This window comes from Camelus bactrianus, chromosome 10 (assembly GCF_048773025.1).
Source record: "Camelus bactrianus isolate YW-2024 breed Bactrian camel chromosome 10, ASM4877302v1, whole genome shotgun sequence".
NCBI classification, from domain to species: Eukaryota; Metazoa; Chordata; class Mammalia; order Artiodactyla; family Camelidae; genus Camelus; species Camelus bactrianus.
Window position 1 is genome coordinate 48,882,349 of NC_133548.1, and position 60,948 is coordinate 48,943,296.

The window sequence follows — 60,948 nt, forward strand, 5'->3', positions numbered from 1 at the left end:
TCACTCCCAGATAAATCAGAATCAACCATGGAACTTTCTACATGACAAACATATGGACGTCGTCCCAAGCTTACTAATCACCCCTTCATTCCCCAAATATTTATTGAGCACAGTCCACGTCCTGGACAAGTTCTAGGCAGTAGAGACATGGCAATGGGCAAAGACCCAGCCCTCATGGAGCTTAGACTCTCTGGGGAGGGGACTGGACATCTATATTTAGAAAAGCTCCAATGGTGATCAGAAAAGATTGGAAAAGCCAGGTGTTATGGGCTAAAACGTGTCCCCCTCAAATTCATATGTTGAAGTCCTAACCCCCAGCACCTCAGAATGTGACTGCATTGGAGACAGGGCTGTTAAAGAAATAATTAAGATAAATGAGATAATTGGGGGGGGGGGTCTCATCTAGTATGACTGGTGTCCTTATAAGAGGAGGAGATTAGGACACAGACAGACAGAGGAGAGACCATGTCTAGACACAGGGAGAAGACGGCCATCTAAAAGCCAAGGAGAGATGCCTCAGAAGAAACCAGCCCTGCTGACACCTTGGCCTTGGACTGCTAGCCTCCAGAATTGTGAGAAAATTGATGTCTGTAGTTTAAGCCACCCAGTCTGTGGTACTTAGTAAAGGCAGCCCTAGCACATTAATACCCCTAGCCTGACCCAGGAACTTAAAGGAACTGGCCAAGGACGCAGGATGCAGATGGGAAGGACATCTGAGCAGTGTGAGCTGGGTAACCCAAATCTTAGTGATATCTCCAGAGATCTGGCCCTGATAGAAGACAGTTAACTTCACATAGGTTCACAGAGGCATGATTCTCTGTTCGCTCAGAACAGCCTAGTGTTGCAGCCCTGCCCTACACCCTGGCAGGCCTGGCTTGGGCTCCTGCTCACCCGCAAAGAGCCACAACTACAGGAATGACCCTAAGAGTCCAAGGTTCTTGCCCTCTGCAAGGAGGCTTCAGTGGGAATGGGCCTCGGGAACATCACCAGGGACCCATGCTGCCCAGAGAGACCCAGAATGGGCAAGGACCTGGCCTGAAGTCACACAGCATGACAGATGACAGCCAACCAGTCTCACCCCCTGCTGGTCCCAGCTGCTTCACTCCTCCAGCCCCGGCACCTTGCCCAAACCTGCTGCCACCCACTCTGCTTTCCCACCCTCTCTTCCCCACCTCTCTGGCTCTGGCTAAGGCCAGGAGCATGATTTCAGAATGATGAAACCCAGCTCCTAAGGTCACGCCGGCCTCTCTGCAGTGGCTGTAATTTTGCACTGCCCCATTCCCCCCCTCCCCCTGCCCCAGCAAGCTGGGGAAGCTTCCAGGCCTTTGGCACATGTCTGGGGGAAATGTGAGGATGAGACGATCAGAAGGGATCACTTCAAACCAGGTCAAGAGGAACTGTACATTACAGACCATCTCCTGACCCAGCGCTGGTCTGGGGGACACACAGACCCACAATGCAACCTTCTGCTCACGTCATGCCTTCACCCGTCATCCCACTTAATCCTCGTGGCATCCCGTTTACACTGAGGCTTTCCAAGTCAACACCACCAGCTGCTGGTACCTCTGTCCCCCATGCTAGGCTGATTCATGTCTCTGGGGTCTTGCTGCTGCCGTTCTCCCTGTCTGGATTGTTCTTTTTTCCTTCTTCCCAATCCTACTTATCTCCTTTTCTTGGCTAACTCCTACTCATTCTTTAAGGCCTAGCTCTGGTGTCATCTTTTCCAGGAAGCCTTCCCTGACCATCCTCTCAGCAGGTGGGTCTATATGTGTCCCCTCTGCACACTCATAACAATCTATCTTTGTGTTCTTCACATTGTATTTTAATTACTTGCTTATGTGTCTGTCTGTTCCCTCATCCAGAATGGAAGCTTCCCAAGAGCAGGGATGGGGTTGGAACTAGGTCTGATCCATCCTGATGCCCCAGCCCCCAGCACAGAGCGGAGCATAGCATGAGTCACTGAATGTTTGACAACCTGCTTCCCCACCCTAACAAAGAGAGATGAGACAGGAGTGTTACCCTCCCCTGCCATTTTACAGAAAACTGAGGCCCAAGAGAAATTACCTGAGCTGTTCAAGGTCCCAGGGTGAGATAGTATCAGAGCAGGGACTAGAATCCAGCCCTCCTGGAGCTTAGACTAGTTCTCTTACACTGCAAGGACAACATTATTGGAGCAGCCAGCCAAAAGGGCCCACTGAGCCATCCTCGGTGTATTAGTTTCCCATTGCTGCTATAATGAATTGCCACAAACTTAGTGGCTTAAAACAACATAACTTTTTTCTCTTATAGTCCTGGAGTTCAGAAGTTCAAAATGGGTCTCACTGGGCTAAAATCAAGACATTGGTAGCTCTGTATTCGTTTCTGAACACTCTAGGGGAGAATCCATTTTCTTAATTCTCCCAGCTTCTCGAGGCTGCTCCTATTCCTTGGCTCATGGCCATCTTCTTGCTTCAAAGCCAACAATGGCTGGTCAAGTCTTTCTTACACTGCAGCACTCTGACACTCCCCCTTGTGCTTCCCTCTTCAATGTATTAGGATCTCACGATCGCACTGAGCTCGCCCAGATAAATGAGGTTAATCGCCCATCTCAAGCAGCTGATCTGCAATCTTAATTCTCTTTGCCCTGTGATCTAACATATCCTCAGGTTCCAGGAAATAGGAAGTGGCTATCTTTCAGAGGTGAGGGGTTGTTATTCTGCCTACCACACTGGTGGGCAAGAAAGTAACGGATCTGTCAAGGGTGGAGTGACACCCTCAGCAGTGTGCCCAGAAATGTCCTGGCTTAAACCTGTCATCCTGAGGTAATTACTGATAGCACCCCCTTCCACTCTCAGAATTATTTGAAGGATAAATCGTATGGTTACCCTAGTCACAGACTATCAGAGCAGGTGGTCCAAGCCTACCACTTTGTAGATAAAGAAATTAAGGAAGGGAAGAAACTTGCCCTCCTGGTCACACAGTGACAGAGATGAGAATAAAATTCAGATCTTCTGTCAGGAGGAGAAAGCCAGGGTGGTGCCCAGTTCAGACTGAAATTTTTCTTTCATCAAGTCAAGAAAGCTTCCTATGGGGTAGGGTATAGCTCAAGTGGTAAAGCACATGCTTAGCACGCACAAGGTTCTGGGTTCAATTCCCAGTACCTCCGTTTAAAAAAACTAATTAAATAAGTAAACTTAATTACCCCCTCAAAAATAAATAAAAGCAAGAAGGCTTCCTAGAGGAAGTGGTAGGCAGTCATCAGTGATGATGGTAATGAAGATGATGATGACAACTTATTAAATACTTCCCATATTCCAGGCAGTGCTAAGTAATGCTGAATATTTTATATGTATCATCTCCTTTGGTCCTCATGAAAATCCTGGATCATTTTACAAATAGGGAACTAAGATTTAGAGTAGTCAAGTGACCAACCAGTAGGTACTGAAGCTCAGTTTCAAACCCCTATCCTTCTTATTATAAACCTAATGTCTTTCCTCTCTACTTAGAGGGTTACTGACCTTGGGGAACTAAAAGGACTAGAAGCTTTACTCTGGAGAAGAATCAGCTTTGGGGTAGAGGTGGAGGGTGAAGGAGGGGCTGGTGATTTATCAAGCCTGGGAATCTATGCGGGAAAGAACACGAAGCTGAGGTGGCTCTATCAGTTGTGTTTAATTTCCACTGAGGAGTAAATTATGGTCACAGCAGGAGGAGTTTATCTATCTGTTTTAAAAGGTTTATTTTTTCCATATCTGCTCAAAGTAGCACATTTGGAAAATGCCAAAAGCAAAAAGAAGATAATAACTATCATGATAATTCCATACTCCCAACAAACCACTGTTAAGATTTTGACACATTTCCTTACAGGGATTTTTTTTAATGAAATATTTTAACATATGAAAAAGTATAAGAACAATGTTATCGACACCCATGTACCCACCGTTCAGCTTGAGAAATAAGCTGTTACATTCATGAACTCTGGTGCACCTGTTTCCCATTGAATTCCCTGCTTCCCTGACAAGAGATCCTTCCAGACTATTCTCTATGCATATAACTTTTACTTAGTTGATATCACTGTGATTTTACAATTTTACCAGAAGAGTTCAGGAGAAACATCAGAGGATCTCAACCTCCCTCAGTCAGCAGTTCCAATTTTTTTTTTTCTTACGGAAAAGAGAAAGAAGCTTTGGAATGGCTCCACATTCACCCATGTGGTTCTTGGTGGCCTAGCGATGTCACAGCACCCTTGGTGTTTCCTACCCCAGGTGTGTGGGTGTGAATCTGGTTCAGCACAGTCCCTCCTCCTGCCCTCTCCCCACCTGTCTGACCCATGTGCTCTCCATCCTCCCTCTTGGTCTCCACCTTTCCCTTTTCTCCCCTCTCAGCCTCACTGCCTTCTCCTGTCAGTCCCTTCCCTTGTCGTCCCATCTCCTGTCTCAGGCCCCTCTCCTCATCTAAGCTGCTGCCCCTCCTCTACTGTGATGCTCAGCCAGGTGGACAGAGCAGCTCTGCTTCCTGCCAAAGGTCTTGCTGCCCAAGGGTTATAAAGTCCCCCACATCTTCCCCGCCGACACCTGGAATTCCTCCATTTCAGCTAAGTCCTTGATTATCAGGACTGGAAGCGCACTTAGAAACTATCTAGCACCCCCTCTTCCTGGCCCCATTTTATAGCTGAAGAAATAGGCTGAGGGGAGAATTGATCTGCCCGGCATCACCCGGCAGGGTGGACGACAGAGCAGAACCAGAACCGGGGGCTCCTGCCTCTTGTTCCAGTACTCTTGAGACCCCTCCCACTGGGTCGTACCCACAAGCCTGCTTCCAGAGAAACGGTGTGTTGTGTGCCTGGGTGTGGGGTGCTGGCCCCTGCCACTGTCATCTCTGGAGCAAGGAAGTACCTGCAGCGGGGCAGGAGTAGGGTGGGCCACGACCTGGCATCTGAGACATCCATTCGAGGGAAGAGGGTCAGAGCTGGCGAGGTCTCCGATCATCCAGAGCCCACTCCTTCCAGGCGGAAGGAAGCTGGAGCTCAGAGGGACTGTGCTTTGCCCAGGGGAAATGCACAGTCTGTGGTGTTGCCACCTGATTCATGCTGACTGGCTGCCCAAACTGGCTTGTGGTCTGGGAGAAAGAAACCCATGGGCCCTGAGGAGACACAGCCTCTCTTCCCGTGTTCACGTGTCCCCTCTTTCTCATTTTCTGAGACACACATGTGTGTTAGTGAGAAAAAGCAGGACTGCTTGGGAGCAGTGAGGAGCTAGTGGTTGGTTGTGAGATCATTCTGCAAAAAGTCTTAAGTGCCAGATGAATTTGATCTTGATCCTGTGGGACGTAAGGAGTTAGGACATAGGATGGAGGCCTGCTCTATCATTTAGTAGTTGTGTGACCTTGGGCAAGTAACTAAATAAACTCCGAGCCTCCAGATCCTCATCTGTAAGACTGCATAACGGTAACATTTAATGTGCAGATTAAATAAGATGGTGCAGGGGGAGCACACAGTGCAGAGCCTGGCACACACATTTACCCACGGTGAGTGGCACCTGTGTCACTCCTGCAGATATCCTGGGCTTGCACTGGGTGCTGCTGCCAAGAACCTTAGACCTACACCTAGTTTAGCTGCACCCAATTTCTTAGACCTTGCTTAGTACCTCACTATCAAAGGCCTGACCCCAAAGAGGGTCAAAGGTGAGAGAGATGTGTTCTCTCTAACCTGTCAAACACAGAGCTCATGGTCTTTCTGAACAGCTAGCTGCGTGCACGCACAGGAGCTGTGATTCTTACTGGTGAGGGGACAGGTGTGACATGATGGAGGCAGGTGTCCTGGGAGGGAGGACCTGGAGGTGCAGGGCTGTGAGGCAGCTCTGGCCAAACCACATGTTCCTTGGGGATAAAGGGCCAAGATTCTGCTCTGAATGCCAGTGCCCAGCACAGGGCAGACATCAGGGAGTGACAGTGGGCTGCCTGTCCCGCTGCATCCAGACCCCTCTCAACAACATCCACAGGCCACCAGGGATGCTGCAAAGACCACAGACTCAGGGGCAGCCCCTCCTGAGCTCACCCCAGCTTCACCACCACTAACTGGAAATGGAACAAGCCTCCCCTGCAGCCTCTCCGAATCTCAGTTTCTCATCTGTCAACAGGATACTACTACTCACCTGATGGAGTTGACCTATTCCATGAAACATCACACACAGTGCACACTGCACATGGCTGGCATGGAGTAAATGCTCCAAAAACAGTTGTGGCTATGTTTTGTGTAAATCCCCTCTTCCCAGACAGACTGTGAGCCCTTGGAGGGCTGTGCTGGGGTCTTTTTTCTTGTGCCCCCTCAGACCCAAATGGTGCCAGGCACCCAAGGGTTTTGTTTTTTTTTTTTAACCCTGTACCCATTGACCAAATGACGGAAGAATCTGCTAACCTGAGGGAGGGAAGAAGGCGAGGATTTGCCATTTGGTGTTTTCACGCGGGTGAGATCATAAATGATGAATCACGTGTAATTGGATGCTGAGTCTCTGCGTGGTTTCCAATTTGTGATCTCATTTTATTCGCACAACCCCTGCCCCCTGCCAACATCATGTTTTGTGGGAAGATATGGAGACACAGGGATGGGTCGCCCCAATTTCCAGATGAGAAAACTGAGCTTAGGAGAGGCTGAGCGACTTATCTGGGCCACCTGGCAGTTACTGCCATGGCTGGGGCTTCTTCCTTCCAGCCCGAGGGTTTCTGCAGGAGTCCAGAGGTAAGTCTTGGTTGCTCAGGTTGTATGGGGCCGAGACCCACTGATCATTGTGGGTACATGCAGGCGTGGTGAGGGAGCACAGGACTTCTCAGGTGGAATGGCCTTTTTGAAATCAGTGTCTAAATGGTGCCTCTACTGGCCCAGCAGCTCCTCCAGTGCCCTCCAGAGGTGCAGCCTCAGCTCCCCCTTAGCCTCTTCTAGTCCTGTGACTCAGCCTCCCGTGCTCTCTGCTGCCTACTCTTTCCTGCCTGCTTTCTGGGCCTCCTATTTAAACCCCCTAAAAGGCAGAATCTGTTACCGAGGCAAGCATTTAGTTTGCAAGGAGCACAGGCTCTCTCAGGCCATCTTAGGAAGATTTTCTTAGGTCAGGGGATGCATGGTCTGGATCTGGGAAAAGCTCGGACACTAAGGCAGTCTTCTACAAGCTCCATCCTCCTCCACTCTCACTTGCCCAGTGCTCTGACCAGCCCTATCCAGAATCCTGGAGGGAACATGCAGACAGCCCGAGTTATTCACTGTTGGTGAGCTAAGCACCTCACCAGCTGACCCTTCTCAGAGGCCACCTTGGGGCCCAGGGAACCTATGAGCTCGTACTCTTCCTGCCTCTGCTTGGATCAGCGGTCTTCCCTGGGCAAACACCTGCCCAGCAATGCTTCCTCAAAAGGTCACAGGGTAGCTGTGTCACCAGAAGAAAATGCTGGGCAGGCATGGCAGGACTGCAAACATCCTTACTATCCTCAGACTGGCTTTCCTCGTCTTACCCTGGGGTGCCACTAGGGGGCAGGATTCCCAGGCCGGGGCACCTCATAGAGAACTAATCTCTCTGAGGTCCAGCCTAGAGATGGCTGTTTTCCCCTGAGATGTGGCTAGGGTAGAAGGGGCATATAAGTCAAACCTGGCAATGTACATGTCCAGAGTAGCCATTTTCCTCAGAAGGGGCTATGCACGTAGCACGCTCTCTGAGGCAGGCAATGACCCTCTCTTGCAGAGGGACCTCTGAGTGGGAGCCAAGTGAAACAGCCAGTGACTCCCTGGGTCCACAGTCAGAGCCCTGTCAGCCCACAAGGTGTGTGACAGATTGGGACTCAGGGCAAGTGTTGCCTCATGCTGTTCTGGAAAATTCTACGCAGCAAGTGGGGAGGTGCAGATGGGGTGAAGTGCCCTGTGGGTGTGGAGGGATGGCTGGAGTGAATGTGCAGGCCTCCTATAGGCCTACCTGGAATGAGCCTGTTGCAGTGTAGAATTCACGGTGATGTCAAAAGAGGAAGAAATGGTACACAGGTCCCCATACTGGGTGGGCCTGGGGAGCTAGAGACCACAGGAGGGCCATACCCAGGGGCTGTTGTGAGGGACCCAGCACAGTCAGGCCCCCCGAAGGGAGGTCTCGAGTCTTCGCACTGCTGACCACCACTAGCCCTTCCTGCTATAGCCCCGAATGGGGCGTGTGTGAGGACCAGGAAGAAGATTTTAGCTCTGGCTTTACTTTCCCCTTCTAGGAAAGGGCATTTAAGTCTGGTTCAGTCGATTCATGGGAGGATTAGGGAGAGACGAGAGAAGCTACCTAGTAGGCTGCGTCCAGGCTTTGCTATGACGCTAAGAGGACTGGGATCCACCTGCTGAACATCTCCAGGGGATGCCCCTAAACCCAACTGAAAGCGAGGCACTGCAGGGCAATGTGGTGTTTCTGGTCATGGTACTCCCCAGGGCCTTCTTAGCTCTGATCCATGGGAATATCTAGAACAAGAGGCTTCTAGAAGCAAGTGACTGGCTTCTTACAGGCTGTCCCCACTGATTTAGAAGGAACCCAAGGTACCCTGAGGCAACATGGGGAGGCTCTGGTCCCAACTTTACTGGGTGACCTCAGATAAGTTATTATCTCTCCCAAGACTTGGTTTCTTCAACTGTCATCTGGGAAAAACAATATGTATTCTGTTCTGTGAGTTTATATGAAAACACCCTGAATACAGCAGAGCTCTGTGCAGATCTTGCCATTAGACTGTAATGGAACTTACCAGAAAGCAGGAGCCTGATTGTCCAGTTCATCTTTGTGAACTCAGTGCCTGGCATGCAACAGGTGGTCAGTAAATCTTTTCTAAATAAACCAACAATGGAAAAGGAGCATTTTTGAGACTCAATTTGGGTCATTCCAACAGCCAGCAGAAGGGGAGGCCGAGGGGCCTGTTGTAAAGGGCATCGGGCTGGCAGATCTGAGTTCTAGCCCAGTCCTGCCACTGGCTTGCTGAGGAACCTGGGACAAGTCACACCACCAGTCAAGGCCTCGGTTTCCTCATTTGCTCAATGAAGGGGTTGGACAAGAGAAGCCCTCAGGCTGCTTCTAGGCTCTGAGGTCCCAGGGATTTGCTGGGAGGTGAACACAGGCTCACCCTCACCTGGATCCTTGATGACCCTGGAGCCACTCTCCTGGCCATGTCCTCCTCCCCTCCTGTTTTCTTTCTTCATCTTCTTAATATTTTTTTTTTTACTCTGATGGGTTATTTTCTTTTTCAGGAGTTTAAACACTGCTCTGGTCTTTCTGTACATATGTGTCCTACCCCCTTTCCATGACCTCCACCCCGATTTGGGGAGCTCCCTGTGGGCAGCGCTGCCTCCTCCAAGCACTTTATAGGCAGGACTGTCTCACCTCCTCAGCCCGCACATCCCCCTCCCCGCCCCCATCAGATAGGGACAAGCCTCATCTTCTCCCTTGGATAGGACCCAGGGCTGTGGCCGCCCTCACGATGGGTGGGGGGAGGGCAGAGTGACACACTTGCTGACAGACCAAGGCGGCGCTCTGAGGGGAACGGGCCAGCAGCCGCAAAGGTGCAGCCTGTGCCAGGTGGGCCTTGCCAGCTGGAGCTATTTTTAGAAGCCGTGTTTGCAAATTTTGTGTTAATAGTGGCTCTGTCCAAGCTTTGGCTCCCAGGGCTGAGGGAGGGAGGGAGTCTTTGAGAAACCTGCCCTCCCTCCTTGTTCCCCTCCTCATTAGTGCTTTTCTCTTCACAGGTGCCTGGGATCAGTGGGGAACTTTCATCCAGGTTGGAGCCCTCCCCAGCCAGCCGTCTGCAGACACAAGGCAAATGGGGGTGGGGGTGGGAGTCAGGGAGAGGGAGGTAGAGAGGCTTACAGCTCAGGTTGCTAGAGGCCCAGTCTCCAAGGGAGAGGCCCCTGGCCACAGGACCCCTCTGTCAGTGCTCATGTCACTGGACAGAAATTGTTTCCTGGTCTGTCACCCACCGAGGTGGTGATCTCAGGCCCCCACCAGGCTCTGTATCTCTCTGATGGCAGCCACCCTCACCCAAAGTCTCCTGCCAGTTCTTCACTGAGCCTGTGCTGGCCTAGGCTGAGTTCTGATCTGGAGGCATGGAAGGAAATACTACTCAAAGTATGTATCTTCTAAGGGTCAGCTCATGAAGGGAGGGGACTGGCGGCAGAGAGGTGAGCAAGGCCCATACGGTCCCAACCTCAGGGGCCCCAGTCTGGCAGAAAAGGCTACGGCCTTGAGCAGATCATTACCACTGTGGTTGGAAGAGACAGTGCTGCCCACAGGGAGCTCCCCAAATCGTGGTAGGGGTAGGGGGTGGGTGGGACATTACTGAAAGAGAAGTGATGGGTACTGGGAGAGTTCAACCTGCTGTGAGCTGACAGCTGAAGGATGAGAAGTCAGGTGAAAAGTGGGTGGAAGGAACATCCACATAGCAGGAACAAGTTCTCATCACAGGAGGCCTAAGTGTAAAGGCCCAGAGCTTGAGCCTAAGGTTCAGTGATTCTGGGACCTGAGTGGCCAGGGGATCCTTCCAAGCACAGAGACTCCCATGGAAGAGGCTCCAATATTTCTCTGATCCCCACCCACCTACACAGACCTGCACCCTTGCAGGCACATTCACTACCTCACCCCACCCCCATGTACAGCCCAGTCTGGAAGGTGCCGTCCCTGCAGGGCAGTGCCACGGGTGCACAACCAGGGGATCCTAGAGACCCGGGCCTGGAAGGGACCTCAGGGAGCCACACGACTCCTGGTTAGGGCTCTGCTTGAATACCCCAGCGCTGGGCAGTGCACTCTGATCAGCAGCTTAACAGGGAGTTAGCAGGTTCTGACCAGGAAAGTTCTTCCTACTGAAACCCACCTTTCTGTTACTCCCAGTTGTCCCTAGCCCTGCTCTCCCTATGCTGGGAGGCAGCCTCCTGTAACTTCTGGAGTCACACTCTTGGATTCCAGGCCTGGCTCTTTTAGACCTGTGTGAAATTGGGCAAGATGCTCAAACTCTCCGGGCTTCATCTGTAAAATGGGGCTATTAACAGACTTAAGAGAAATAAAATGAAGTGGGAAAAGCTTTCGCCCAGGGCCGGGAATACAATAAGCGCTCAATAAATATTCTTAGTGATTACGACTAGGTTACCATCATTATCATGTAATACAAGGGGACACTGAGGCCCCGAGGGGTAAGGGACCGGCCCAAGGTAGCCCCCAGAGGAGCGTTGGGGGTGAGGGCCGCAGAGCGAGGAGCAGGCCGGGCGGGGGCGAGCGGTCGTGGCCTCAGGGGCCCTCTCGTGGCTCGGCCCCCCTCGCCGCCCGGGCACCACTCGGCTGCCGCGCTTTACGAGCAAAAACAAACACGTCCCACAAGCGGCCCCTGTGCGGCGCGGCCCCGAGCCCGCCAGCGCCGCCGCCGCCCGGTCAAAGCCGGCTTTGTGCCCGCGCCGCCGCCCCCGCGGCCCAGGCGATTTTAATTAGTGTCTGGGTCTGCGCCGAGAGATGGGAATCAAAGCCCCCGTTCTTCCAGCGTCCCCGCCCCGACCCCCGCCTCCTGCCTCCCGGATCCCCCGGGCTCCGCGTACCCCTGCTGGCGGCCGCAGGAAGTGGAGCCTTCCCGGGCAACCGCCTCGAGTTCGAGTCTCGCCTTTTACGACAGAGGGACGTGAGGCACGTTATTCGTGCTCCGAGCCTCAGTTTCCCCCAATAATAATACTCATCTGGTCAGCCAGCCCTTAACACGTTAGTGGAAGGGGTTACGTAAGAAAATAGGAGGACTAGCCCTGGGGCAAGGCACCGAAAACCCTTCTTAGGGGATAGGAGGCTGCGTCTTAGGTAAGTTGAGGTGTTCACGGCGGGGACAGAAAACGCAGCCCTGGCAGAGGGAACAGGCTCGTAAAAGGCGGGCTTGTCGCATCCTCCAGAGGTGGGCCGCGGAGTTCGGACTTTTCATCTGTGTGGAAGGTGTTTGAGGTGGGGAGTGAGAAGGTCATATTGGCTCTGCGGAGAGTTCACTCGGACTGCCCTGTAAAGGAGGGGTTGAAGGGTTGGGGCTGGAGGCAGTGGCTTGGGATGAGGTTTCACACGGGACGAAGTCTGATACGGGCTGAGGCAGCCGCCAGAGGAATGGGGGGGGGGGCGGGGAGGGGGAGAGGGGCCCTTGAGGGGGAAGGCTGCATCGCGGGCAGTGTTCTGCTACGAGGTTTTGACCCTTACGCTCTTGAGGGTTTCTTAAAGGGTAGCCTGGACTTTCGCGTCTACCTGGGGTGCTTGTTTAAAATGCCCAAACCTGGACCTACTCCACACCTGCTGAATCAGAACGGGCTTGGGTCCCAGAATCCACATTTCGAACAATCCCCATGTTGATTCCGGTATGTGAATGTGGGATGTGCGGAGGCTGAATGAGCCATGGTCTGTAGGAAACAAATGAATCTTTGGTCTCCATTACCCCAGCACCATGACTGAGGTGGGATACTTGGCTCCACTATTGAGCCCCAGTTTCCTCGTAGAGCAGCGTGTCTTTCAATGGACCTCCATGTCCTTGCCCATAAAATAGGCACAGCCTCTCTCATCTCTTTTTGGGCTTTAGGAGGACCAAAGGTGCCCTTGCTTGGGAAAGGCCATTAGAGGCAAGAAAACTCTAAACAGTCCCCTCTTCTACATGCTGCCATTAACTCGTCTAAAGCCATATTTGTGCATGACTGCTGTTGCTCAACATCTTTCTGTGGCTCCCAAATGCCTTCAAAATAAAACTCTTGACTCCTCAGCCTGGTGTTCCAGATTGGGTCCTGGCCACACCTGCAGCCTCCTTTCTCACAGTCCCCCAGCTTGGTCTGAAACAACCCTCTATCCCGAACACCTGTGCTTTCTTGCTTCCTTGCCTTTGTCCCAGCTGGACATGCCCTTCCTCCCCACTCCTTCCACCTCCCCCATTTTCTATTGATTTCTTTATAACCCTGTTGAAGGGCTGCCTCTTCCATTCCTGCCTCACCCTACCCCCTGCCCCAGTCTCCTGTGAACTATTCCAGCATGCCCTAGTCCTCTGTTAGAGCACTAACAACCTTCTACACTGATTAAGATCTTGGGTTTGCAGTTTGATAAACCTTGTTTGTTGCCACGACTCTACCATTGTGTGACCTTGGGCAAGTCCCTTAACCTCTATTTCCTTGTGATTATTGAGGGGATTCAAGGACATTAGGAAAAGGGAAGGTACTTGGGGCAGTCAATGCAGTGTCATAATTAAGACTGTGGACTCTGAACTAGAGTACATTTGTTTGAAACCACATTCTCCTCCACTCATTGGCAGTATGGCTTTGGGTAAGATTACTAAATCCCCTCTTTGCTGCAGTTTCCCCAACTATAAAATTTGGATAATATTAATGTGACAGACAGACCCTAGGGTGGCCCCCATGATGTTCACACCCATGTAATCGTTCTATTTGAGTGTGAGTGGAACCTGTGATTTTTTTCTGGCCAGTGGAGTACGGCAGAGGTGAAGGGATTTTTGCAGATTAATTCAGATTCCAAATCAATTGATATTTGAGTTACTTAAAAGGAAGATTATCCTGCCTAGGCCTGATTTAATCAAGTGAAAGTTCCTAAAAGAGGAACCAGACCCTCCTTGGAGTCATAGACTCTGTTCCTGACTTTTGAGAAATAAGCCATTATGTTGTGAGAGGGCTCGTGAAAAGGGCATGTGGTGGTCTCTAGGAACTGAGAGTGGCCCCTGGTTGACTCAAGAAAACAGGGACTTCAGTTCTGCGACCACAAGGAGGTGAATTTTGCCAGTACCTTGAGGGTGCTTTGTAGTGGGTCTTTCCCCCAGTTGACTCTTTGATGAGACTGCAGCCCCTACTGACACCAGGTTTGGAGACTGGTGAGACCATAAAGCAGAGAACCCAGTTAAGCTGTGTTCAGACTTCTGACCTATATAAACTTTGAGATAATGAATGTGTTTTTTTGAGTAAATTGATGTACAATATTTTAGTTTCGGATGTACGACATAGTAATCTGACAGTCAAATACATTATAAAATGTATGTATATGTATAACTGAATTGCTTTGCTGTACACCTGAAACTAACATTGTAAATCGACTACAATGCAATAAAAACAGAATTTAAAAAGATATATTACAAAATAATCACCATGACAAATCCAGTAACCATCTGTCACCACACAAAATTAGTACAGTACTATGACTATATATTCCTTATGCTGTAGATTATGTCCCTGCAATTTACTTATAACAGGAAGTTTGAATCTCTTAATCTCTTTCACCCATTTCACCTATTTTGCCCAATACCCTACCCATAATAAATGTGCTTTAAACTGCTAAATTTATGGTAGTTTGTTACTCAGCCTAGAAAACAAATACAAATAGTATCTACTTTATAGGGTTCTGGTAATGATTAAATTAGGTCACTAAGGTAAAGCCTTAGTCTGGTTCTAGGCTCATGGGAGATGCTCAGTAATTGGTTGCAATTAGCTGCCATTGTTATTATGTTTAGAATATAGCACTTTACAAATTTTTAATCACCTTATTAATTTTTTTTTAAAGTAGAATTTGCAATCAGGAAACCTACATTTGAGCAAACTTGCTATGAGACCTTCACTTTGTTGGGTTATGTCTGTTAGGATACTTTAGGCTGCAAGTACAGAAACCTGACCAATAGTGGCTGTCTTAGGTTGGAATTCCTAGAAGCAGAACTTGAGACAAGGAATCTTGTGAAAGTGATGTATTAAGAAGGATTTTTGAGACAAGCCAGTAGTAGGGAAGTGTAGAAGTGGGACTGGGAGGGCAAGTATGATATCAAGCAAGTCCCACAAAGGGAATCTTTGGCTTCTTCCTGCAGAGGAGCTCTGGGGATAGCACAGATCATTCCTCAGAGCTGTACAGGTCAGTACAAGGCAGCTGGAGGACTGACATCTCCATACTCATCCGTCATTGGTTAAGGGGCACCTGTGGGTGGATGGGGGTGTAAATTCCCAGGCTTTTCAGGCTTTCCATGCTCACAGGCAAAGTGGGCTCCGGCAGCCTGAGGGCCATCTTCTGACAAGGAGAAGCAGGTGCTGGCTGTTGGGAGTGAAAGCACTCTGGGAGCCGGCAAGTATGAAAATGCTAAAGGGATGAGAGGGTCATTGGCAGTACTGCTACAGTGGCCTAAGTTATAAGGACATCTGTTGTTTTCTTAACAAAAAATGTAGGTGGTCCCCAGATGGGCTCAGTGTGGGGTCATTGGTGTCATCAAGGACTCAACTCTGTACAGCCTTCCTCAACATTGCTGACTTTCATAATCCTTGGCCTCATGGTTACAAGATGGCTGCTACAGCTCCATGTCTCATGTCCGTAGCATTTGAAGCAGGAAGCAGTGAAAAGTTTTTCTCCTCATGTGACTCTCTACTATGTGGAAGAAAATCTCCCTGCCCTCTGTAACACCCCACCAGAAATGGGGTCATGTGCCCAGTTCTAGACAGTCTCCAGCAGAAAGAGTTGGGTTGCCAAAGCTGACTTAGATCAGTCATGGTTTGCTCTAGATGCTGAGCACCCATCCAAATAGGGTTCTGTTGGCAAAGAGGAGGTTGGGGAATGGCTGCTGGGTGGGCAGCCAAAAGTATCTGCCATAGAACATCACTTTTCCTCATTTGTGAAAGAGGAACCTGCCTCTGAGATTCCTGGTGAGGATGAAATGAGAGGACTTCAATGGCTGTGCATATCCACATTGTTTCTACTTTGTTGCACTGTGAGCTCCTTGAAGGTAGAAGCCATCATGACTGACTCGCCTTTGCTTCCCTTGATTCTACCGTGGAAATGATGTTTAACCCCATCTACTTCTCTCCATCTCTGTTGCCACTCCTTAGTCCAGACTGCCATCATCTCTCTCATGATAGCTGAGATAAATTACTCACCGATGGCTTTGCTTCCATTCTTGGCTCCTTCTAAGGCTTTTTCTCCCACAGAAGCCTGAGGGATCTTTGTAAAACCCAAATCTGATTGAGTCATCTCTTTGCTGAAAAAATGGTGGTGATGTTTAGAATAATGACTGGTTTGGAGTAGGCCCTGGCCAATCAGAATAAGCACCAGCATTGACAGCCACGCCAGGACATCCTCCCTGAGCACTATCCCTGTTCTCAGGGCCCTGGAAGAGCTGGCCTCTGCCTACCTCTCTGGGCTTTTCTCTAGAGACTGTCCTCCCCACTCCCTGCTGCTGTCCAGCCACCTCCACTGCCCAGCCCGACTCTCTTGCCAGGCTGATCTGCTTGTGCTTCCCCAGATGTACCATCTTACTGGTCTCCAGGCCTCCAAGTATGCCGTTTCCTAGGACTGGAACATGATTTCTCCACTCTCTTTGGCTACTTCCTTAAGTCTCTATTTGGGTGTCCCCTCCTCAGTGTGCTTTTTCTGAAACCCCTCTCCCCCCAACATGGTTGCTCACAGCTCCCCCAATGCTTTCTTCTGTTGGAGTGCTTGTCACTCTCAACTGTCATGTTTATGTCTCTTTCTCCCTCACCAGACTGGCATCTTTTTGAGGGTACAGTGGGACACAGAGGACAGTTATATGACCGGTGCTGGTAGTAATGGGTAGTGATAGTGGTGGTGATGGTGGAGGGCAGGGCCACTACTCTTAGATCCAGGCAAGGGGGACCCTCCTTCTGGCCCATACCCTCTAGAGAGCCCCACTCTGACCTGCTTCCAGCTGCACCCCTAACCATATAGCACAAGGAGTCTGTGGGACCAAGGGGTTGCATGCCCCCCACTTCCCTCCTAGGCCAGAGAACCCAGGATTCTGGAATTCTCTGTCCAGACAGCCTGAGTCTGCTTCCAGGACTGTGCAGTCCTCTCCTCCAGGTCTGTTTTCTAAGCTTCAGGGGTAGTTTGCCCAGGGAGTGGGGAGGGAAGAGGGGCATTTGTATGAAGCTTGGATATTTCTCTGGTTACTATTGCTGCATAACAGATTACTCCAGAACTTAGCTTACAATGACTATTTCTGGAGGGGATTTTAAATATTTTTAATTGAAATATAGTTGATGTACAATATTATGTTAGTTTCTAATATACTACATAATGATTTGACTTTTGCATACCACGGTAAGTCTAGTAACCATCTGTCCCCGTATAAAGTTATTACAATGTTGTTGACTGTATTCCTTATGCTGTATATTACATCCCCTGGCTTATTTATTATATAACTGGAGATTTTTTACCTCTTAATCCCTTACAACTACTTCGCCCAACCTTCACCCCACTTCCCTCCCTTCTGGCAACCACTCATTTGTTCCCTGTATCTGTGAGTCTATTTTTCTTTCATTTGTTTATTTCTTTAGAATCCACGTATAAGTGAGATCAGGCAGTATTTGTGTCTCTCTGTCTGACTTATTTCACTTAGCATAATACCCTCTAGGTCCATTCGTGTTGTGGCAAATGGCAAAATTTCATTCTTTTTCATGGCTAATATCCCATTGTATGTGTGTATATATGTATCATATATATATTTATATATACATCTCTATCACATCTTCTTTATCCATTAATCTGTCAATGGACACTTAAGTTGCTTCCATATCTTGGCTATTGAAAATAATGCTGTGGTGAGACACAGAGAACAGACTTATGGTTACTAGGGGGAAAAGGGGATAGGAAGGGATAAACTGAGAGTTCGGAATTTGCCCCTTTTGGGGAGTGATACATGTGTAGTTTATTGTACAGAAATTATACCACAATAAAGTTGTTTAAAAAAATAATGCCATGATGAACATTGGTGTGCATGTATCTTTTCAAATTAGTCTTTTTGTTTTCTTTGGATAAATACCCAGAAGTGGAATTGGCAGTTCCTATGGTAGTTCTATTTTTAATTTTTTCAGGAATGTCCATAATGTTTTGCACAGTGGCTGCATGAATTTACAGTCCCCACCAGCAGTGTAAGGAGTTCCCTTTTCTCCACATCCTCACCAACACTTGCTATTTGTTGTCTTTTTGATAATAGCCATTCTGACAGGTGTGAGGTGATATCTTATTGTGGTTTTGATTTGCATTTCTTTCCCTGATGGTTACTGATGTTGAGCATCTTTTCGTGTGTCTCTTGGCCATCTGTATATCTTCTTTGGAAAAAGTGTCTATTTAGGTCATCTGCCCATTTTTAAATTGGGTTGTTTGTTTTTTTTGATGTTGAGTTTTATGAGTTACTTTTATATTTTGGATATTAACTCCCTATCAGATATATCATTTGCAAATATCTTCTCCCATTCAGTAGGCTGCCTTTTCATTTTGTTGGTAGTTTCCCTTGCTGTGCAAACACTTTTTAGATTGATGTAGTCACATTTGTTTACTTTTGCTTTTGTTTCCCTTGCCTGAGGAGACATATCTGAAAAAATATTGCTAAGACTGATGTCAAAGAGCATACTGCCTATGTTTTCAAGGAGCTTTATAATTCCAGGTCTTACATTTAAGTCTTTAATACATTTTGAGTTAACTTTTGTGTATGGTGTGAAAAAGTAGTCCAGTTGATTCTTTTGCATGTGACTGTTCAGATTCCTCAACACTATTTATTGAAGAGGCTGTCTTTCCCCCATTGTATAGTCTTGCCTCCTTTGTCTCGATCAATTCCCCATATAAATGTGGGTTCATTTCTGAACTCTCTGTTCTGTTCCATTGATCTATGTGTCTATTTTTGTATCAGGACCATGCTATTTTGATTACTGTAGCTCTGTAGTATAGTTTGAAATCAGAGCCCGTGACACCTCTAGTTTTGTACTTCTTTCTCAAAACTGTTTTGGTTATTCAGGGTCTTTTGAGTTCCCATACAAACTTTAGAATTACTTGTAAAGCAACTATTTTTTTTAATGCTCATGAATTCTGTGGGTTAGGAACTTGGACAGGGCACAATGGGAATGGTGCGTCTCTGCTTCATGATATCTGGGGGGAAGACTGGCAGGGAAGACTCAGTAACTGGGGTGTGGAAGCATCTGGAGGGGTCTTTATCTGTGCATCTGATGGCTGATGTTGATGGTTGGCTGGGAGGTCAGTGGGGGCTGTTGACTGGAGCATCTGTCTGTGGCCTCTCCATGTGCTCTGGGCTTCCTCACAGTGTGGTGGCCTCAGAGCAGTTGGACTTCTTAGAGCAAGTATCTCAGTAAGCAGAGCAGTGGCTGCATTGCCTTTTCTGTCCTGGCCTTGGAAGTCACCCAGCAAAATCTGTTGGTTACAGGTGAATAACAGTCCACCTAGACTTAAGGGGAGGGGACATGGGCCACACCTCTCCATGAGAGGAGTATAAAAGCATTTGTGGACTGTTTTAAAACCACTAAAGACATACAGACTAGAGTGTCCACACCTAGTCTGTGTGTATATGAGGCCCCTGGGAGTTCGGGACAGAGCTGGAATGAGGAGAGAGGTGGGCCATGAGCTGGAAGCCAGGGGTTGGTCTCCCTGAGCTTCCACGTTCTGCAAAGAATTCAGAGAAGTCAGACATATTAAAATTTGAACTTGGCCTTCCAGGTCATTAAGAAAGTGTATTTGTCAAGGTGGGAAGATAGAACATATGTGTTTTATAGTTAATTTAATTTTTAACTTTTAAATATTTCAGGTATGATAAGCAGCCTCCACTTATATTCCTAGCTGGACCCTGTAAATGTGAGGGGTGGTCCTGGTGATGGAGGTGACAGTAATAGTGGTGGCAGTGGTAGTAATGGTGGGGAAAACAGTAGTGGCGATCGCTCAAGGGCTCAGCATTTATTGTGCACCTACTGTGTGTCTGCAGTCAACCACATCTTACCACTATTATCTTCACCATCATCAGCTCCCTTCCTTCCCTCATTTCTTTCTCCAATAAGCATGTATTACTGGGGCCACACTAGGGGCTGGGAATGCTGAGATGACCACCAAATGGTCTGTGGCTCAAGAAGCTTCCTGTCCAGTGAGAGAAAGGCTCAGGAACAGATCATTGCAGAAGGTTGAGTTCAATTACAGAAGAGCATACAATGCTGGGGCAGCAGAGAGGACCAGGGGAAGCTATTCTGAGGAAGTCTCCTGAGGTCTAGCCTCCTGAAATCTAAGCTGGGCCACTATAAACAGAGAATAGGAAAAAGCACTCCAGAAAGTGGGAACAGCATGTTTAAGGTGTGGAAGAGAGGACACTGGTTTAAGAAATGATCTGAAGGTCTAGCAGTGGCAGCCTGGGAGCAGGGATCCCTTTTCTGACCATGTGTGTGCTGTCCACCCCCTTATTTGGGGGCACTGCCTCTCAGTCCAGTCATATGATTCTTGTACCTCATCCCTGTCCACCCAAGGTGGACCAATCCAAGTCCTTCCCTAGAATCTTTCTACTGGAATTGGAAGGGAAGAGCCTTTGCATCCTATCTGATTGAGAGCTGGCAGGATGCTGAGCAGTGCCACAGTGTTTTGTCTGCTTCTTGAAAGAGTTGGTCGGAAAGAAAGTGATGATATGCAGAGGATAACAGAGAGAGAACATCCTGGTGGTGCTGGAGCCCACATCCATCCCAGCTTGATCAAGTGGGGCAGCACACTGGACCCTGAGTTGCTGCTGGGAGAAAAGGTGGGGGAACTGTGCTGAAGAGGCAGCAGGATTCAGATGCTGAAGGGCCAGAAGAGGGAGTTTCAATGCTGTTCTGAGGGCAGAGGGAAACCACTGAAGGAGGGGCTTAGTGGAGAGGAGACAGGGGAAGATTCATGTTTTTCAAAGATCATTCTGGGTTGATAGGCAAGATTTGCTAGGAGGGGATAGGGGTGGAGAGGAAAGGCTGGCGGCAGGGGAGCTGGTGAGAAGACAGATTTCCTCATCCCAGAAGTCATAGGACAGAGGGAGGGGACAGACTTTGGAGTCAGACCCTGTGGGTTCCAGTCATAGCCCCAAGTCTTCATTGCTGTTTGACTTTGGGCAAGTTATATGAGCTCTGTTCTGTTTTGAGGGTAGATAAAGGTGGGGAGAGACATTAGATGTCATGTGATCATTTAAACAGCCTTGGGCCGGGACCAGAGATCCAGGTCCTAATTTCCATTATAGAAAGTCTGAGATAGCCCCAGTTCATAGAAACCCATGCCATCCCCCCCCCACCACCCTCAGCCAACCTCCTAAGGTACTTACTGTTCATCTTCCATGAGCTGACCCTGCAGGAGGAGAAGGCAGGCAGTGGGTGTCTCCCAGGGAAGGAGAGTGGCCGGGCCTGCCCTGGAGAGAGATGCCATTGTGCCTGGTGGGGCCCCAGGCCTTCCCTCACCCCCAGGCCAGCCCCAAACCACAGGCCACGTCCTGTTTCTCAGAAATATAGTTATTTCCCAGAGCCCAGGGTTCATGGAGAGGCGGGAAGAGGTAGCTTCACAGCTGCTGGAGGAGGAGGAGGAAACCTGGAGGCCAGGCTTGGCCTAATAATAGGATGGTCAAGTTTGGGGGCCAGGAAGCTATCTGGGAAGGTTGGGTGGAGCAGAGGCTGCGCCTGGCCCAGCCCAGGACCTGGGCCCTCTAGTGCTCTTGGAGCCATTGGGGCACAGAATCCCAGACCTCAGCTGGAGTCCAAGCCCTCCATTTACTAGTGTGTGATCTTGATTAGGTCACTTCCTCTCCCTGAGCCTTAGTTTCCTTGGCTCCATAATGTGATTGACATCCCTGCTTCACTGGGTTGTCCTGGGGGTCAGATGAGACAATGGACTTGACCGTGCATATAGGAGCGGATGTCCCTACTTCTTCCAGAGCCTGGAATGTGCCCAGCCTAGTCACCAAGCAGGATGGTGGACCCCACAGGACTCCTTGCTGGAGTCTCCCTGAGCCGCATCAGGGACAGAGCTGGGCAGCTCCAGGGGACCACCCTGTCCCTCTCCCCCATCACACTCATGGGGAGACCAGCCAGGGTTATGCAGTGAGTTAGTGGCCAAGGAAGAATGGATTTTAACGTGTCCCTAAATCTTCCATTCCTCCATCTTCATTTCTGTTTATTCTACTTTTCCCTCTCCTGTGAGGTCTTCTCATCACCAAGACTTGCTTAAATCTCTCCTGTTTGAAAAACCCCCTTCTTCCATCTCATATCCACTGCCAGCCACTGCCCTGCCTCTCTCCCCTCCTTTGCCACCAAAGTTCTTCAAAGGCTTGTCTGTTTCCTCACCTCCCAGACACCACCTCAGCCCCCACCCCCAGCCTGCTTCTGCCTCCCAGCCCCCCTGACATTGCCCATTGCCATGCTCACCAGAAGCCCCCTTCTGCGGAGGACCCTCTGGGCTTCATCTGTTGTAATCTCAGCCACGCGCCCTCCTGGCTTCTCTCTCACCTCCACGTGGTTCCTTGCTGAGGCTCCAGGGTTCTGTCCTAATGCCCCTTTTCTTTTCATTCTACACTTTCTCCCAAGCCAGTGCCTCCTGCAGGCCATCAGCTCCCAAATCCCCTTCTCTGGCCCAACCTTCTCTCCAGACCGTAATACACCAAAGGGCTGAGTCTTCTGAAACTCAGCTCAGCTAAAACTCCTGGTTCTCTCCTTGTCACCACACAAGGCACCAGCTATACCCAGGACCCCCCTCTCCCTCAGCCCGACGTCCTTAGCTCTGCCTTCCCTCCTATCTCTGTCACCTCTCTCCTGCCCGGGTGCTGTCATCCCTTCTGTGGACCCCACAACAACCTCCAACCTGGTGTCCGCCTCGCTCCTCCACACCGTCCTTCACCCAGCAGGCAGATCTAAACAACAGATCTGACAGAAGCACTGAAACCCTTTCAAGGCCATCTGCTGCCCTCAGGGTGATGGTAAAGCTTCTCAGCTGGGTATTCAGCCTGACTTCCCTCTGCTCTTTGCCTCACATTTTATTGTCCAGCAACAGTGAGCTGTTTGTGGTTCTCCCTGTAAGATGCTATTTTTCATCTTCCACGCAGCTATCTCTTCCTGCGCCATTGCCCACCCTCCGCTCACTTCCTCCGTGTTTTCTTCTCATCCCTGCTCATCCTTCAGAGCCAGCTGGAGCATCCCTCATCTGGGCAGGGACTGTGTTCCCCTCAGCCCTGCTGTCACAGCCCTTGCACTCATGGTGTTGTGAGGCCTCATCTCCTGCTCAAGACTTTAGCTCCACCACTGTGTCAGTGGTCTAGCGTAAGGCCTAGCCCAGTGTAGCTCAGAAAGTGTTTTATGAATGAGTACAGGGAAGGAGAAGACAACTGAGAGAGATGTAAAACCCTGGGAGAGCTGCTTTGAGATTGCCGAGGCAAGCTTTGTGTTGACACACTCAAAAAGGTCTGGACCAAAGTCAGGAAGTGCTGATATGCTGAACATGCCTCCCGTGGTGGGAAAGATTTGGGGTGAACATCACAAGCTTTGGATTAGCCCATCAGAGAAACCCGAAGGCAGTTGGCCTGCAACACCAGGAGAAGTGTACAGGGAGGTCATTCCTGTCCTTAGGCCCCAGAGATGCCCCTGATTACAGAGCCCCACCTTCAATCCCATTCTTCAGTGGAGGGGGCCCCCTGTGCAAGGGCAAGAGTGGGGTTGGGGTGGCAGGGAAAGCTCCACTGAGAAGGAGACATCTGAGCTAGTTTGAAGGATGACCAGTTAACCATGTGAAAGTCTGATTCCTATGCTTTAAATTTGGGAGGCTCTGAAGCCAGCCTGGATGTCCAGGTTAACCCCACGTGGTGAGCAAGCAAGGCCAGAATGAAGAGTCTTCTCCAAGAGGGACAGGCAGAGGCTGTGAGGAGCTGGACATCTTCTGACTCAGAGGCAGATGGGGAAGATTCCAGCCATGTTCCTCAAACCCCAGACTCTCAAACCAGGCCCCCAGGAGCTGGCAGAGGGAGTTTGGGGAGGGTGACAGCCATCCCTACACAGTGAGGGTGGCCTCAGGAAGCTACTGAGCAGACTTCTGAGCTCAGATACTCCACTTTCAAGACCAGGGCTTGGGTCAGAACCCCCTAAGTGGCTGCGGGTGGCAGAATCCAGCCAACAAACCACCTGACCCATCTCTCCACAGCTTTCAGTCAAGCTTGAGGGTGAGGGGCGTGGCCAGAGGATGACCAAGACTGACTATGCTGGTCAGAGAGCACAGGTCTGGGCGTCAGTAGGTCTAAGTTCTCATCTAATCACCACTCATGACTGTGGGGCTTTGAGGAAGACATTGGCCAATCCTGAATGTCTGTTTTCTCCTCTCTAAAATGGGGGTAATTCCTACACCGTTCACCTTAAGTAGAATCCTGAGCATTAAAACATCTTTGAAATGGTACAGAATTGTACATGTGGGCAGGAGAAATGGCTAATGTTGTCTTTAATTGTAACTGTTAGGCCTTCTTCCCAGACCGTGGTGCCAGGGTTGGCAGTCCAACTGCCGAGTCTTGGAAATCCTCTGAGGTGAGAATATTTGGGTTTATAACATTGGTCACGGTGGAACGGGAGGAGTGCTAGCTTGGAGCAAGAGACCTGGCATCCAGTTCCAAATCTGCTACCACCCTGTTCTGTTGCTTCAGGCAAATTACTGCTCCTCTCTAAACTCAGCATACTCATTGTAAAGGGGAGCTGACAATTGTCAGGATCCCTGGAATATCTGCAGGGAAAGTGCTTTGAGGCTCCATGTCCCACCTCCACTGGCTAACTAGAGTCAGTCCCCTTTCCTAGGTACAGTGCCAAAGAGCTCTAGGCGGGGCTGCCCACAAAAGCGGGAGGTGCTGTAGCTGGGGGCTGGGGACAGAAGGCTGGGGAACTAGCCCAGGCTCTGGTAACAGCTCACCTTGAGGACAGGAGCTAATCTCTGCCCCTCCTGCATCTCTGTTTCCAGCCCTATAAAATGGGAATAACCAGGCCTGTCTTGCAGTCCCTGTGAGAACATGTGGAGACTGGATATGGACTTAGTAGGCAGGGTTGAGGGGTAATGCAACTTCATATTTATTAATATATAACAACAAAAATGATAAAGCTCATATCTGCAGCTGTTTAGGTCTTTGTTATAAGGTCTTGGTCACTTTGTCTGGACTGGCTGTGACCTTCAGCTCCGGGGTCTGGGCTAGGAAGACGTTCCAGTGACCTGCATGGAGAAAAGAGGAAGAGTCGTGTGTGTAGGTGTGTGTGTTTGGTGTGTGTGTGTGCACACTTGTGCGCAACAGAGGCATAGTGACTGGGATGGAGAAAACTTAGGGCAAGGAGGACTGTGCCGCCTGGGTTTGGAGCCCACAGGGAGGACGGAGGTGAGTGCCCCATTGTATCCCATATCCCAGTGGGTTCTGGCACATGACCCCACCTTCAACCAACCAACATTTAGGGGCTGGGCTAGTTTCCCAGCACCTGTTGGCGACCCTCCCATCTGTGACTTCCTCTCCCCCACCTGAAGACCCATGTGGGTCCATCTTCCTCAGTGCAGTGTAGAGCAAATGAAGGGGATCAGGAGAGCTTCAGTGGGAAATGGTCCAGGAGAGAGAGGCAAAGTAGCACCAGGGTTTAGGTGCTCAGACCCCCTCCTCCACAGCCCTGTCTCCCTTACCCCCAAGACCGAATCCAGCTGGCTCTGCGTTACCTTCCTGCTCCCAAGCTCCCGAGCGCCTGAGTTGGGAAATCTCTGGCCCAGACGCCCACTGGATTCCTGTGCCGGGAACTGACGTCTGTGGCTGACAGCCCCCCTCCCGGCACCAGCAGCCTGGAACTCCCCGAGAGGCCCCAGCTCCCAGCCTTGCTCTCTTCCCAGGCCCCAGTCCTCAGCCCCGGATCCCACCTTCGTGGGTGCCAGTGAGCAGCCGGAAGTTCTGTGCCTCTTTCTGAAAGTCTTGCTTCCTGACTTTCTTGATCTGAATCAAGTGGAAGATTCCTGAGGGCAGAGACAAGGGCGTGAGCAGGAAAGGCAGTGAAATGGGGTGACTTAGACCTGGGACAGACTGAGTCACCTCCCTCCCTTCCCCCATTCCTACCAGACACCAAATCCTGTGAACTAAATTCCCTAAATATTTTGAATCTGTTCTCCTGTCCCCACTGTCACCCTCCCCATTTGGGCTCCATCATGTCTTGCCTGGGTTACTACACTAGACTTCTGACCTCTTTAACCCTGCCTTGAATCTGTGACCCTGACTGTGGTCATTTGAAAATATACCTGTTACCCTGTCACTCCCCTTCCCTGCCCCTGCCACCATCACTATCCTGCTTGCACACTGCTCACCTGTCCACAACGCGAGGCCAAGGGGGTCGGGGGAGGAAGGAGGGAGGAAGGAAAGAAGAAAAACTGTCAGGCCTATAGGGACTGGTCAAGCTTTTTGTGGGGCATAGAACGTATGGTAAAAATCAATAAGTGATTTGCCGCAGACACCAAAGTACTCCAGGTGCCAGGGTTGTAGGTCCTCTTGCAGCTCAAGGCTCAGTTCCCCCCTAGCGCCCTTGCCAGGGCTCAAGCCCTGACCTGCTGCTTGATGTTCCTGAGGGGCCAGGCTTTTACACAGGCCGCCCTCTCTGCCAGAACACCTTTCCTGTTGCCACCAGGTGAACTATTCCTCCTCCCAGCCTTAGCTGGGAAGTCTTCCTTGATCCTCTCTCTCCCCATAAATAGTTATAATATCATTTCTTCTTTGGAAGCACCCACAGCTCTTGGTTTCTGTTTGTGATTGTTCCTATTTCTAATGTGCTATCATTTGGGTCTACTTTTGCCTCTCCTATGAGACTCAGAATTCCTGGAGGTCTTTCCTTTCTAGGTCCCCTGAGCCTGGCCGACATTAGTTATGCTGAATGAATGAATGATGAATGAATCCTTAGATGGATAGATGGATGGATGGATAGCTGGTTGGATGGATGGATGGATAAGCAAATACATGTGTACTCAGTCTAGGCCAGGCCCTGAGGGGGAATGAGGTATTAGCTGGATCTCCTGATGTTTGCATCCCCTGGGGAGCTGGCCACAGGCACCACACATGGCACAGAGGCCCTGAGTACATGGGCTATGAGGTCGTGCCAGCTGTTACCAGCAGGGGCTGTGGCCAGAAAGAACAGATGCAACAGCAAGGCCTCTGCTAGGCCAGCACCGCCCTCAGGAAAACCAAGAGCTGGCCTTGCTTATGGGAATCTGAGTGGGATCCCACTGAGGGGAACAGATGGCACTGGTCCTAGGACTGAGGTCCAGGAAGCCTCAGGCCCCCAACCCAGTTGCCAAGGACCAGAATATGGGACAGACTCACTCGAAAGGCCCAGGCTACATCACAAGCATGAGATGGGGATAGGTCCTTCTGCCCCAGGTCTGCCACTGCACCAGTCCCAGCACACAAATTGGAGAGAAGGTGATAGGGTGAGGGCAGGTCCCCTCACTGTAGCCTAAATGCCTGACTGAAAGGTCCGAGCCCTTGGGCCTGGAATCAAGAGCTTGCCTAAGGGTCAAGGTTGTCCCTCTTGCTCTTTGAAGGGCATGCTAGGCCTGAGAGCGGCTGGTCCCTGTGTGTCCCCATGGCAAAGGTGGCAGTGGTGGGTGAGTGCCAATAGATAAGACAGGCTCAGCTTAGTGTGAAGGGCCCCCTCAGGGTGGAGCCATTCCCAGAATGGTAAGTGAATCAGCTGTCTGGAGGTGGGGTGGGGGTGTGTGCAGTCAGGGGCTAGAGACCATCAGGGATGCTGCAGGGGGACTTCTTTCCCGGGCAAGATTAGGAATCGAGACCCCTGAGGTCCCTTCTGCTCTGAAATTCCAGAATCTAAAACGCCCTTAACCCTAATCCCCAACTCTCTGCTCAGACTCTGGGGCCTGCGACTGGCCCCACTGTGGTGCGGCCTCTCTCAGCACAGCTTTCAGTGTCCACATGCTCACTTCGTCTCCAGGCCAATTCTCCTCTTCCTCTCCTGGCCCCCAAGATCTGCTGTTTCCACGTGTCTGGGTGAGGACATAGTAAAGGTTTCCCACTGACAACTGGATCTTGGGAGGGTTTGCTTTGACTCCCATGGCCTGGGACAGGGAGGTAATGGGGAGGCTGAGGGGCATTTCAGCCACCCGAAGGCTCAGGAGGTGGCAGGGAGGTTTGCTAGTGACAGGAGGGCAGGGTCTGGCACTGTGAAGTGGAAGAGCCCCCCCATCCAACCTTGTTCCTTTTTGCGAGGCCAGTGGTAATGAGATTTGGCCTTGAGTTATGACCTCCCTCTCTGCCAACCTGGGCCTTCCTCAGGCCCCTCACTAAAAGCATAAGGTCACCTTTGTGGAGATGGCACTGGGGACAGCCAGACCCGGATTTGAATCTTTGCTTGCCTGCTTAAACTGTGTGATTTTGAGCAAGTCATTTTACCTCTCAGACTCAGTTTTCTTATCTGCAAAATGGGGCATTAATACATAACCCTCAGGTCTCTTATGTGGATGAAGTGAAGCACGTTACATAGCACCTGCTACGCACCAATCACAGAGCCCCAGGCATATAAGCGTGGGCTCTGGAGCCTGAATTTGAGGCTGTCTCTGCCAGCCTGCCTGCAGTGTGCCCCTCTTGCCTTTCTAAATCCTGTCCAGCCCAGGCCCATCTTCCATGAAGCCTTCCCTGACCAGCTCAGCTCCCAGGGAGTGCCGCTGTACCCAGGGCCCGGAGCCCTGAGCTCCTGAGGACAGAGGCTAGACTTGTTACTCTGTGGTCCCAGCACCTGACAGGGGCTGGAGGGAGGCTGAGTGTAAACATGCAGCCCCACCTGGCCAGACACTGATGGAACCTTAAGATTCAAAACAATTATGGGGGTTACTGAATCTACTCAGCCACTGGCAGAAGCCCCACCTAGCCCTTGCCTGCACACTTCCCTGGATGGAGCATGCCCCTCTCTTCACTGCAGGAAGGCTCTAAGATTAAGAAGGTGCTACCTCTCACTGACTGAAATCTGCTTCTCTGTAATTCTAACTGATGGATGATGTGGGGTGAGAAGGAAGCTGACATTTTTAGTGCCTACTGTTGCTCAGGGGCGGTACCTATGTTATTTCATTTAATCCTCCAAAACCCTTTCTCCCTCATTAACAGAAGAGAAATCTGAGGCCCAGAGAGGTCAAGTGATTGCCCAAGGCCACATAGCTAAGAAATGGCAGAGCTGGGATTCAAACCCAGGTCTGATACCAAAGCCCCTGCATGTTTTCTGACCCTTGCGGTCACTCAGAACACAACTGCTCCCTCTGCCTGGGGGCAGTCCTTCAGACCCATGAAGCCAGCGGTCCTGTTCCCCTGAGTCTTCTCTTTTCCAGGCTGAACAGCTCCGCTTTCTTCGTCCATTCCTCCTACGACAGGAGGCAGAGTAGAGCAGGGAAAGAGCCGCATCTTGACGTCACAAGACCTGGGCTCTAGCTCCCGTCCTCCACTTACTGGCTGTGTGGCCTTGGGCCAGGTACTTCACCTCTCTGAGCCTCAGTTTCCTCATCTGTAAAATGGGGATAATAATACCTAACTCTCAGGATCGTTGAGGAGCAAAAGAGATAATGAATGTGAAAGCACTTTGTAAACTCCAAAGTGCTTCATACATTAGCTGTTATCATTGTCATCATGCTTATTATCAACCCCTCTTCCACCCCCCACCTCCTACCCCACCCCCACCCCCTGCTGCCAGCCAAACACATCAGTAGAGAAAAATGACCTTAGAGCTAATTCCCACTTAAAGGATTTAATTTGTTTTACTTTATCCAGGGGATTTATGTTTTACAGGAAGAGCCAAAAAACTGAACTCTCAGCAATTCCCTTATCAATGAAAACTCCTCCTCTTGACTTTCAGTTGGTGATAGGAGCAGCCTATTGAATAGGGTGTTTCTCACAGAACGAGAAATATATTCTGATGTGACTTACCTTGGAGGGATAGAATCTACCATATAGATACAGAAAAGGCTGACTGAGACCAGCCTTAAGGATTTGAGGATGCTGTGAGGGCCCTCCTGCCTGAAAAGATCTCTCCTCCCAGACTGCTGCTGTTCAACCAGTGGACAGCTCTTTATTCTTTTGGGGTAGGCACGACTGTCCTGGCTCCTCACAAAGTGTAACCACCCCTTTCCCCCAGGAGAGGGAGCACTTCGAGGCCCTGGCATCTCAGAGTGGGTGAGCTTATTGGAACTGTCAGATAGAATCACTGTCTCCCTCTGCCTTGGAATCTGGAACTCTTAAACCTGGAAGGTGGCCTCAGGCAGGTCTTCCTGGGCCAGAGGCACTTGATCAATAAAACTCCCCTAAAGCCCTTGGGGGGTCTGGAGCACAGGAAGGGGGACAGGCCAGAGGTGTGCTGAGCTGGGAGTGCGCCATTGCTCACCTTTTACCAGCTTCCAGAGGTAGATCTCCACCTGCTCAGAGGCCTCACGCTCAAGGGCAAAGCGATGCAGGTTGTCTGGGCTTGGGGATACTGATGTGTGGACGAGGACGCGGCCTGGCGCCTTCGGACACCTGGTGGCACTGATCTCACTGTGGCCAGGGTCGGCCTTGTCCTCTGGGAGAGACAAAGAGCTCATGAATGCTCTGCCTCCCCACCCCTGGTAGCCCAGGAAGAGGGGCCACAGGTCTGACATCCCCCTCAGTGTCTCTGCTGTTATTGGGAAAGTTTGGGTGCCCCTGGGAAGAGAAGGGGATCTCTGGGGAAGAGAGAGGGGGACTCACCCCCATTCACCTCCCATTGATTGGCATGTCAGAAAACTTCTCACCCTTCAGGGCCCAGCTCACTTTCCACCTCCTCCAGGCAGTCCACTGGAGCAGCTCAGCCCACCCTGTTTCCTCCCACCCATAGCTTGTAAAACTCTTCTTGCTTGTGGCTCTCACTCATGCCCTTAATCCCACACGGCCTTGCGTGGCCTTTTAATTATTTCACTTGGGTATATTTTCTCTCTAAAAAACCCCACAGGGTGAAGGGCAGGAATCGTATTCTCCAAGCCTTTTGAGTCACTCACACCATCAAGCACAAGGAATACACACAGAAGGAAAGGTTTGGGAGGAGTTGAGGTGACGATGGCAGTAATGATGATGATGGGTGTGAGAGTGGGCGAGATGGTGATCATGATGATGGCGGCTGTAGTGGTGGTGGTGGGTGGTGGGGGTGGAGATGGCAGTGGTGATGATGGTGGGGATGGTGGTAATGTTTTTGGTACCAAATTAGATCCAGTCCTAAAGCCTCAGCGTTTTAATGTTCTGAGGACATTCCTCAGAACTTCCCATGAATCAAAATTCCCTGACTATCTTGAAGGGCTAAGTCCCTACACATACCCCCACCTTCGAGACTCTTACTAGGTGTGAAGCCCTTCAAGACATCCAGCTAAGAGCTATCATGCTACTGTCTCAACATCTTTAAGGGGAAATGGACTGTTGTCTGGTGGTGGAGCCCAAGAGCTCCAGGTGTGTTTGTGAAGGAGCCCATGAGTGAAGTCAAGAATTCAAGCCACTCTCACAGAGACGTCAGGTTGAACCCCTGTCCTTCATCCCATCATGCTCCCTTCTTAACCCCATCTCTGTTTTACATTACTCTAGAAATAATTGTTAGCCTTTATGTCTGGGTTTTGATTTGCAATTTATAAAGTATTTTTGTCAACTCTGTGTCTGAGGCTCAGAAAGGTAAAGTAATCTATCTTAGCCTATAACAGTAAGTTAGGTAAGTCATTTGGGAAGCCAGCTAATGCAAACTCACATCTCCTGACGTGCAGTCCTAGGGTAGGTGGAGATAGGATAATCATAGCCACTCAGCTATCTCATTTGTGAAATAACTGAGATGTAAGAATTAAATGAATTCTGTGAAATCATAGTACAAGACTGGGTACACAGTAGGTTCTCGATACATGTTCCTTCCTCTTTTTCTTCCCTGTTCCTCTCCTTTTGGTTTTGCTAATCCAGCCCTGTAACCAGCTGTGGTCAGGGCACAGCCTCAACTTGCACCTTCTCCTCCATCTGCCTTCCTCCCAGGCTTGAAGGAAGGAGCCAGCCCCTCACAACAGCTACTGTTGACAGTCACAGGCTGCTCTTCTCAGTGAGATACTCTGACGTTCTCTCCTACCGCTTACTAATCCCAGGGTCATGTGACATTGTTGAAAGAACTCAGCTGGCAAGTCTGGAAACCTGACTTCTAGAAGCTTAGCCCACCCTGTTTCCCCCCACCTATAGCTTTTAAAAGCTTGTTTACGCCTCCCACTCACGCCCTTAATCTCACACTGCCCTGTGTTGCCTTAGAACTGTTCCACTTGGGTATGTTTTCTTTCTGAAATACACCCATGAGGCAAAGGACAGGAATCAGGTCCTCCAAGTCTTTTGAGTCACTCACACCAGCAAGCACAGGCTCTTAACACACAGAGAAGGGAGTATTTGGGAGGGGTTGAGGTGATGATGATGGTAATGACAATGACGGGTGTGAGAGTGGGGGAGGTTCTGGAAGCCCGAGTTCTAGCTCCAGCTCCAATACTGCTTTGCTGTGTGACTTAGGAAAGTCCCTTCCCTTCTCTGGGCCTCAGTTATCCTGTATATTGATGAGTACGGAAGGAAGACAACAGTGGTCAAGAGCATTGTCTTTGGAGTAAGACAGACCAGGGTTCAAGTCCCAGCTCTGTCACTTACAGCTGCAGGACCTGGGCCAAGGTGTTTACCTTCTTGTTCTGTAAAAGGGAGATAAAGATGCCTGCCCTGCCCACTGTGGTGAGGATTGCATGACTTCATGCATGCAAAATACCTACCTGGCACATGGTAAATGCTTGATAAACATTGGCCATTCCTCTTAAAGTCCTAATAGCCTAAGATTTCATGACTTCACAGAATCCAGGACATTATTTGATTCTATGTATATGTCTGAGCGCCTCGGAATCTGTAACATTAGATGGTTCCATAAGTCTAACATTTTACAAGTTGGGCATTTTCCATTGCTCTGCTTCTAACAATCTGTGCCTCTAAAACCCTGCATCCTGTGGCTCTGAGTCCATGCCCCATCCATGTTGGAGATGTTACAAGTGTCTGTGCCCCGGGGAGAGACCCAGGGCTCACACTGGCCCTCCCTGCCCCCAGCCTCTCTTTGTACCTGGGCAAATCTTGCAGCACTTCCCAGCTACTTTCTCAGGGTGACGGCAGGGGTACTCAGTGGGGCAGATCACCCGCTGGCAGTCCTGGCGGCCGTCCTGACAGGTACACAGGATGCAGGGCAGGGGTCCGAAGGAGCGGAAGGCTGGGTGCCACACCTCCCCATGGGAGTACGTCTTCCCGCCATGCACACAGGCTGGGCCAAGGAGGGCAGGAAGGCAGGAGGGTCAGTGCCTCAGACTCAGGACCAGGGTCCAATAATGGGTAGGGGTAGGGCCTTGGGGTGCCCCTGCTCCGCCAGTCTGGCCCAGCCACACAGCCTGCAAAGTGGAGGCCAGGGAATAAACTAGCCCCCTGTCCCTGACACCACCCCCCACACACCCTATCTCAGCACTCAGGACTGAGACGGGCCCAGTAAGTTCTTTCTAAAGATGGAGAGTCCTCCCCTGTGCTTCATGGGTGGAGCGCAGAGAGGGATAACCTGACAGTAGGAGACCTGAGATCAAGTGCTGTCACTACCTGGCCAGGTGAGCTTTGGCAGGTCCCTTCCCCTTTCTCAGCGTCAGGGTACCAAAGAGGGCCTGAACAGATGCCTCTGCATCTCCTCCCGCTTCACCAGTCAGGGTGTCCTGCTCTGAGGCCCCTTTCCTCCCCCTCTGCTGCCTCAGTTGTCGACTTGGTCTCCTTCCCCACCCCATCCTGATGGTCCTCCTGCAGGCCAGCTCTGCTCCCTCCTTCCTTCATCAAAAACTTTCCCCCCACCACTTCCTTATATTATAATAATTGGATGTATTTATCTGTCTCCCCTCCTGGTCTTTGAGCCCCTTGAGGACAGGGACCATTTTCATCTCTCTGTTCTGTGCCCCTCAATTCCCAGCAAAGACATGGCAGGTGCTCAGAAAAATACTGTTGTGTGACCTGTAGTCCTGGTTCCATGACTAGTTCTGTCTCTAGCTCAATACTCTGAACCTCAGTGTCCTCATCTGTCAAAAAGGGGTTTAGACCTGACATTCTATGAGTCTGCAAGCTTATGGCCAAGTTGAGATGAGGGAACCACTGGGTGGGGAAACAGGGATGGGAGGAGGGAGCAGTCAGGGCCCCCCCTTTCCCACCTCAGGGGTGAGCAGAGGCTCCAGTCCCCACCTTTCTTGTGTTTCTCCTTCAGGACAATCTTGACTGTTGTGCTGCCAGCCTCCTTTGGTCGGAAGTGGCGAGGGATGAAGCCCAGAGGGGAGCTGGGGCCAGTGGGGGTTGGGGTGCCCAGGCCTCTCCTTCTCCCGTCGTCCCCTGAACACAGATCCTGGGAATGCCTCTGCAAAGGGCAGGAAGGATGACGACCATTGATGGGCCATTGCCAGGGGAGGAGCAGCAAGACAGAGGCTGCAGGGAGAGGCCCGAGGATGCCTCTCATGACTGAGCACAACTGCCCAGGGAAGAGATGGCACCAGCTCTGGATAGAAAGATCTGGATGGGGCTGAAGACATTCCCAGACAATAGATCTTTGAAAACGCTCAGAGGATAGTGGTTTGGAAATCTGGCCTCCACCAAGCCCTCCTCAGGCAGGCAGAATCAGAGCCTTGGAGCTAAGCTGGGCAGAGGGTGCTGAAGTGATCGGGGACCTGGAGAACTTAATATTTAAGAAATAGAAGATGAGAATGTAGTGAAGATGAGAGTCAGGAAATTCTTCTTTGTCTGAGAAGATTTAGGTGATGGGGAAGGGGATGCCTTCTGAAGATCCTATCGGGCCCCAGAATCCCACAGGGCCAGACTAAGAGCAGGTCCTGTCCAGAGATGATGGGTCTTGGGGACCCCCTTTCCTGAGCCCCTGGAATCCAAAATCCCACAGCCCCACCCCTCTAGATCAGGTCTTGGGAGGGCTGATAGAGCAAAGGGTGTGTGTGAAGGCAGCACAAGTGGGCAGGAGCTTCCCAGCCCAGAGATTAGGAGTTGGGAGCTCCAGGCCGTGGGAGAGGAGAAAGTGGGCTGGGAGCAAGGGGCAGAGCTTATCAACTGCTCTCTGACACAGAGTCACTCACATGCCTTCTTCTGCAGCCCTCTCCTGCCTGTACAGTCTCTGAGTCAGTCCTTCGATGGCTGGACTGAGCTCACAAGAGCTCCCAGAGTGGATGCTGTGTCCCAGACCCCCGCACAGAGCCAGGCCCATAGGAGGCTCCCAGGAAATGCTTGTCAAGTGGAACAGAGGCAAATGAGAATTGAAGAGCCCAGCCCCCAAATGGTGACTTGCCCACATCATCCAGCAAGTCGTAAGTAGCTAAGCCTGAACTAAACCTGGTGGGTTTCACTTAGTTTCCTCCTATGGAGAGGACAGGGAGGAAGGGGGATGGCAGGTCAGGTCCCATGGCCCAAGACCCAGCCTGGGAAGGGAGGATGAGCTGGTGGAGGAGAAGGGAGAGCTCATTGGTTCAGACCCCTGGGGAGCCCCTGGGAAGGGGATCCTGACCTCCAGTTCCCCACGGTCCAGGTGACCCAGGTTGAAAGAGCAGGTGGCGCTGTTCACATTGTAGACACAGCACAGATGTTGGACAGGTTCGTGTGTTAGCGTATGAGCCCCTTCTTCCACCTCTTTCCTTTCCAAACAGGGAGAGCTGGGTAGTTTCGCCTCCCCTAACTCTAGACCAAGATCGAGAGGGGCCAAGATGGAGCCAGCAACCGAGAGGTGGCCCCAAAGACTGGTACCTCAGAAGCTGGATGGGGAAGGTTGGCTCAAGTCAGGCAACTCCCTTGGGGAATATACTGCCCAGAGGCAGCCTGAATAAGGACAGACACAGACTCTGCATGGAATGGTGTCAGAGTTTCCCAGGAGAGAGATCGGGAAGTAGGGGCCTGCCCCTGCCCTGGGTGGTATTTTTTCCCAGACCCCTCCTGGCCTACCAGCCACAGTGGGAGCTGTGATAGACGTTTAAGGAGAAGGTCTGGAACGTGGTGGGCGCTAATGGAGCCGACCCAAGGGACAAATGAGAAATGAAGACAATAACTGGTATTACCTGCTCTGGAGTCATGGGATTTAGGCCCTGGACACCAGCCCCCTTGCCACCTCTCCCCACCTTGTCTATAAAGCTGTGCACTCACCACCCCACGATGTGATTGCGTGGCATCCTCTTCAGCTGATTTCTCACTGGACCCATCTGGAAACCCAAAGGGAAGTCAGGTCAGCCGTTTCCTCCTCAGCCTTGCTGGCAGAGCCATGGAGGTCTCTACCTCTAGGCTCTGCCCCTTCCAGGCCTGGTGCAACTTCTGCAGCCACCAAGCCCTGGTAGGTCCCTTTGCCCCAGTGGGGACTCATTCCCACTTCTCATTACAGCCTCTCCTCACCCTTGGGTTGATGAAGTCCCTACAACTGGGTCGCTGCCTCAGTTTTCCCACATTGGCCTTCTGGTCACCATTAAGACTGAACCGCTTGGCTGGGCCAAAGCAGCTTGTTCAGTGGCCATCATGGATGGCCCAAGGGTCCCGAATGCCACCCCCATGGCCTGCTGAGCTGCAGTCCCCTGGGCAGCCTCTGCCAGCCACACCTGAAGTCACCAGACTTGGTCTATACTATATACTTATGGTGGTTACCCTTTTTGGTCCCTCTGATCATACAGCTGCAACAGCCTAGGACTCCTCCTTCACCTACTCCCTGGGGTTCCAGTACCCAAAACCCTTTGGAGTCCTGTGGCTTCCTAAATCTCTGAATGGTAGTCCCTCCCTATCACCCCTACTTCACATACAATTTGGATTCAAAGACCCAGGATGCTGGAATCAGACTGTTCTTTAGAAGTCACCGAGGCCAAACTCTCAGTGCACACACAGCACAGCTGAGGCCCAGAGAGAAGAAAGAATCTGTAGGAACTAGCTTGAAAAACCAGGACTAAATGAGTCACTTGTGTCCAGTCACTTGGCCCCTGGTGCAGTGCCCTTCCAACAATGCCAGCATTGGGGAAGCGGTCTACAGTGGAGAACACCCCTCCCTGAGTCCTGCCTCCTCCAGGAAGTTTTCCTGGACTACCCCAGCCCACAGGGAACAGTCCTACCACCTGTGCACTTCATTCTGCCCAAGCTGCTTGCCCTGCATTAGCTGATGTGTTTGTTGCCTTTCTCTGTTCTGTCCAGAGATTCTACCTGGATTCTGCTTGACACAGGTGCTCTTAGCCCAGGCCTGTGCCCAGCTCTGCCATGAGGAGGACAGGAGGACAGGTGATCCCTGCCTGTACAGACCCCTCTCCTGTGCCTCTTCTGATCCTCTCCACCTCATCTGATTGCAGGGATGTTGTCGCCTCGTGGCAGGCATTAAGCAGCAGTCCCTCCATTGCCGGACTTCCCTCAGACTCAGCCTGCCAGCCTATGCCCTCTTGTCAGGCCTCCTCCATGTCTCCACCCCCACTTCTTACCCCACCCCACTCCTGCCTCCCGCTCCCAAGGGCAGCCCAGCATGGACAGGGAGCTTGAGGGAATTACCCTTGGTGGGGTGAACCTTTGGCCAATGGGAGTTGGTGGCTGGTGGACAAACTCTTCCCTTTCCTCTGTCACCTTCAGACATTTCTGAGATGTGGAAGACGACTTAGAGCAATAGGTCACACTTGATATCAGTATCAGGCCAAGGCCAGCTCCCCCACATACCTGCATTGTTTTTCCCTCCTCCCTGCTTCACTCTCCCTTCCCCTCCTTCCTGCTCCCTGGGATTACAATTAAAAAATTATGCACATCAGCCTCTGGCACAGGCTCAGCTTTCTGGGGGGTGCAGCTAAGCTGCCACCCTGGGGAAGGAATGGTCTGCTGCATGCAGGTGAACCCTGAGTCCTCCCCCTGCACCCCCCACCCAATAGCCCATGACTATGTCCCTGGGGTGGGGGTGTGGGCACTGCCACCTCTAGTGAAAGACTCACCTTTGCAGGCCTGACAGCAGGAGGCGGGCAGAGGGAGGGGTGCAGGGCAGCCAGGTTCCGGGCAGGTCATGAGGCCGCAGTAGATCTGGCCCTCCTGACAGTCAGAGCAAACAGGAGCTGGGAGATGAGCTCTGATGAGGACCTGCACCTTGGGGCTGGGAGAGCCCCTGCCCTGGGGCCAATGGCCTTGAGGTCTCCTCTGAGGTAGGGAGGGAGGGAGCAGCAGAGCATCCTTGGCCAGGCCCAGCCAGCTCAGAGTGGGGGTCCCTGTACCCTCCCCACTCCCACTCCAGGCCTTGAGGTAACAGTCATCCTTCAGCTTCTAAAGCGTTTCCATACCGAGTCTCTCCCTAGGCTCTTACCACAAGTCAGTGAGGTGGGATTCTGCCATCCTATAGATGAGGGAGGGACTGGGGAGGGGCCTGGACCCTCTGAAGTCAGAGACACAGCCCAGAAGAACAGACTAGAACCCTGCCTTCAGGCTTTTCATACTGCAATCAATGTCCCTGTCCCCTGGCCTAGAACAGGGAGCCCAGCATAAAGGAGGGGGATGGGTGGGTGACACCTTGGGCTCATCTTGCTCTTACTAAAAACCCTAGGTTCCCAACTTCAGGACCCAGCTTGGAAAGGCAAGACTACAGGGGAAAGGGCCTTCTTGGAGTTGGGAGGCCAGATGACCTTTGACCTCACTTCTCTTCTCCAGGCCTCAGTTTACTCCTCTGTGAAACAGGGGCACTCCCATCTGGGTTGTAAAATCAAATGCGGGAATGGTTATGAAAACCCTTTTTAAACTGCAAGGCACAATGTGTACCGGGGAGGAAGTGATACTGTCTTAAGTCTTCTCCCTTCTCCTTTTCCAGGGAATCTCAGAAGTAAGGATTCTGATCCTTCAGATGAGGCCAGAAGTCAAACCAGTCCCAGGTAAACAGGTATGAGAAAAAAGGGGAGACCCAAGTATCAGGGAGACGGGACAAGGAATCATAAGAATGCTCTCACCACTCCACCACTGTCAGTTCTGTCTCTTCCCACAGCCTCCTCGTTATCCAGTCCCTCCTCCCTTCATAGGAGGTGACACAATGCAGGTAAAGAAATGTGGGTTTTGGAATCACATGGCCCTGGGTCTGAATTCTGGCTCTGCTGCCTAACTAGCTGTGTGACCTTAGGCAAATTGCTTAATTGTGCTGAGCCTCTGTTTTCTTATCTAAACTGTATGAATAGTGATATCCTTCTCTCGGGGCCATTGGGATGCTGTATATAAATGTAAGACATTTCCTAGTAGGTACAGGGTACTATTTCACTGCAAGAGGCCCAGGCCCTGCAAAAATAACTATTCTCCAGGTTGATTTCTAAATGGTCATTGTTATTGTAAGTTGTTGGCTTTGCAGCACAGATACCTTAAAATTCAGGTTCTCAGAGTGATGGGATCCTCTCACTGAGAAGATGGGAGGCAGGCCGAGAGAGGTGACTCTTTCAAGGTCACACAGGGGACCATGGCAGAGCTGGACCTACAACATGGGTGTCTGATACCTAGTCTAAGCCTCTTACCCTCATCGCTGCTGAGTCAGATTATTATTTTAAACAGAGAGGACCTTGGAGATCACTTGGTCAGACTCCCTTACTCACTCAGAGGAACTGAGGCCCAGAGAAGTTTGATGGTCAGGTATTAGAGAAATTAGGAGGGCAGGAGTTTCTTCCACCAATGCACAGATTTGCTAAGCCCATGGGTGAGGATGACAAGCCAAAGGCCATGCCTAGAACACCCGCAAGGAGGAGGGGGAGAATTTCCAGATCAGGCCCTGTTTGGCTTCAGTCTGTGTCCCCTGATAACACTACTGAGTCAGCCCTGTGTGTCCCTCAGCACAACTCTGACCACAGCAGGGGAGTTTAAGCAGCTTCAGATTAAATTCCACTCGCTACAAACCATCTGGTCCTGTCTCTTTGCCTGAGGATTGATAATTGACCATTCACTCATTCATTCATTCAACAATCATCGTAGACATCTGTGTGCCAGGCTCTGAGCTGGGAGCAGTGGAGGATACAGAAATGAACTGAGTATGTCCCCTCCACTCAAGGAGTCTACTGGGGGCCACAGTAATGGCAAATATCACTGCCAGGTGACAAGGCAGCTCAGGAGGCTGCAGAAGCCCAGAGAAAGGCAGGATGTATCAAACCCCAGATGTTCCCTTCTCCCTAAGCCCATTCACTCTCATTCTCCTTTGACCAAGGTAACAGTTCCCCATAGTCCACACCACGGTGCTCTGCAGGCCCAGACAAAAGGCCTGTGCAAAAGGGAAGTAGAAGGTCTTACGGTGCAGCTGCAGAGGACACACTGGTTGGGCAGGCGGGAAGGGAGCAGCTCATGGGCGCTGAAGATCTCTCCATGTTGGTACATGGTCCCGTTGTGCTGGCAGGACCTTGGGGGAGCCCGGAGCCCAGAGGGGGTGTGAGGTTCTGCAAGTGGGGAAAGGTGGGAGGAGGAAGAAAATGAGGGGTCATGTGGATCTAAGAGCTTTGCCAGAATTAACTGGGCCACTTTACTGAACTTTTTGTATATTATCCCATGTTGTCCTTTAAACTGAGCTCTGGCCTCAGCCTTCCCAGCCAGCCCTCATATCAGTGAATCAAGAGGTCCTCCAACACCTACGTCTGACCACGTCCCTCCCTCCCATGGCCCTTTAGCCTGTCGGTTTCAGAGCTGGCCCTGTTTGGAGTGAGAAGTTAAGGTCAGAAGCCTCAGCTCCACCGAGCCCTATGAGTAATGAATGGGGACCTGCATTAGTTCATCCAACATTCAGTGAGCATCCATGGAGCACCTCCTAGTGCCAGGCACTGCTCTAGGTGCTGGGGATACAGCACTGAACAAAAGTAGAGTTAGCTGGTGTGATCTGGACTGTCCTTGGTATAAGTCCTGTCATTCCCTGGCCACCAGAGCCCCCTCCCCATCCCCTGCCAATTAGCCAGTTTGGGTAGGTAGGTAAGCCTTGGGTCCAAGGGGGAACCATTCATTCTTTCAGGACACCTTTACTAAGCACCTTCTCTGCACCAGGCACCGTGCTACATGTTGGGAGTGGAGTGTGAATAAGGCTTAGCCCTTCCCATCAAGAAACTGACAGTCTAACTGGGTAGAGAGACAGGCCACAAGCGGTGACACCAGTACAGTAGTAGGGCAAATAGAAGAACAGAAGTTAGGAGGAGCCCCTAACTCAGCCATGGAGGGTGGTCAGGGAAGGCTTCCTGAAGGGCTGATGGCTGAGCTGTCTTGAGGAACACGCAGAGGGGCAGGTCCCAGAAAGAGAGAGGAAGTAAGGAACATGTGAGGAAGAAGGGGCCTGAGCCAAGGCACAGTCAGCAAGGAGTGGTCAGGACTCCTGGAGTCAGCCTCAGCTGGGGAGGAGGCAGGATGCCCGTCACTGGGCAGGATGAAGCACAGAGCCTCTGTTTCCCTGGGGAACCCAGAGCCAGAATCTCTAGGACCCAAGCTGGAGCCATGGTGAGATTCCTACTGGGGTCCCACTTGGAAAATGAGCGCCTCTGCATACATACTCCACACGGGTCTCCAGAGCCATGGTTCCAGAGTCTGGAGCTTCCCTCCCTTCATCACCTTCTTGGTGCCCAAACATGGATTCTCCTCTCAACTGCTCCCTGCCTTCTAGGTTGGCTTTCCCACTGGCCACCTCTCATTTGCCAATTGCTTATGCCAGGTTCTTCTCAGACCACCTCACCTCTCCTTTCCCTTACCTCTGCTTGCTAGAATCCCAGTCTCAGAGGCTCTTAGTAGAATCTCAAAATCATGGACATTTAGCATCAGGACACACAGCTCCCTGAACCGCAGGACTGGGAGGAATCTAAGAGTATCTGTACTCCCACTCCTTCGGTCATTCCCAATCCCAGGACAGTAATCCTAGGGTCACCCTGCAGAGCCTCCCTGCTGACTCACCTCCACTTACACAGGGCATGTCCATTCCCTTGGGAGATTGGAGCCCATGTGGGCTGTCAGCAGGCCAAGCGCACCCGTTTTCTTCAGCTATTTCCCACATTCCCTCCTAGCAAGCACAGCTACTTAAGAATGAGAAGTTTTTTGCTGCCCCTGCCTTCCTTGGGGATCCATGGAGGATGTCTTCCCCTGAGCACCTGGGTGTCACAATAGCTCTGATCTAGAAACTGTGCTCTTGTTCCAGGGGTCTCCTTCAGCTGGAGGCTGTGTCAGGAGTGGGATAAGGGTCAGTGAGCAGGTGGGAGGCTGGCACAAGGGGAGGAGTGAGGCTACTTACCCACACACCGGGGACAGCACTGCTGCGGCTCGGTCACGGGCTCAGGGCAGTGGACAGGCGGGCAGTGGAGGCGGTAACAACTCACATGGGCACTCTGAAGGGGACACAGGGGTCAGTCCTACTTCCAAAGAGCTGTTGCCTTCCACTGTCCCCTCCCGAAACCACCCTCCACCCTAACTGTGGGGCACTGTCCTCGTTTTAAGCCTGCAATGGGATAAAAGTGATTAACTCCATGTGTCCAGTCTCTCCCCTTCCCCTGCTCAGTTGTGTGGCTCTCCAATCGTGTCCCTCCCCTACCATGGAGGGGGGCACTGTGTGCCTGGATTTGCACTGGATTTGTCCCTTTGTGGTGTTTGAGAAATACAAGTAAAAGACTTGGGTTATTTCAGCATGATCTTGATTATGCTATTTTAACTCAGGGGTTTTGTTCCTTTACTTCTGGACCTGAGCCTCGTGGCTTAAGAGAGGAGTGTGACACTGGAGGGCAGGGGATAGGGATGGGAACATGGCTAGAAACAGGATGTGGAGAAGACTCAGGGCTTGGTGATCTGCCCCCTAAACCTCTAGGAGATGTGAGTGACCCTGCACAAAGCCTTAGAATTGGCACCAGAGAAGGAGGGGCCCGAAGTTCTTAGGCTTTTTCAAGTACAGCAAATGAAAGAGAAGGGGAAGAGAAACATTCACAGAGAGATGTGCAGAAACAGAGGAGCTGGAAGGAGAGGCCACCACTGGAGGTTTTTCCAGCTCTCCAGGAAGTTTGTCAGCCTGTCCCAGGCATCCCACACCTTCCTCTCCCTTCTGCTATCACGAGCCATTATATCTGTCTCTTCTATTCAACTGTGAATTCCCAAGAACAAGGACCAAACCTCAGTCTATTTGTCTCTGAACTGTCAGCACAGGGTCTTGCTCCAAGCAAGTGCCTGCTGAAGTTTGAATGAACAAACAAGCAAATGAATGAGAGCCAGGAGGGGAGGGAGAGGTGGTCTCCCTCTTAAACAAATGGCGCTGGCTTTGATTAAACTTAGAAGTTGCCAGGTGTGTTTCCAGCTCCCTTGCCCACTTGAGTGCCCCAGCCACACTTCCCTCAGAGACAGCCTCCTGCCCCATGGAGAACCCTGGACCAGGCCTTAGTCCCGCTGGGGTCACTGCTTCCCAAGATGGCCAGGAGTGATCACAAGGACTAATCAGGGCATCCTAGAATCCACAGAATTGACCTGAGACCCAAAAGGGGCCTTCTTGAGGCACACAGGGATCCTTAATAGATGTCCAGAGAGTGAACTGACCCCTTAGATTAGACCCTAGGGTGGAGTGTTGTCAGAAGAGTTAGAATCTCTCTCTGGATTCTGGCCTTGAAGGAACCAAGGGCTGGAGAACAGCGACATGCAGCAGGAAGTAAGGTGAAGACAGGCTAGGGGGCGAAAGGGCAGGGGGCAAGGCGAGAGGCCTTGCAGCCAAAGGGTGCCTCTCAGGAAAGTCATAACTACCATTTATTGGGTTGCTCTAGGCAAGGGCTCTGTGTTATATGAAAATGTATCATCTCACTTCATCTCAACAGTCCTAGAGGTGGGCATTATTATCCACACTTTCAAAAGGAGAAGAGAGCCACTGAGGGGTGAAGTTGCCTAAGATCACACAGCAGGAAAACACTGTCTAGTGTCTGTGTACTTCCCGTGATGCTGAGCTGTGTTTGGTGGATGGGGCAGGGACTCAGTCATTCACTCAATATTTACTGCAGGACAGCTGGGTGCCAGGTCTTCTTCTGAGCACTCGGGCCATAGCAGTGAGTAAGAGACAAGGGTTCTGCTCTCACGGAGCTTACCTCCTAGCAGGGGGAGGCAGACTATAAAAAATAAACAAGTAGGAACAAGATCATGTCAGATGTTACATTTATAATAGGAGTAAAACAGAGTAACGTGATTGTGTTAACAAGATTGGGCTATTTTAGAAACAGCTGTAGAGAAAGCCTCATAAGGAGGTAACATTATGTTGTGAACTGCAAGATGAGAAGGAATCATTCCTGGGAAGATCTCGGGGAAGAACATTCTGGGTAGAAGAACAAGTAGAAATGAGTTTGAAGTGTTGGCCCAGGGAGGAAATGAGGTTGTAGAATAAGGCAGAAATCAGATCGTGTAAAGCCCGCAGCAGGCGATTTGAATTTTACTTTAGGTTCAACGAAAAGCTGTTGGAGGGTTTTAGATGCTGCTGGAATGACATGATTAGTTTCATGCTCAGAAAAGATCCTTCTAGCTGCTCTCTGGTGGACAGATTAGAAAGGGGTACGAGGAGACCCTGTGGGTTGCTCGTGTAGCAGCCCGGGTGAGAGAAGGAGGTGGCTTAGATTAGGGGGAGCGGGGATGATGGGGAGAAGTGGAGGGTTTTGGGGTGTATTTGGAGGATGTCGGCTATAGCTCCTCGAGCTGAGGAAACTGTATGTGTGAACTCTGGGAGGGAGAAATGAATTAGCTTCACTGGATCACAAAACTTGGACTTGGTCAACTGGACCGCATGATATGTCTGGAATTTTCTGTTATGGTTTCCTTCCTGTTTTTGGCTATATTTCATAAAGTTCTCTTTGAAAAGGCTGATTGACCTCAGATGTGCTAAGGAAAACCAAGGGGAGGCAGGGATGGGGGGTTATGCCCCCATTGGCATCAGGTTCTTCCTGGGGCCAACACAGTAGAAGCAGTGGGGAAATCAGAGGAAAGGACATCCCACATCCCAGAGGAGTGAGACCTTAGTGGTCAGAGTCAGGAGAGGGGCTGGCCCCTGCCCCCTCCAGCTCCCAGTGTTTCATTAAAAGCTCTTCTCTGCTCCCACCCTGAGTATTGTTTTAACAAGACAGGCTCTCACAGGTCTTCCTCATTCTTCTCTTGGCTTTGTGCAGGGAGAGGGGCTAAGGGGCTGGCTCCAGCTAGGAGTTAGGTACCCTTCCCCTAAGCACCAGCACCTGGACAGAGAGAGCTATGGACTTCATGCCAATGGGGCTGGACCCGAGGCAGCTGATCCAGGGCCAAGGGGGTTCAAGTCTCCCTTCTTCCCCATCCTCTAACTCCATACTTGTCTTGGGAGTTCTGGACCACATGAGGGTCTCATTTATTCCACCTAGTTGACTGTACCAGGCCCTGTGAAGGGTGCTGGGTTGGGGTGGGCTGGGAGGAGACAGGCAAATAAAAAGATCTGGTCTCTGCCCCAGTTTGTACATCCTTCTGCAAGACCCTGAACTGGGCATGAGTGAGTGCTCAGGAAGACCTGCTTCCAGGGCTCCATCAGGGAGGGGCAGTGACTGATAGATACAGATAAGCATTTTACCTGGCCAACAGTGATCAGGAGAAAGGGACAGAGAGACTTACATGGCCTCCCAGAAGAAAATACTTCCAGGTAAGGGATCAAATAAGGTTCCTTGTGGAGGTGGCATTTGGGCGAAGCCTCAAAGTATAAATATTTGGACCAGTAGCCTTGGGAGAATGCATCCTAAGGCAGGGGGGCAAGAGAGGAGGCTGGAAGAGATAGCACAAGGAAAGGAAGGATTAGGAGGTCAGGTCAGAAAGGCTCTGTCTTCTGCTGCATGAGCACAGGGAGGCTGGCAGCAGCAGGAAAGAAGGCTGGATGAGAGATGGGAGGCCCGGGTATGCCTACGTATTAGGTACTCAGTAGTGAAGTGATGTGGCCCCTGGTCCCTCAGTTGCTGCTGACAGAGCACTATTCTAGGGGACCTGGTTCCAGAGTGCTCCTCACCCCCAGAATCAGGCTGTCCTCCCTCCTTCTGGGGTGCCTTCTCTAGAGGTCTCTCAGACATACTTGTCACAGGTGGCCAGGTGGCCAGAGGAACCTACCTCAGAGCAAGTGCAGCGCAGGCAGTACATCAGGCCCTGTGGCTCCAGGTAGGGGTGCCAGCTCTCGCCAGGGGAATATCTCTTTCCATGGAAAAGGCAGAACATGTCTGGGCCTGGCAAACCAACCAGTGCTTTGTCAGTTCTAGGAGACTCCAGTCCAAAGTCCCTGCCTCATCCCTCCCTCTTTCTGGCTCTAGGAAGGATGTCATCTGGACGACTCAGGCAAAAGAGAATCCATGGGATGTGCTCTCCTAGTCAGGGGGCCAGAGTTTGAAAATCAGCTTGACCACACACTTACTGTGTGACTTTGGATATGTCACTGACCCTCTCTGAACCTTAACACTTCTCTCACAGAGTGATTAGGAGTCAAGCAGTGAAAGTGCTTTACAGATTTAGATTGTGGTATAAATGTTAGTTATTATGATTAGATGTATAATCTGAGGCCCAGAGACGGTAAACTATACCTCTAAGGACACATAGCAAGTCAGTTATCAAGCAGGTATGGCAGCCGAAGTCTCCTGACTCACAGTGCAGTGCTCTTTCTGCCCTCATAATTAAACTTGCTTCCTTTTCCTTTGTCCCATTTTGCTTATTTATTTACTACATTTCTGCACCTTCTTCTCCCTTGCCCTCTGCTGCTCCCCTGCCTCCATACACACACACACACACCTTCTCTGGGCCCTGTGACCTACCTTTTGAATAATGCCACTGACAGCAGCTTTCCTGCTCTCATACTACACTGTGTCCTCATATCTCAGTGAGCTCTGAGGAAAGTGTCTGAATTGGGAAAACAAAGTGTTGCCTAGCGAAAGGTTGTTAGAAAGCTGACTTTTAAATATCCTTAAATATAGTCATTGGTACTGTGACTGCATATCAATGGATTATTTTTGTAATCTGCATATCAGTTTTCAATATGTAGATGAATGCTTCTAAAAATGATTGAAACAGTTTGTTTCATTATGTGGGTTAGCTCTCTCTCCTGCAATCCTGCTTTCCTGAAACCTCCACCTCTCTCTCACCTCCAGTCAATTGCTCAGTCTTTCAAACTCTCTAGAACACTCCTGACCTGTCACCAGTTCACCACTTAGCCCCAGGTCAGGGCTGAGTCAGGCGCTAAGGTCCCCTTGCCCCACCCTTCTACCTGGCCATGTCCCTGCCAACCCTCCTCCACACAGGTACCTGGTGATTTTTACAACCCAGAGGGGATGCCATCATTCCTACAAAAAACTCTCCATTATCTGAAGAATAATCTAAGCCCTTTTAGAGGGAGAAACTGGGAGGCCCAGCACAAGGTAAATGTCCATAAAGATGTTGTTAAACTAAACGAGGTGGAAATTTAGAGAAAGGAACCAACATTTTTTGATAATATTCCCTTTATGTAAATTACTTAATTATCTTATTAACATCAATGTTTTGGGGATTAAATTGGATAATGCTTGGATAGTGCTTACTTAGCCCAATTCCTGACACTTAGTTGAATGCTATTATTATGATAATTATGGTAACAATGACCCTGCAAGATGGACCTCACCATCTGTTCATGATTCAAGAGGATCTGGTCAGTTTTAGAGTCATTGGGACTGTTCCCATGATTGTGAGAAAACTAGATGAGAAAACCAAGGATCACAGAGACTGAGTGACTTGCCTGTGGCCACCCAGCTATTAATTTGAACCTAGGACTCCAGGTTCCCAAGCAGAACTCTTTTCAGCACACCTCACCCACTATGGCTTTTTGCCCAAAATCAGGGCCTAGAGGTTCCTTCTCTCGGCCACACTGACCACCATACCCCATTCCTTATTTTTTTTCTCTTGGTCCCCGGTTGGCCTAGAATCTAGAGGTTGCCTTTCATGCCTCCTCCTACACACTGTCTAGACCTTCACACTTTCTGAATCATTCTTAGACATTTTAACTTGCAGAATCGCAACGCACTTAAAGTGGTACAGTAGCGGGGGCGGTTCACCCACGAGGCAGGAATTCCCTCAGTGTTGGGGTGGGCTGGAGTGCAGCCCCCCGCACACAGCTCAGAGGACAGGAGCTAAGGGCTGTTCCTAACCTTCGAAAGTTTCCTTTGTGAGAAGCTGAGACCAGCCACCCTCTGGCTCCCTGCACTGCTTCTGCCTCTTGGGCCTCCCAGAGCAAAGATTTGAGGCCATGGTCATGATGCCTTCAGAGTCTGTGCTTCAACGGCCACTGGGGACCATAGCTTAGTTCCCTCCCCACCTCCATCCCAACCCCCCAAAGTAGAGGGGGGATCAGACAGCAGATCCCGTTCCCAGCAAGGCCCCGGCTGGCCTGGCCCGGCTGGCCTGGCCCGTATCAAATGAGCTGTGTTTATCTCTCAGCCTCCACTGGCAGAGAGGGCGGGACACAGGCCCAGCTGGGGTGCTTGTCAGAGCCAGCCCAACTCTCCAAGGACTGAATAATGTCTTTCTTCCTCAGTCTCCTCCCCGGACCAGGGAAGGAGGCGATTGCAACACTACCGTGGCCTTAGGTCTCAGCCTCACTGCTGAAGAAACCCTGTCCCAGCTTCCTTGGGGCGGCCCTGTAGCCTGGCCCCTGTGCCAGCTGGCACCACCAACCCCTCCCGGCCTGCTCAGATCATGAAAACAGACAGAATGTCTCATCCCCTGCCCAGGCCAGGAGCCCCTGCCCCCTACCGACCAACCTGGCAGAAGCTGAGAGTGTGGGGGGCCTGGCTAGCTGTCCCTCAACCCCAGGAACCACAATCCCCACCCCACTATACCCCGCAAGTTTCCAAGGTCAGAGTCACAAGGGAGGGTGGCATTGCCTGGAGCTCCCTCTTCTAGGGAGGTGAGTGCCTGAGGCCATGCCAAAACCAGGCAGGAGGAGGAGCTGCCAGGACCGCAGGCTGCCCCATCCCCATAGTCCTGGCACTCGCCCCATCCTTGCACATGGCTGGTGGAAGGAGCTCTGGTTCCTTGTGCCACAAATTCACTGTGTGACGTTGAGGAAGACACTTTCTTTCCTTCTCTGAGCCTCAGTTTCCCATCTGAAAAATAAGGGCCGGGGATGAACTTTGATCTTCAAAGCTTTTCTGCACAGATAGTTTATGAAGCCATGATCTCAAAATTCTAAGACTCCAAGGCTCTAGGTTTCTAAGATTCAAGATTTGAGAATTCCAGGTTTCTAAGAGCCTATACTGCATTATAAAATGAAGCTTCTAGAGTTGTATGATGTTGTAGTTCTAAGAGTTGTTCATTTTAAGCTTCCATGATTCAGGGCATGTTGATGGTGCCATATGCCTAGGTTCTCACGGTCTCCAAGGTGGGCTAGGATGAGGTTCAGGCAGCCAGCGGGGCCAATCCTGAGTGACAGGGAGAAGGAGACAGGGTTTGTCTCTCACACCCCCTCCCTTCCCATCCACTGCCTCTGGTCCTCTGGGTCATTCCCACCCCAGCCCTGGCCCTAGGCCTGCCCTGCTTCCTCTCTCCCCTCGCCCCACCATATCTCACCCCACCCATCGTCTCTCTCTGTCTCTAACTCGGGGGCCAGCTTCACCCTCTCTCGGGACTTTAGGAGTCAATGGCCCCTGGCAGTGATGTCTAACCCAGGAAAAAGACATTAGTGCAGGAAGTTTTTGTTTGAGGAGGACAGTTGGCCCTGTTCCAGGTTTTAGACAGAGAAGAATTAAAGTGGGACAGGTTTCATGCCCCTCAAAACCCCTCACTCAGTGCACATGTGTAAATAGTCCAAAATCCCTGGCTTTGGAATCAGATATGCTGGGGTTCAAATTGGATTTGGCTTTTATCTGCAGCCTGCTTTCAGATAAGCTATTTAAACATTCCAAGCCTCAGTTTCCATATCTGTTAAGTGGGATTAGAAATAATGTCTACCTTTGGGGGGTTATTGCAGAATTAAATCAAATAATATATGTAATATGCCTAATGCCTTCCACATATTAGATGTTCAATTAAGTGTAAGTTAAAAACAAACAGACAAAAAGCAGATCTGGGTGCTGACCCCAAACTTCCCTAACACTCTGTTTCTCATAGTCTTCCTTTTACTCCCAGAATTCTATAGGAAGCCCCCAGGTACCTATTAGGGCACAGATATCATGGTACCTGCCACTAAGGTCAAATCTCCCAGGTTTCAGCCTCACCAACCCTGTTTCCTCTGGTTCCCTGCACTTTTCGAGCCTCATTCACAAGCTAGATTCCCTCAACACCACCTCTGTCTACACAGATCTCGGGCTGGCATACAGAGATGACAGTGATCAGAAAGGTTGAAGGAGAGAATGGGAGGGCAGGGGTGAGAGGCCAGAGGTCAGGCTAGAGAAAGAGGCAGAGGTTCACAAAGGGCCTTGAGTGCCCCAAGGGCAAAGGAAAGCCACAGAAAGGCATTCATCTGTATGCCCCTGGTCAGGTTTGCATTTTAGAATCATCACTGGGGCTGCAGGAATGGAGAATGGATTGGAGGGCAAGACTAGAGGCAGAGAGAGGAGAGGGGAGGCTGCGACAGTCATCTGTTTTGAGATAATGCTGGCCTGGCCCAAGGTGGAAGCAGTGCTGATGGGTAGGAGTACAGATCTGAGGAAATTTTGGTAGGTACAGTGGGTAGGCTTTCAGACAGACTAGATATGGGTGGACAGGGTGAAGGAGCAGTCAAGGATGCGATTCAGGTTTCAGGCCTGCATAACCAGGTGAATGTGGGGCTTTTCGCACAGTAGGCAGTAAATGTTATTATTAGTTTTGATATCTTATTATCATTAGTAATGGTACCATTTGTTCCTGCTATTCATTTATTGAGCATTTTGTATATCAGGTCATACATGTCCATGGGCCTGGTACCTGATTAAATAAGACACCAGTCCTCACCTACAAGGAGCTCATAGTCTAATGGAGAAGACAGATATAATACAAACAGTTTGACAAATGCTGTAATAGTGGAAGCAAAAGGTCCTCAGGGACGGCTTCCTTGAAAAGATGCCTGTGAAGGAGTTAACAAAGTAGAGATGTGCAGAGCAGAAGCTGCATGCAAAGGCACAGGAATGGGGCTGACCGTGGTTCACACAGGCCACAGAAGTTGGCTGGGCCTGCTAGGTGCTAGCCCTTCTTTCCGCAGGAAGCATCCACTTGGATAGACCACAGCTGAAGCTCTTTACCTTGCTTGACACTGACTTAACGTGACTGGATTTAGTTGATGTAATCTGAATTCAGGGCAGCGATATTTACTAGACAGACTCTGGTGTCTGTTACAGTGTTATCAAGTCACCCCAGCCTGTCATGAGCAGGCTCCCACCAGCTTTCCCAGCATAACTCTCTGCAGTAGCCCTCTTTTCAGTCTTACCTCTTCTTGCTAAATTTCTCTCTCTCCCCCACCCCCACCCATGCTCCTTCATGCTTCTGTGCCTTTGCACATGCTGTTTCCTCTGCCTGGAAATGTGATTCCCCATCTCCAATGTTTGACCAACTCCATGTTCTTCCAAAGCCTGTTTAGGTGCCACCCTGTGAAGCTGCCCCAACCTTCTAGGCCATTGGTCAGTCCTTCCTCGAGGCTCCCACAGAAGTGAGTTCAGCCCTCCATCACAACTCTCATCAGGCTGGATTAGAAGTACTTATTGAATGGGTTCTTCTTCCTTACTAAACTGTGAGCTTCTTGAGAGCAAGGACCAGATCTCATTCATTTTTGTATCTCCAGTGGTCTACGAAGAGCCTACGCAGAGTTAGTGCTTGATGAATGAATGTACGGTGAAAGAATGGAGTTAACAGAGAGGGGAGGATCCAGAAGAGGAAGTGATTGATGGTCCTTAATCCTGGAAACCTCCTGCTTTAACAAAAAGAGAACTTCATTCTGCAATAGGAAAATGAAATCCCTCTCAGCACTTTGACCTTGCCACCTAACAGGAATTAGTTTGAGCTCCCTTTTCTAGCTCCTGTCATCTGAACTCCCAAACTACCCACCAAACCAAACACTGTGTACAGAAAGGTCAGGAGCCTGGGCAGGTATGAGGATGAGCGATTCCATGATCTTCACATGTAAGTCAAAATTCCTGAACTGTCTCATCCAAGGTCATCCCACAGTCTGCCTTAAAACTCCCGTGTTATGATAAAGGACTCTTAGGGGGCCAGTCAGGACTGGGAATTCTTCCAATAGGAAGCAGAAAAGACAACCAGAAAAAAGCTTCTGGGCTGCAGGAGAGGCTGGATACCTCTGGAAATGGCCCCAGGTGGAGCTGGGACTGGAACTGTGGCTGGCCTGTCCCCAGCCTGCAGGAACTCAGGAAACCTGAGCGAGCCAGGCTGCGTGGGAATGTGAGAATGTTTACATTTTTTCCCTCATGCCCACACAGCCATACTTTATTCATTTATAGTCCCCTTTTCACACAAACTTGCTCCCCTCTAAGACATAAGCTGTGCTCTGGGCACTGGCACCCGAAGGCAGAGGCCTCCTAAGGGAATCAGAAGCAAACCTCGGCTCTTCAGTGGCGGAGCTGTGCAATCTAGGGAAAAGGCCCTCACTTCTCTGAACCTGAATTCTTATCTGGCACATGACAGATGTTTGGGAGCCTAGAAGGACCTCAAAGGAGAGAGTCATCAAACCAGGAAAAGTTGCTCTGTTGCCTGGCAAGGGTCAGAGGGCAGAGAAGAGACTGTTTACGTTCTATTCTGCCTTGATGTCGATTAGACATACGCACTTAGATTCACAGAATCTTAGAAGTTAGGGACCGAGAGATGATATCCAATCCTCTATTTTACAAAAGTGGACACTGAGTCCCAGAGAGGACTGGAACTTGTCTAAGGTCATTGATTTTTGCCAGCACAAACTCCAATGCCAGTCTTCGGATCTGGGTAGGTGAGGGCTGCTTATAGAAACACCCATCCCCAAAGGGACAGGACCAGAAGAAATGACTTTAGATTGCAAACAAAAGGATTCAGGCGAGACACACACAAAAAATCTTGACTACAAAAATGGGTAACAGAAGAAGAGTATGGAACAGGCTTCTCTGGGGTGGGATCCTGCCCAGAGGCAGGGGAATGCCTGCAGTGATCTTTGCAGTGCAGCTCCCAGGGGCACTGCTTACATGCCAGTCCTTTTCTTTGGGAGTCCAAGGGATTCAAGGTCTCTCTCCCAGAGCCTGGCGCCGTGGCCGGCGGCTGGGGGAACTTGAGAGGCCAGTCCTGGAACAGGTGCAACAGCTGGAGCAACTGCACAGCTGCTGCCCGGCTCCAGCTCAGCAGCCTGCAAGCGAGTGAGTGAGACAGAGACCTCTACTGGTGGGAGAGAGGAAGTGCAGAACCTTCCAGATAGACCTGAAGAGGGGCCTGACTGGAGCCAGATGTCCAGCTTTCCCTCAGGTGCCCCCCTACACCTTCATGTACATCTGGACAGGTGGATGGGTATATGACTAAGCTGAACAGCAGGGAAGGGTCCCCACTGGCATATCTTCCTCTATATCCACTGTCCCAGGCCCTCTAGGCATTTTCTGTTGGTGTCTGAGGGTCTGTCTGTTCACTCCTCCCTGGCAGGGCAGGAGTACCAGGCTGCATACCCACACTCCCCCAACTCCCTTTTCCAAAAGTCAGAGTGGACTCATAATCAAGGCAACAGAATCTTTGGATTTTAGAGTCTTAGAATCACGGGATGTTAAAGCTGAAATGGTTCTCAATGATAATCTATTAGACTCCCAACCATCTCATGCCTTACAGCTGAGAAAACTCAGGGGCAAAGAAGGGCAACTGGCCTGGGTCATGGTTGGAATTGGTGGGAGAGCCAGGGCTAGAACCCTGAACTTCTGATTCCAAGTTTACCCTCTGTACCACATCATATTACAGGAGCTCCCTTCCCACCCCATCTCTGCTTCTGGGGTGTGGGATTTTGTCACCTGGAGAAAAAAAAAAAAACTTTGATTCCCATAGTATACACAACCCTTGGAGATAGAATAGAGGGGCCGATGTTTTTACCTAGTAACTGACTCTCTCCTGCAATCAGGATTGGATGTAGGGAAAGAAGAGAAAGCAGAAGCATGCTGGGCACCTTAAAAGGGGCAAGGGGCAATCAGTAAGGGAAGAGCACAAGGAAGAGGAGCTGACATTGGACAAATCAATCACTGGAGAGGGATCTGAGATTCTAGGCAGATTCTCATTCCACAGAGGCATTGGGGGATGAGTGTCCAAAGCAGTCGACATCATGCTTGCATGCATCGCAGCCTGGGACTGAGATCAGCACTGGTCAGGGACCCGCCCTGGGTAAGGGCTCTAGCCAAGAGTGGAATTGGGTTTGATCTATGGTAGCATTTGAGGATTAGGGCTTGACCTGTGGCTGGAGTTGAGACTCAGTCTGGGCTGAGATCAGGGCTCAATCTGTGGCTGGAAATAGAGCCAAGGATAGAACAACCTTTGTTTGAATAACCTTGTACTTTAACTGAGGAACAGGCTGCCACACATGTTCACAGGCCCTTGGCATTTTGCACGACTGGGCCACCTCAAGAGTCAGACACCAGGAGGGCTTGAGAATTTCCATCTGTTGGCTACATTTCTGAAAGCACCTAAGATGTCACCAGGAGACTCCTTACCTACAACAGGCCTGACATCTTACTAACTAAATTGACTAAACTAAGATGAGGACCTTTATAAGAGATCTTCAAATAGGACCTTGGAAAATGACTATAGGATTGTTTCTAGATTCATAGATTGTTAGCATTATACAAAGTGAGGCTCAGAGAAGGGAAGTGATTTGTCCTAATTCACACAACCAACAAGCGACAAATTAGAGATTAGGATCCAGGCCTCTGTTCTTTTCTTTAATAAATTTGATGTGTGACCTTGGGCAAGTTACTCCCCCTTTCTGGGCTTCAGTTTAACTATAAGGATTGGTACATTGAAGGGTAGAAGCAGATGATTTTCAAAGGTTCTTCCAGCTCTGACACTCCAAGATCTTAACACACCCCTCTGACTACTAGTCCACCTCACCTTAACTCAACAATTCTGCTCTGAGGTTTTTCTTGCATGTCAGGAGCTAGGCTCCAGACAAGGAGAGATGGAATACAGGCAGCACCTTCTGAGAAATATGGGTCCAAAAGCCAGTGGAGGGCAGAGGAGGGGAGATCAGAGTGGGTCAGGTGACAGGGAGAGTTTGCTTGCAAAGGTATGACCTGAGCAGAGCTGCAGAGGGCTGACAGGCTATGGGAGGCAAGGAGGAGGGGTATGAGTGGGTCATGAGCAATCTGCATAAAGATCTGATTCCAGGACATCTTTCTAAGATGCATCCAGGGCAATGGTATATGGAGAAAAGCCTTGGGGGTTAAGAGTGGTGTGCCAAGTGGAAGGGAGGCTGGCATGGAGGGCATCCTGTGCTAAGTCTCTTTTAAGAAACAACAGGAAGCTGTTTGGAGGAAACCTCCCGGGCTCAAGGAGGGGAAGGAGACTTTTACTGAGTAGGAGGCATTGTGCTGGGCACATTCACGCAGTCACCTTCTTTAATCCAAGAAGCCTTTGGGTTCCAGGTGAATATGTGGCAGACAGATGCAGAAACTGAGGCTCAGAGAAGTTGTCACTTATGAGTCACACAGCTACTAAGGGGCAGAGCCAGGATTTGAACCCAACACTGGTCTCTCTTCAGGACTTGTTACTAAGGACTTCTGTGAGTCTCACGCTGCTGGCAGCCCAGAGATGACCAGACATACAGCCTGCCCTCATGAGCAGAGACAAGAATAAAACAAAATCCAGCACTGCTGGCTCCAGAAAGTCACATGCAAAAGAAGGCAGATGGGGGAGCTGAGCTGTGGGGTGGGAAGAGCTCTAGGCTGGGAAACTGGGGTCTTCATCCCAGGTTTTGCCCTCAGCAGCCTGGAGTGAGTCACTGCCCCTCCTGGGCTTCGGTTTCTTCTTTGAGTATAAGTCAAGGTTTGAACTAAGCTCCTTCCTTCTTTTTAAGACACTCTTTGGTTTTGTTTTCCATGCTCAAAGCGTTCCAAGAGATTGGCAGAGGGTAGAGCGTAGGTTCACCAGCCTATCGTGGAAACACTGAGGAAACTGAGGTTCAGGGAGGTTGTATAAACTGTTTGAGGTTACACTATGTCCAAGTGGAAAAGCATGAATTAGGGAATTGATTTTTTCAAGAACCTACCATGCACCAGCCAGTTGCTGGTGCTAGCTGCTTTACATGTTTTCTTGAATCTAATCCTCCCAACAGTCTTGGGATTTTCACTCCTATTTTATAGATTAGGCTCAGAGAAATGCCCTCCATGCCTGCCTCCTACTGGCTGATACTCAGCAGATCTGGGATAGTGAAGACCCTCATCTATTTCACTGTGCCCTGCTGCCTCCCAGAGTCTCACAACTCCAAATCAGGGTTCCCTCCAGGTGCTGTGGGGAGGGAAAGAAAGCATAGGATTTGGAATTGGAGAGTTCTGGCTTTGGACGGCTCGCTAGCTCTCTAAACTTGAGCAAGTTTCTTCTCTCAGTCTAAGTTTTCTCATCTGTGAAATGCAAATGATAAAACCCACCTCCTGGGAGTGCTGTGAGGATCAAAAGAGAAAAGGAATGGGAAGGTTATCCTAGTTGGCTCTTCTTTCTTTCCACTGGCTCTCTTTAAATGCAATAGCCTCTTCATCTGCATCACACCCTTGCAGCCAAACATACCCAGCTCTCTACTAGGAATAAGCATGTGCCCTCCAAAAAAAAAAAAAAAAAAAAGCACAGTGCCCTGTATTCTCTTCCACCTTTTCCACTGCCCTGGGTGCCCTCATCCTCAGGTCCATGGCAGCAGCCTCCTTGGCTCTGAGTCTTGCCAAGTTCCCCTCAGTCTCCCAGACTCATCAGCCGACACTGGTCTGCAGAGGAATCTCCACCCTCCCAGCACAGGTGCTCCCTGGATGACTGTCAGAACAGGCTGGGGTACCAGGTCCTGGAACCTTCCCGCACATCCCAGGGATGGCATCCCTCTTCTGCCCACCCAGCACACCCACCCTGCTACTTACGGGCTCGAGCTTGGGAGTCCAAGGGGAACCAGAGCAGCGCGAGTCCCAGCAAGGAGGAGAGAACCCTTACCTCGGGAACCATCCTTCCTTCCCCCAGGGCCAGGCCGCCAGGCATTGAGCCGGGGAGGGAGTCGGGAGAAAGTGAAATGAGCGGGGGACACTGAGGCACAGCGGCACAAAGCAATCCACAGACCCAGGGAGGGTGGCTGCTCCGGTGGAGAGTCTGAGAAGGGTCAAGCAGATGGTGAGGATAGAGGAGGTCCAAGGTGGGAATAAGAGAAAGGTGGAAAGAGAACGAGGGAAAGAGATGGAGAGATTGAGGAAGGTATGCAGGACGGAAAAGCGATTAAAGCAAGGGAGAAGGTGAGTGGGAAGGGTGGAGAAGAAAGACGGGAGAGGACAGGAGTCTGCCCAGCGCGCAGCGCTGGGCGAGGCGCGAGGGACCGGCGAGCTGTTCCGGGCGCGCGGGCTAGAAGTCACCGGCGCCCGCTGCTCGGTGGGCTCGGGGTCGGGCCGTGGGGTCCTGGGGCCCGGCGGGGCGGCGGTACCGGCGGCGGCGGCGCGGCGGCCGCGGGGGAAGGCTGCGCGCAGGCCGGCTGTGCACGCCAAGGGCGCCAGGCGCCGCGCTCGGGCGCATTTGTACTTTGCCGCGGGAAGCAGGCAGCCCCGGCCTGGCGCTGGCCTAGCGCTGGCGCCTCCTCTGGGGCACCACGGGCTCGGTGGATTGGCCACCCGAGAAACAGGCCCACTTTCCCCCCTCCTCTCTCGTGCGGGTCTCTGGGACGGACTCTCCAGGCGCGGCGCCGAGAGGAGGCGAGGGGGCTGGGGAGGGGGAAGGAGCCACCCGGGCCACGGGTTTTAACCCCTGACTCCCCGCGGCGCCCAGAGTGCAGGAGGACGGACCCAGTTAGGCTTTAGGGGGAACTTTCGGGTGGGGAAGGATGAGATGTCAGGGAGAGAGAGGAGAAGCGGGCTGCGGAACCGAGAGGGGCTCAGGTTAGGGAGCCAGGAGGTGAGTGCACAAAGCCCCACCTCTGGTTGGAATCGGGACACTTGCTCTTCTTAATTCTGTTTGTAGTCTTGGCCACTCCACTTTAGAGTCTGTTTCCCGTCTCTAAAATTGGGATCTTACTATTTTCAGTATCTTCTAATATTTGTAATGTCTTCCCACAATTGTTTCGAACATGAAATGAGACAATGAACGTCAAAGCACTCAGATCTCGAAAAGAAGGGTTCATAACTCCAGGCGCCTGGAATGCTCTTATCAGTTACCCCCCCCGAACCCACAGGCACCATGCCTAAGCTGAAATCCAGCCCAGCTGGATCCTTGGCCCTTCCTCTGGAGGTCTTCCCCTGCTTCCCCCTCCCACTCCTGAAGCAGACCACAATCTCTCCTTTGCCTCTGCTGCAGGTGAGGCCTGCATCTCTCTGGGATTGTTGGTCCTATTCAGTCCTCTTCAGTAAGAGCTTTTTGTCAGTGTTGTCTTTCTTACCAGAAGGTGAGCTCCTCGAGGGCAGGGCCCTGAAGCTCCCCACCCCAGCCTGTGGTTGGTGTTGCATACCTTGTACTGAATGAGTGTGTGAATCAGTAGGACCTAAGAAGAGAACAAAAGCTCTATCCAGACAAGAAACACTCAGACTGAACTTAAAAGTATAGGGCCCTTGGCCTGGCTCTCTCCCTAGCTTGTTTAGACATCTTGGCTAGGTTCATCCATCCCCACTTTGGACCTCAACTTCCTGCCCAGCTTCTCTTGTAGAGCTGCTGGAAACTCCAGTGAATGTTGGAGAGGAGAAGGCTCGGAGGAGTAAGAGACAAGATGGATGTTGAATTACATCCCACTCTGGTAGGGAGTCACATTTCCAGATTCAAACACTTCTGACTGGCTATGTGTAAAGATAACTTCTGGGCTAAGGCTGGGTTTCCCCTCCACTGCGCTTCCAGTCCATCCCCTCCAGAGCAGAGAGCACTGGGAGGAACCAGTGATTCCAGAAACAGAGCATCCCCAGGGCTCTCAGAATCAGAGACAAACATGATCTGCCCCTGGGTGCCCTTCAGGCTTAATTTCTCCTGCTACAACCTCGCCAGCCACTTCCTCTCCCTTAAGTATAGTTTAACAGATAATGAGAGCTATGTATGTCATCATGCTTCCCTTTTTGCCTAGGCTTTCAGGGAACTCAGTTAAATTTAGTGTTTGATTGCAGAAATAATTTCATCCCAAGGATGTAGGACAGAAATCTTTTCCTTTCTCTATCTTTGCTTAAAGTCTACTCTACACATAGATTCATGTCTTAGGTAACAGAGAGGGGTTAAGATTGGCCTCCCCTACATCCTGTCCATTCTGCTTCAGGAAAAGTCTCTACCATGAGACCAAAAACGGTCTCAACCCTCCTCTGCATCCTGATTGTCCTCCGAGTTCAGGGCATCATCATAAGGACTTTTCTAACAGCCTCTTAACAAGTCTTCTGCCCCTAGCGTAGGCCCCTCCAATCTGTTTTCCTCACACTGCCGTAAGAATTATGTAGATCATTTCTACTGACAAACCTGATCACATCACTTTCCCACATAAAACCTATTGCTGGAAATAAAAAATAAATAACATTAAATGCAATGTGATATCCTGGATTGGATTCCGGGACAGTAAAATTAGGACCTTAGCAGAAAAACTGGTGGATATACTCTATACTTTGGTGAAGAGTAAGGTACCAACATTGGTTTCTCAGTCTTGACAAAGGCTATGTAAGATGATAACCTTAGGGGAAACAGGGTGAAAGAGATATGGTTCTTAGAAGAAAAACTTTGTACTATCTTGGTAATTTTTCTATGAATCTAAAACCTAAATCTAAATGTTTATTAAGCAAATAAATGACAGGATAAACCATTATTGGCCACCTATCATTTACAGATTACAATCCAAAATTGTTACCACTGGCTTCAAGATTATGCATATTTTGGCTCCTACTCACCACTGCCACCTACCCTGTGCTTTTACTCACCTCCCCAAACTGGCCATGCATTTTTTTGTTTTGTTTTGTTTTTTGGCAGGGGGAGGTAATTAGGTTTACTTATTTTTGGAGGAGGTACTGGGGATTGAACCCAGGGCCTCCTGCATGCTAAGCATGCGCTCTACCGCTGGAGCTATACCCTCCCCCCCAGCCATGCATTTTCACGCCTCTATAGCTTTGTATACATTTTCCTTCTGCCTGGGCTATCTTACTCCTCTTTCATCTAATGAATTCTGTTTTACTTTTCAAAAGTCAGCTCTGAGTCACTTTTCTGTCTGAGGCTTTCCCTGAGTCCCCGAAGCAAAGCAAATTTTTGGTAGCACTTTGTATTGTAGTTATTGGAGTGTAAATATTTGCATTTCTGCCCTGCACTCTGAGGGCAGGGGTCTTTTTTTCATTTATAGCTGTATTTCCAGCACTTAGCAAAGTCTCTAACACACAAAGATACTGATAAATAATTGCTTCATGGATGAGTGAAGAGCTCAGTGATTTGAAAAGACTTCAGTGATTCTTTCATGGGAGAGCCTTTCAGCACCCCTATTGCCCTCAGCTTTAATCAGTGATTGACATAAGAAACAAGCCCTTGAAGAAAGTTTCTGTGTCTTCTGTAGAAATGCTGTTGATAGTTGTCCATATGTTATCTAATATCCTTTTTAAAAAGGAGATTTGATAAATGGTTCCAAAATCTAGTCAGGAAAAAAAAAGTATTTCCCCATAGCAATTTGTTGCACCAAGTTTGTCTGGCACCTGCTTGCTTCCCTCTTAGGAAACTTACAGCCTTCCAAGGTGGCCCATTGCACTGTTGGACAGCTCTGTTAGAAAACTCTTTAACTGAAATCTGATTCTCAGAGACTCCCCACATTGCTTCTAGCTCTGCTGTCAGGGCTGCCCAGAAAAAAGCCAACTGCTTTGATCTTTTGAGAGCCCTACAGACATTTGAGGCAGAGAACCCCTCTTCCATACTCTCATCCTTCCTTACCAGTTCTGGCACATGGACCCCTCATGCCACATTAAACTTTCTCTCTCTTCAAATGTGCTGAGCTCTTTTGCCCCTCCCGCCCTCTCCATATCATTTTTTCTTTCCTAATGCCCTCCTTGTACCTACTCTCATCTGTCTGGCAGGCTTATTTTCCCAGGATCA

General features: G+C 50.5%; 1 protein-coding gene across 2 annotated transcripts; it reads right to left on the bottom strand.

Annotated features, from left to right (window-relative positions):
• Nucleotides 1-24,799: 24,799 nt before the first annotated feature.
• On the bottom strand, nt 24,800-57,602 carry CHRDL2 (chordin like 2). Of its 2 annotated transcripts, XM_074372619.1 has the most exons (12): nt 56,805-57,602; nt 45,865-45,977; nt 42,032-42,125; nt 40,069-40,211; nt 37,761-37,854; nt 35,965-36,020; nt 34,018-34,186; nt 32,876-33,070; nt 30,146-30,319; nt 29,218-29,272; nt 25,644-25,736; nt 24,800-24,962 (listed from the first exon to the last, which is right to left on the bottom strand). In XM_074372619.1, the coding sequence occupies exons 1-12, from the start codon at nt 56,917-56,919 to the stop codon at nt 24,872-24,874; spliced, it is 1,392 nt and encodes a 463-aa protein (XP_074228720.1). In that variant the 5' UTR covers nt 56,920-57,602; the 3' UTR covers nt 24,800-24,871. The 2 variants fall into 2 exon arrangements, with proteins under 2 accessions (XP_074228720.1, XP_010971438.1); XM_010973136.2 differs by lacking the exon at nt 29,218-29,272 and having other exon boundaries at nt 56,805-57,600.
• Between the last annotated feature and the right edge of the window lie 3,346 nt (nt 57,603-60,948).

Excerpts from the sequence above, each read along its gene's own strand:
- CHRDL2 (XM_074372619.1), bottom strand. The coding sequence starts at position 56,919 with ATGCCTGGCGGCCTGGCCCTGGGGGAAGGAAGGATGGTTCCCGAGGTA. Across the intron at positions 40,212-42,031 it reads GTGCTGTCCCCGGTGTGTGG|AACCTCACACCCCCTCTGGG; the intron begins GTAAGTAGCCTC and ends CCCCACTTGCAG. Across the intron at positions 25,737-29,217 it reads GGCCCAAGGCCACACAGCCA|GAATCTTCCACTTGATTCAG; the intron begins GTAAGTGGAGGA and ends CTCTGCCCTCAG.